The 72,089-nt window shown below is 46.0% G+C and overlaps 1 pseudogene; it reads left to right on the top strand.

Moving 5' to 3' along the window:
• The first annotated feature begins 51,039 nt into the window (after window positions 1-51,039).
• LOC140418110 (large ribosomal subunit protein uL5-like) lies at window positions 51,040-58,419 on the top strand (annotated as a pseudogene).
• Window positions 58,420-72,089: the final 13,670 nt, after the last annotated feature.

Raw genomic sequence — 72,089 nt, 5'->3', positions numbered from 1 at the left:
ATTAGCAATACAAGCCGTTTGATCAGTAGAATAAAAATAAATCAGTACTGTCATCATAATTTTGTCACCTTGAGGTAAAATCTTGTTGTCTCGGCAATAGCTTCAACTGTATAAGATAACGTACAAGTATTGAAAAGTATTCATCATACAGAAACACGCCATTAAATCCATCATGTGCATTCCAGAGATAATTCTACACATGAGTCTCCTCCAACTCGTCTCCATCTAATGTCATCAACATATCCTTCTATTCCGTGCCCCTTCACGTACTTAGCTAAATTCCCATAAAATTAATCTATGCTATTCACCTCAAATGCCTCTAATTGTGATTTTAAGTTGTGCTTTTCACATTATTCTGAGCAGCTGTTTTCTTCTACGGACAAAGGACTCGAGAATCAATTCCATTAGGGATGACAGCTCAAGTCAATCCGTCCTTTTCGTGCTTGTATCCTCTAAATTCTGAATACTCTGGAACTTCTTCAGCAAGTCATCTTTAATAATTCAAAGAGAACATAGAGCAAATTATATGATGGTGAAGTCATGTAACATATTTTGGTTCCTTGGGTAAAAGACCTCTTGACTTCCTCTGAGGATGTTTTAACAAAAGAAAACACTACAGCATCGACTTAATTAGCTTTCTACCTGAAAGAAGTAATATTTAGCCAAATGTATTATCAATATAATTTGACGTAAAAAGAACAAGCTGGCACAAATCAGAGCCAACGAGGGTGAGAAGGTCCATAAATAAAATTCAATGTGCCCACAAGGTCATTAGAGTTCTATCCATTTGTCATCATATTTCTGTATTGTCATACAATCCCAGCTGATGTTAATACTGAACAAGTCACAACTCAGAGTAAAACTTAGCTTGAAAGATCCCCAAACATGTATTTTTAGAAACTGTGGAAAAAAGGTGCAGAATAAATTCACAAGAGTCGGCTGACAAACTTTTGAAACAAAGAATAACATTTTTAGTAAATTAGAAAAGGAATTATATTACACCAGACAAAAAGTGTTGGAAAGAGCTCAATACCAACACAAGAAAATGTTCAAATCATACGATTCCTTTACCCCAGAAATATATTTACAGACACATACAAATTCAGACAGATAAACAATTTACAATAACTATCTCATACTCTAACATTCAGGTTAAGTGTGAGATACACGTGATTTAACAGGTGAACTGTAGTCAGAGACACCATACTCCAAAGTAAATGACAGATGTGACCAAAGCAGATTCCATGGATTTTACAACAACCCACCCAGATGTTTGTCACATTTTAAGCCAACAAGTCTCACAGAAACTTTGTGTGTGATTCTCCAAAGATGAAGGGGGGAGGGGGGCGTTTGTCTCATGGGAGGGAGGAAAAGGTGTAAGGGAAGTGGGAGCAAGGGCTGGAGGAAGGTGGGGAAGGAGAGTTCTGGGAGGGGGGACAACAAAGATAGTCTGAAGGAGGAGGAAGGGCTCAGACAAGTTTGGGTTTGTGGGTAAAGGTTTGAGCTGCCGAACACGAAGCCTCCACCATATAAATCTGGAGGCTACGAGGGTCTCACTGGGCCATTGGCCCTGTCGAGTCCTTGCCGCCATCTGTCCTCTGTCCACCGGGTCCTCCCCAGGCTCTTCCTTGATGCTGTCTTGGTCCTCCTACTCTTCCGACTAAGCCGCATATTCCTCCTCCATCATGTCGTCCTGCTGTTGGGTCAGGTTGTGAAGGGCACAGTATGCTATCACAATGCGGGAGACTCTCAGGGTGCTGTATTGAGGAGCTCCACCAGAGCGATCCAAGCTGTGGAACCGCATCTTGAGTAGCCCAATGCACCGGTCTATGATTGTGCAAAGTGGGCCTCATTGTATCGGGTCTCCGCCTCGGTCTAAGGCTGCCACACAGTCAATGTTGTAGTGTTTTCTTTTGCTAAAACACCCTCAAAGGAAGTCAAGAGGTCTTTTACCCAAGGAACCAAAATATGTTACATGACTTCACCGTCAAATAATTTGCTCTACATTCTCTTGGAATTATTAAAGGTGTCTTGCTGATTATGGAGGCCTCTCTGAGGCTTTCTGATTCCTGGATTCAAAGGTGCAGTTGTGTGGTCGATGGTGCGTGGCATTAGCCCACCCCTCGCCATGCCTGGCCTGCGACACTCAAGTCCTGCCCATGACTATTTCTTCCTTTGATCCTTACTTGGAGAGTGAAGCAGCTGAGAGAGATAAATGATAAATGCTGATGTACTTTGGAAATAGGGTACATAACCAGCAGGAATGTGAGAGGGCACAGGTGCTTTCAGTGGTAAAAAAGGATACACCGTGGGTGCTCAAGCTTGAGCACCACTCCTACCTATCCCTGTCAAGTAGCCACACTCCATACAGCAGGGCAGCCAGTGTAGGACCCTTGACTAAAAGAATGAATGCGAGTGCACAATGCACCCCCCCCCCTCCCCGGCCATTATCTTGACCTGCAGCCAGTCCCTTGGGCTGGAAAGCCTCAAGCGTCACATTTGCTGCCACTCATATCAGGAGCCCAGATACCCAAGGCCAATGGCAGCAGCATCAAGAGGGTCTCAGCATCTCAGCACTGTGAGACTCATGCAAAGATTTCCAGAGACTTTGAGAGAGGGACATAAGAACATAAGACCTAGGAGCAGGAGTAGGCCATCTGGCTCCTCGAGCCTGCTCCACCATTCAATGAGATCATGGCTGATCTTTTGTGGACTCAGCTCCACTTTCCGGCCCGAACACCATAACCCTTAATCCCTTTATTTTTCAAAAAACTATCTATCTTTATCTTAAAAACATTTAATGAAGGAGCCTCTACTGCTTCACTGGGCAAGGAATTCCATAGATTCACAACCCTTTGGGTGAAGAAGTTCCTCCTAAACTCAGTCCTAAATCTACTTCCCCTTATTTTGAGGCTATGCCCCCTAGTTCTGCTTTCACCCGCCAGTGGAAACAACCTGCCCGCATCTATTCTCTCTATTCCCTTCATAATTTTATATGTTTCTATAAGATCCCCCCTCATCCTTCTAAATTCCAACGAGTACAGTCCCAGTCTACTCAACCTCTCCTCGTAATCCAACCCCTTCAGCTCTGGGATTAACCTAGTGAATCTCCTCTGCACACCCTCCAGTGCCAGTACGTCCTTTCTCAAGTAAGGAGACCAAAACTGAACACAATACTCCAGGTGTGGCCTCACTAACACCTTATACAATTGCAGCAGAACCTCCCTAGTCTTAAACTCCATCCCTCTAGCAATGAAGGACAAAATTCCATTTGCCTTCTTAATCACCTGTTGCACCTGAAAACCAACTTTCTGCGACTCATGCACTAGCACACCCAGGTCTCTATGCACAGCAGCATGTTTTAATACTTTATCATTTAAATAATAATCCCTTTTGATGTTATTCCTACCAAAATGGATAACCTCACATTTGTCAACATTGTATTCCATCTGCCAGACCCTAGCCCATTCACTTAGCCTATCCAAATCCCTCTGCAGGCTTCCAGTATCCTCTGCACTTTTTTCTTTACCACTCATCTTAGTGTCATCTGCAAACTTGGACACATTGCCCTTGGTCCCCAACTCCAAATCATCGATGTAAATTGTGAATAATTGTGGGCCCAACATTGATCCCTGAGGGACACCACTAGCTACTGGTTGCCAACCAGAGAAATACACATTAATCTCCACTCTTTGCTTTCTATTCATTAACCAATCCTCTGTCCATGCTACTACTTTCCCCTTAATGCCATGCATCTTTATCTCATGCAGCAACCTTTTGTGTGGCACCTTGTCAAAAGCTTTCTGGAAATCCAGATATGCCACATCCATTGGCTCCACGTTATTTACCGCACTGGTAATGTCCTCAAAAAATTCCACTAAATTAGTTAGACACGACCTGCCCTTTATGAATCCATGCTGTGTCTGCCCAATGGGACAATTTCTATCCAGATGCCTCGCTATTTCTTCCTTGATGATAGATTCCAGCATCTTCCCTACTACCGAAGTTAAGCTCACTGGCCTATAATTACCCACTTTCTGCCTACCTCCTTTTTTAAACAGTGGTTTCCCATTTGCTAATTTCCAAACCGCCGCGACCACGCCAGAGTCTAGTGAATTTTGGCAAATTATCACTAGTGCATTTGCAATTTCCCTAGCCATCTCTTTTAGCACTCTGGGATGAATTCCATCAGGGCCAGGAGACTTGTCGACCTTTAGCCCCATTAGCTTGCCCATCACTACCTCCTTCGTGATAACAATCCTCTCAAGGTCCTCACCTGTCATAGCCTCATTTCCATCAGTCACTGGCATGTTATTTGTGTCTTCCACTGTGAAGACAGACCCAAAAAACCTGTTCAGTTCCTCAGCCATTTCCTCTTGTCCCATTATTAAATCTCCCTTCTCATCCTCTAAAGGACGAATATTTACCTTAGCTACTCTTTTTTGTTTTATATATTTGTAGAAACCTTTACTATCTGTTTTTATATTCTGAGCAAGTTTACTCTCATAATCTATCTTACTCTTCTTTATAGCTCTTTTAGCAACTTTCTGTTGCCCCCTAAAGATTTCCCAGTCCTCTAGTCTCCCACTAATCTTTGCTACTGTGTATGCTTTTTCCTTCAATTTGATACTCCCCTTTATTTCCGTAGATATCCACGGTCGATTTTCCCTCCTTCTACCGCCCTTCCTTTTTGTTGGTATAAACCTTTGCTGAGCACTGTGAAAAATTGCTTGGAAGGTTCTCCACTGTTCCTCAACTGTTTCACCATAAAGTCTTTGCTCCCAGTCTACCTTAACTAGTTCTTCTCTCATCCCATTGGAATCTCCTTTGTTTAAGCACAAAACACTTGTGTTTGATTTCACCTTCTCACCCTCCACCTGAATGCTAAATTCCACCATATTGTGATCGCTCCTTCCGAGAGGATCCCTAACTATGAGATCCTGAATCAATCCTGTCTCATTACACAGGACTTTAGTACAGGGCTAAATCGCTGGCTTTGAAAGCAGACCAAGGCAGGCCAGCAGCACGGTTCAATTCCCGTAACAGCCTCCCCGAACAGGTGCCGGAATGTGGCGACTAGGGCTTTTCACAGTAACTTCATTTGAAGCCTACTTGTGACAATAAGCGATTTACATTACAGATCTAGGACCGCTTGTTCTCTCGTAGGTTCCATTACATACTGTTCTAGGAAACTATCGCGGATACATTCTATAAACTCCTCCTCAAGGCTGCCTTGACCGACCTGGTTAAACCAATCGACATGTAGATTAAAATCCCCCATGATAACTGCAGTACCATTTCTACGTGCATCAGTTATTTCTTTGTTTATTGCCTGCCCCACCATAATGTTACTATTTGGTGGCCTATAGACTACTCCTATCAGTGACTTTTTTGCCTTACTATTCCCGATTTCCACCCAAATGGATTCAACCTTATCCTCCATAGCACTGATGTCATCCCTTACTATTGCCCAGATGTCATCCTTAATTAACAGAGCTACACCACCTCCCTTACCATCCACTCTAACCTCCGAATAGTTTGATACCCTCGGATATTTAACTCCCAGTCGTGACCATCCTTTAACCATGTTTCAGTAATGGCCACTAAATCATAGTCATTCACGATGATTTGCACCATCAACTCATTTACTTTATTCCGACTACTCCGAGCACTCAGGTAAAGTACACTTATGTTTTTTTTTTCCTCTGTTCTGAATCCTAACACCTCGATCAGTAACCTCTCCTAAGTTATATTTCCTCTTAACATTTCTCCTAATTTTGGAGACTTCCGGGTGCGGCTATGTAGAGCTAGGTCGCATATTCGGTAGCTCCTGCTTGGAACGGACTTTTGGGCTCGTTACAGGGCCCCCATGGCATTTGTTTGCCATTTCCCGGTGTGGGAAGAAGGCTGCAACATTCCCCCGACAGTGTCCCCCAGGAAGGGTTTGTCTCTTGGTTGCCAGACACGGCAGAAACAGTAAAAGATTTGGCTGCAACTGCAGGATAAACAGGGCCTCTTCCAGCATGCAGGCGGGGGAAGGGCAAGCTTAAAGCTGCAAGCTGACCTGAGGGCCTGTATCAAAGGTGAATTCTAGCAGCAGAGGGAACAACTGTGAAAAGATCTCATCAAGGCCACTGAAGGGACTTCCGGTTGCGGTGATGCCTAGCTAGCCGCACGTTTCGGCGGCTCCAGCTCCGACGGACCTTCGGGCTCTTTTAAGAGCCCCAACGGGGAATTTTTCGATGACGCAACCCGGTGTGGGGTGTGGGAGAAGGGAGTCCCCCCCAAACGAAGGAGGAAAAAACCGGCGGCGGCGGCTGCAGCGCGAGGAATCGTCGACCAAAGGGTCAGAAAGAGAGAAGTACAAGATGGCGGCGGAGAAAGCGCAGGCGACATGGGGGCCTGAGCAGGATGAAATTGTGAGACGGTGCGTGGAGCTGCTGAAGAGGGAGGTGCTGACCCCGATGCTACAGGCAATTGAGAGGCTCAAGGAGACACTAAAGACCCAGGAGACAGAGCTCCGCGTGGTGGAACAGAAGGTGACAGATATTGAGGACGAGATCCTGGGCCTGGCGGTTAAGACACAGACGCACGAGGCACTTCATAAAAAGTGTACTGAAAGGATCGAGGCCCTAGAAAACGGAGCGCGAAGGAAGAACCTTCAGATACTGGGTCTCCCTGAGGGTGTGGAAGGAGTGGACTGTGGAACATACGCAAGGACGATGCTGAGCTCACTGATGGGTGCTGAGGCCCCTACGGGCCCCTTGGAGGTGGAGTGGGCAAATCGGATTCCGGCGAGAAGACCAAAAGCGGGAGAACCACCCAGGGCGATAATCGTGCGATTTCCCCGCCTTAAGGATAGAGAAGAGGTCCTGAGATGGGCTAAAAAGGTGCGGAGTAGCAGATGGGAGAATGCAGTGGTACGGGTATACCAGGATTGGAGTGCGGAGGTGGCGAGAAGGAGGGCGAGCTTCAACCGAGCCAAAGAGGTGTTGCATAAAAGGAAGGTGAAGTTCGGGATGCTGCAGCCGGCAAGACTATGGGTCACGTATCAGGAGAGACACCATTATTTCGAGACGGCGGAGGAAGCATGGACCTTCATCAAAGAAGAGAAATTGGATCGGAACTGAGGGACTGATGCTGCAGGAAATGTTATTGTTAATGTTATGGTTGATTTTAATTGAGAAGTAAATTGGGAAGGGGGGAGACATTGGGGAAATGTGGGTGCCGGTGAGGGGGGAAAGACGGGACATAGTTGGAGAATGGGGAAGGGGAAGGGGAGGGGAAAGGGAGCTGTGCCATAAGAGGCGGGTCAGGTAAAGGGATGTTCCCGCGCCAGAAATAATAAGGCGGGAAGACAGGCGCAAGGCGGATGGGAGTTCCCCACACGGGGGGGTCGAGGAGTGAGCAGGAGTAGCCGGGGTCAGTTGTAGTCAGCTGACTTACGGAAGTAATATGGGGGGAGCAATCATGCTAGAAAGAGATCTAGCGGTGGGGGGGGGGGGGTACAACTGGGTTGCTGCTGCGGAAATCCAAAAGGAAATGGCTAAAGAGTGGGTGGGCGGGGATGGTGTGCGACGCTGGGGGAGCGAGCGGGAGCGCGGAGGCGGGATATGGGACTGCCCTAGAGAAGGTAATGGCTAGTCGACACAGGAGGGGGGCAGGTAGCCCCCTAGTGAGGCTGATCACGTGGAACGTGAGAGGCCTGAACGGACCGATAAAAAGGGCCCGAGTGCTCGCGCATTTGAAAGGACTAAGGGCAGACGTGGTTATGCTCCAAGAGACGCACCTAAAGGTGGCGGACCAAGTTAGGTTAAGGAAAGGATGGGTGGGACAGGTGTTCCACTCAGGACTGGATACAAAGAATAGAGGGGTGGCCATTTTGGTGGGGAAACGGGTAGCATTTGAAGCAAAGAACATCGTAGCAGATAGCGGAGGTAGATATGTAATGGTGAGTGGCAGGCTGGAGGGAATGGAAGTCGTGTTGGTTAATGTGTATGCCCCAAACTGGGACGATGCGGGATTTATGAGACAGATGCTGGGGCGTATACCGGACCTGGAGGTAGGAAACTTGATTTTAGGAGGGGACTTTAATACGGTGCTGGACCCGGGGCTAGATAGATCCAGCTCAAGGACCGGAAGAAGGCCGGCAGCGGCCAAGGTACTTAAGGGATTTATGGACCAAATGGGGGGAGTGGATCCATGGCGATTTCTTAGACCTAGAGCTAGGGAGTTTTCCTTCTTCTCCCATGTCCATAAAGTGTACTCCTGGATAGATTTTTTTGTTTTGGGAAGGTCGTTGATCTCTAGGGTGGAAGAAGCTGAGTACTCAGCCATAGCGGTTTCGGATCATGCCCCACATTGGGTGGACCTGGAATTAGGAGAGGAAAGGGAGCAGAGAACACTCTGGCGATTAGATGTGGGACTGATGGCGGATGAGGGAGTGTGTGCAAGAGTGCGGGGGTGTATTGAGAGATACCTGGAGGTCAATGACGACGGCGAGGTCCCTGTGGGAGTGGTATGGGAAGCACTAAAAGCGGTGGTCAGAGGAGAGCTGATCTCCATTGGGGACAACAAAAGGAAAACAGAGGCTAAGGAAAGGGAAAGATTACTGGGGGAGATTTTAAGGGTGGATAGGGAATTTGCAGAGACCCCGGAGGAGGAATTGTACAGGGAGAGGAGACGACTCCAGACGGAATTTGACCTTCTGACCACCAGAAAGGCAGAGGTACTGTGGAGGAAGGCACAGGGGAGGAGGTATGAATATGTGGAAAAGGCTAGTCGCCTGTTGGCTCATCAATTGCGAAAGAGGGCAGCAGCGAGGGAGATAGGAGGAATTAGAGACGAAAGGGGAGACACGGTGCGAAGGGCAGGAAAGATAAATGAGGTGTTCAAGACCTTCTATGAGGAACTGTATAGGTCTCAACCCCCAGAGGGAGAGGAGGGGATGCGGACCAATTGAGGTTCCCGAAAGTGGAGGAACGGGGTTGGTAGGCCTGGGGGCACCGATTGGGGTGGACGAGGTTATTAAGGCACTGGGAAGCATGCAAGCAGGGAAGGCCCTGGGACCAGACGGGTTCCCGGTGGAATATTACAGAAAATATGTGGACTTGTTGGCCCCGTTGATGGTGAGGACGTTCAATGAGGCCAGGGAAGGGGGGACTCTACCCCCGACGATGTCGGAGGCGACGATATCGTTAATTTTGAAGAGGGATAAAGATCCGTTACAGTGCGGGTCCTATAGACCCATTTCATTATTGAACGTGGACGCCAAATTGTTGGCAAAGGTACTGGCATTGAGGATAGAGGACTATGTCCCGGGGGTGGTGCACGAAGACCAGACAGGGTTCGTAAAAGGGAGACAACTGAATGTTAACGTGCGACGACTATTAGGGGTGATAATGATGCCCCCAGTGGAGAGGGAGGCAGAGATAGTGGCGGCAATGGACGCAGAGAAGGCATTTGATAGGGTGGAGTGGGAGTATTTATGGGAGGTGTTAAGGAGGTTTGGGTTTGGGAACGGGTTTATTAGCTGGGTTAAACTTCTTTATGGGGCTCCAACGGCAAGCGTAGTTACAGGTCGACATAGATCGGAGTATTTCCGACTATATAGGGGAACAAGACAGGGATACCCGCTGTCTCCATTGTTGTTCGCGTTGGCAATTGAACCTCTGGCCATGGCGTAGAGAGACTCCAGGAAATGGAGAGGGGTGATTAGAGGGGGAGAAGAACACCGAGTCTCGTTATACGCGGATGACCTATTGTTATACGTGTCGGACCCAGCGGGGGGGGATGATAGAGGTTATGCGAATTTTGAGGGGGTTCGGGGATTTCTCGGGGTATAGGCTAAACATGGGGAAGAGTGAATTATTTGTGATACATCCAGGGGACCAGAGTAGAGAGATAGAAGGCTTGCCTCTAAGGAAAGTGGAAAGAAACTTCCGATACCTGGGGATTCAGATCGCTAGGAGCTGGGAAACCTTGCACAGACTTAATCTGACACGGTTGGTAGAACAAATGGAGGAGGACTTCAAGAGGTGGGACATGCAGCCTCTATCGCTGTCGGGCAGGCTGCAAGCAATTAAGCTGATGGTCCTCACGAGGTTCTTATTTGTATTTCAATGTCTCCCTATACTAATCACCAAGACCTTTTTTAATAAAATAGACAGGAGCATCACGAGCTTCGTGTGGGCAGGGAAAGTTCCGAGAGTAAGGAGGGGGTTCCTTCAGCGTAGTAGGGACAGAGGAGGATTGGCACTACCGAACTTGGGCGATTACTATTGGGCCGCCAATGTGGCAATGATACGTAAATGGATGATGGAGGGTGAGGGAGCGGCGTGGAAAAGACTGGAGAGAAAGTCCTGTAAAGGGACGAGTTTAGAGGCGCTGGTGACGGCGCCGCTACCGATCTCACCTAAAAAGTTTACCACGAACCCGGTGGTGGCGGCAACATTGAATATCTGGGGACAGTGGAGGCGACAGAGAGGGGTGCGGGGAGCCCTGGTGGGGTCCCCAATCAGGAACAACCATAGGTTCGCCCCAGGAAGATTGGATGGAGGATTTCAGAGCTGGTACCAGTTGGGAATTAGGAGGGTGGGAGATTTATTTATAGATGGGACTTTTGCGAGCTTGGGAGCATTGGAGGAAAAGTATAAGTTGCCCCGGGGAAATTTCTTGAGATATATGCAGGTGAGGGCGTTTACTAGACAACAGGTGAGGGAATTTCCGTTGCTCCCGACACAGGGGATACAGGACAGGGTGCTTTCAGGGGTGTGGGTCGGAGAGGGCAAGGTGTCAGAGATTTACCGAGAGATGAGGGAAGAGGGGGAGGAGTCGGTGGGCGAACTAAAAGGAAAGTGGGAAGAAGAACTAGGGGAGGAGATAGAGGAGGGTATGTGGGCTGATGCCCTAAGCAGGGTAAATTCCTCTTCCTCATGCGCCAGGCTTAGCCTGATTCAATTTAAGGTGCTACATAGAGCACACATAACGGGAGCAAGATTGAGCAGGTTCTTTGGAGTGGAGGACAAATGTGGGAGGTGTGGCGGGAGCCCGGCAAACCACGCACATATGTTTTGGGCGTGCCCGGCACTGGAAGGGTATTGGAAGGGAGTGACGGGAGTGATTTCGCGGGTGGTGAAGGCACGGGTCAAACCAGGCTGGGGGTTAGCTCTATTTGGAGTTGCGGAAGAGCCGGGAGTGCAGGAGGCGAAAGAGGCCGACGTTGTGGCCTTTGCGTCCCTAGTAGCCCGGCGCAGGATCCTACTCATGTGGAAGGAGGAGAAACCCCCCGGACTGGAGGCCTGGGTAAATGATATGGCGGGGTTCATTAAACTGGAGAAGATACAGTTTGCCCTGAGAGGATCGGCTCAAGGGTTCACCAAGCGGTGGCAGCCATTTCTCGACTACCTAGGGGAACGTTAGAGGGAAGACAGATGACCAGCAGCAGCAACCCAGGGGGAAGGGGGAGGGGGAGGGGGGAGGGGGGGGGGGGGGGGTTAGTTTAGTTTAGGTCAAAGATAATGGGGTTTTGTTACTTGTGTATTGTTAAAAATTTCTGTATTGTTATTGTTGCATTTGCTTTGTAAGAGGGGAAAAATTGTTGTTTGGGAAAAAAATTTCAATAAAACATATTTAAAAAAAAAACTTTTCTCCTAATTTTTCTTGTCGTTGAGCCCATATCTTCATGTAATAACCTGCCGCGTTGCTTACCATTCATGTTTTTACTTCCCGTTTTATTCCTTTTAGTATTCCTGGTCCTATTCACTGAGCTCCCCTCAGTCACTGTACCTTGTACTGTCACCCTTGAGCCTTCTTGCTTGAACTGTGACTGCTGCTTAAGTGGTCAAGATATAACAACCATCCAGACATGTGGCTCTTTCATAAGAGGTTGCAGTGAAGTCACTGCCAAAAGATTGATATCTTATAAAGATATCTGACATATTAGGAAGCTTTGCAGAGTTTTAAAAAAATCAAAGGGAAGAAAACGGTGAAAAAATGTTTATCGTTTTCATAGATTCATAGAATTTAGAGTGCAGAAAGAGGCCATTCGGCCCATCGAGTCTGCACCGGCTCTTGGAAAGAGCACCCTACCCAAGGTCAACACCTCCACCCTATCCCCATAACCCAGTAACCCCACCCAACACTAAGGGCAATTTTGGACACTAAGGGCAATTTTTATCATGGCCAGTCCACCTAACCCGCACATCTTTGGACTGTGGGAGGAAACCGGAGCACCCGGAGGAAACCCACGCACACACGGGGAGAATGTGCAGACTCCGCACAGACAGTGACCCTAGCCAGAATCGAACCTGGGACCCTGGAGCTGTGAAGCAATTGTGCTATCCACAATGCTACCGTGCTGCACGTTTTGTTAGAAGGTTTTCAGGCAAGAAAAGCAAGCCAATGTTAAAAAGAAGCAGCAATAGAAAGCATACTTTTTTTTCGGAAAGTTTAAAGACTTGAAAAAAAGCTGAGTGAAAAAATCGACACTGGACAGAAGACTTGTGGTGAAAAGAGGAAGACCATCAGATTTACGGATGTGAACTGATTGTATTCTATCTGGCGGGAAAGCATTCTATCTGGCTGCATCACAGCCTGGTATGGCAACTGCACCGCCCCAGACCGCAAGAAACTTCAGAGAGGCGTGAACATCGGCCAGTCCATCACACAAACCATCCATTGACTCTAACTACACCTCCCGCTGCCTTGGGAAAGCGGGCAGCAGAATCAAAGACCCCTCCCACCCGGCTTACTCACTCTTCCAACTTTTTCCATCGCACAGGAGGTAGAAAAATCTGTAAGCACGCAAAAACTGATTCAAAAACAGTTTCTTCCACGCTGTTACCAGACTCCTAAAGGACCAGCTTATGGACTGACCTGATTAATACTACACTCCTGTATGCGCCACCCGATGCCGGTGTCTCTGTATTTACATTGTGTATCCTGTGTTGCTCTATTATGTATTTTCTTTTTATTTCATTTTCTTTTCATGTACTAAATGGCCTGTTTGAGCTGTTCGCAGAAAAATACTTTTCACTGTACCTCGGTACACGTGACATTAAACAAATCCAATCCAATCCAATCAACAATCCAGCATTTGACCCCCCCCCAGGAGTTGTCAATCAATGCAGTTCAAATAGGTCTGCATTCACCTGGGGCTTCTGTATCTACCAAATGCCAACTTCTACTTTAAAATGGAGTGCTGCTCTGATTCTGAAGGCTTCAAGATGGCCATCGGCCATGGACTTTAATACGACCAGGCGACTCCAAAGCTATGACAGAAAACAGACAAGGATCTACAATATAAGAGGAAAGGTGCATGAAATTATCATGCTGAGAGAGATTTCCAAGGTTTTCAAGGCTACATGGAGAAGGCAAGCCACGCAATCCCCATCCTGGCAGAGCCCTCCAAGGTCAACCCCCTACTTCCAGCCCAAGCCTCCAAACCTCCAGCTCCATTGAGGGACCCCACTACTCCCTCCTCTGCAGCCTGGCAGAAACAGCATAGTCCTTTGGCTCAATGACAGTGAGTAAAAAGTAGAACTTATCTCCTTGTTCCCTTTTGGAGCACCTGGTTCTTGCTTTTAAGGACCAGTACTGCTTGGTACATGGCAAGGTGACACAAAACTGTCCTGGAATCTTCCATCACCTCTTTGCAACTATCCAAAAACAATACCATGGAAATGAAAGCAGAGTCCAAATTGAATACACTGATTGCCAATAGGGTTTGTATACTGCAAGTAGGTTGTCCCCTTTCAGTAGGTGGTGCAACAGTTAAAAATGATTCGGAACATATCTGGTCATACCGATCAGACTGAAGAAGGGGTTACTCTAACATTTATTCACTGCTGCCAATTATCCTTTCCCTGATGTTTTAGTTTTTGCAACAATCAGCTCAAAAAGCACTCGAACCAATACAGAAAGAAATTGAAAAACATGCTACTCTTCTGGTTAGCATTCAGTTTGAAAGCTTGGTTAGACTGACATTTGAGCAATCAGCTGACTTCAAGATAACAGCCCTTCTCATCCTTACACCTTCATTTTGGCTCTATATTTTCAGAAGTTCATAAAATGGATAAAATCAACTAAATCATCCATCAGAGGCAGTTAGTTTGTTTTTTGTTCATGTTACCTGTGAAGGTGTTTAATCCATCGAGCTACATTTGGGGTGTATTCATTGTAATCATTTATGTAATAATGAAGCAATAATGTATTTTCTTTCTATTGCTTAAATACATTCTCTTCCATGGTGCTGAATAGAATCAGTGATCTACATTTCCCTTCCAGCTGGAACTGTGTGCTATGAAGGGGAAAGAGAAAGCCTCTTCAATTCCTAAGATTTGAAATAAAGAGAGAAAAGGATGTAACAACACAGAATGTCCATTAGGACATGAAAATATAGGTTATTGTTTCAGCTAGAGATATTTGGTCAAAGCTGAAGAGAAAAGAAGCAAAGCAAATCTGTTATATTGTTATAACATTCAAAAAAGTTAGGAACCATATTGTGATGACCACGTATACACGTAGATCTAGAATGCCATTTCACTCCCTGTTGCACTACAGTTAGTATATCAGAGCAACAATCTATCATTCTGCAGCACATTCTGAAGAATAAAGTCAAATAAAGCTCCTTAAAAGGGTAATTATTTTAGACTTCTTGGAAACACAAGCCCCCATAACAAAGTCTTTGCACCAGAATACCCAAAATTCAGAGAAGAGATGGATTGTGCATTGCACTGAGAAAATATGAACATGTGGGCTCACAGCAGGCAACCATTATTGATCAACTTTATTTATACCTCCCAACAGAGAGGACAACGGAACAAAATGTTCAGAACTTGCAGTAAAAGAGACTCCTTTCCCACTTATACATTAAAATGATACATGTACGTAAATTGCTAGAATACAGTATGGCTGAACCAACATCAACAATTGGGTTTCATATTTGTTTCTACTGCTCTCAGAGCCAGGTCTGAGTAGCTGTGGAGCGAGAAACAAAGGGTGCGATCTAACAACCGGGTCGCAGCTGACTCAGGACGCGATACAGCCGGCAAATCCCGCGAGAGGCCGGCTCGCCGCGCCTTGTGAGATCTAATGGGGTCTTGCGAGGTGCTGCAATCGGGATCCCGACACAATGGAAAGGATCTAAATTTGCATATTTAAGTGTGCGGTTAGGCACACTTAAATATGTATCTGCCGGATGTAGCCAGTGCCTGGGATCGAATTCCCTTGCTGAGGAGGCCCCAGCAAGGTGCTGTTTAGCACTGGTCTCCACAAACGGGACCAAACGGAACAACACTTGGGGGGTCTACCAGTCAATTGGAGGCCCCTGGGTGGTTGGTCTCTGGGCAGGGTGGTAGCTGGCATTGCTGATGCCACCTGGGCACTATGGTACTGGCATTGCCAGAGTGCCCAGGTGACACTTCTAGGTTGGCAGTGTCAAGATGGCATTTTGCCTGCACCGAGGATCGAGTCTGAGGGTGCCCTGCCCTTATGAGGTGGAGTGCGGCGGGGGGGGGGCTCAATGACCCCCCCAAAAGATAAGTTGAACTTCTTCAGTGTAGGTAAGTGCAGCCTCGGTGGGGCCTTCCCCACCAAAGCCCCCCAAAAATAACAGAGTCTAGTTTGATAGCGGGATAGTTCCCAACGCTGCTAAACCCGCCCACAACGGGACTTTTCTTTCATTGAATCACCCCCAAAGTTTCATATATGAAGCATTTAGATGAACACTTGAAACAGTATAGCATATATGTCCATGGACCAAGTGATGGAAAATATTATTACAATAGACAGGTGCTTGATGGTCTCTTTCTGTGCTGTTAAGTTCATGACTATAGTTTAGGACTGTAATGTCTATCCAGGAATTCTGTCAGACCTGCTTAATATTTCCTGCACTTGTGTTTTAATTTCTGACTTCATCATTTTGTTTCTGTATGCATTAATACCTCTTCATATGAAATGTATCTATGGTTCAGGGTGACATTGGGATTAGGCACATATAACAGTAATTATCCCTCTCTTGTTTATCTAGTCTTCGGATTGTGGATACATAAGCATTCATGCCAGACAGTGTGGCTTAGATGTGAAACAATAACAATCAGATTTATTTTATTCATTAACCAGATATGGGTGTCGCTGGCTAAGCCAGCATTTACTGCCCATCACTAATCTCCCCAGAGAAGGTGGAGGCGAGCTGGCTCCTTGAGCCACTACGGTCCCTGTGGTATAAGTACACCCACAGTGCTGTTAGGGTGGGATTTCCAGGCGTTTAACTCAGTACAAGTGAAGGAACGGCAATATATTTCCAAGTCAGGATGGTGAGTGACTTGGAGGGTGGTGGTGTTCCCATGTATTTGCTGCCTTTGTCCTTCTGGATGATAGTGGTCATGGGTTTGGAAGATGCTATCTCAGGACCCTTGGTGAGTTACTGCAGTGCATCTTGTAGATGGTACACACTGCTGCTATTGTTCATTGGTGGCGGGGGGAGTGCATGTTTGTGGAAGGGATGCTAACAAAGCGTCTGCTTAGTGTTAAGCTTCTTGAGTGTTGTTGGAGCTGCACTCATCCAGGCAAGTGGGGAGTATTCCATTACACTCCTGATTTGTGCCTTGTTGATGGTGGACAGGAACAAAACAGAAAACACTTGTCAATCTCAGCAGGTCTGACTGCATCCGTAGAGAGAGAAGGGAGCTCATGTTTCGAGCCCAGATGACTCTTTGTCAAAACTCTCCCCACTTCTGACCCTATGATGGAAGGCAGGTTATTAATGAAGCAGCTGAAGGTGGTTAGGCGGCGGACACTACCCTGAGGAACTCCTGCAGTGATATCCTGCAAATGAGATGACTGACCGCCAACAACCACAATCATCTTCCTTTGTGGCCGGAGGTAAGTGTGCAGAGCAAGGTTTGCTAGCACACCCGACTCATTGGATGACTCTCTGAGAGAAGGCGGAACACGTAAGGGTGGGAGGCTTGGGGGATTTGAGGGTCCCGGGGTAGAAGCCATCACTGGTTGTCAGTCTAGTTCTCCAGTTCCTTACAGATCCAAAATGGATGGTGGTGTCGATCTCGCAGAGGATGCCTCACGGTGCTGGTGGCCGCCCAGGGGGCCAGACACTGGAGAAGGCAGCAGCATTGAAGCAGACTGGAGACAGCACCCCATGTGCACCTCATCGGGCCGAGGAGGAAACCAGAAGAGGACACCGGCGATGGCCCAAGGTGCGCACGCATCATTGGCTTTTTGAGGAGATGACGGACAGCATGTGCCGCAGGAGACTCCATCTCAACAAAGAGACAGGGCGGTACTTTTGCCACATCCGCAAGGACTTGATACCCCATGTAGGAGGAGGATATCCATTCCCGATGGCCGTGAAGGTCACCACAGCTCTAAATTTTCTGCCACTGGTTCACTCCAGGGCTTGAGCGGGGACCTGTATGGATATTTCACAAGCTACAGCCCAGGCAGCTAACTATATCAGATTTGAGCTGGACCAAGCCCACCTGCCTGTAGGATTCTCCACCATTGTCGGGATGCCCGATGATGTCCTGACTGATGAAACCAGTGCGGAGGCTGGAGACTGAGGCATGTCGCCTTGTATACACTGGTGCATCAGGGAGTTCCCTTCATTAACTGGAAGAGGTTTCACTCCCTGATTGTTCAACTTGTGTGCGACCACTGCCTCTGGATCATTCACACGTTTGCACACTTCCCAGGGATTAGGCATGACAGCTACATCGTGGGGCGCTGGGAGATCTCCAGCATCTTCGTGGACCACCCCAGGATAATGGGTTGGCTTTTGGGGGATAAGGGGTACCCACTGAGTTCCTGGCTGATGACACCAGCGTGGAAGCTGGAGACCGAGGCAGAGACCCATTGTAAAATGGCCCATATTGCCACCCAGTGCTGCCATTGAGCAGTGCATCGGACTACTCAAAATGTGGTTCCAATGCCTGGACCGCTGTGGTGGTGCACTGTTGTACAAGACCCCAGAGGGTCCCCCTCACTGTGGTGGTGTGCTGTGCCCTTCACAACCTGGCACAGCAGTGGGGTGACATGCTGGAGGAGGAGCAACATTTGGCTTCATCTGAGGAGGAGGGGCCAGACCAGTGGGGGATGGTGGGCAAGCCCGGGGAAGAGAGGTAGGAGGAGCCGGAGGGTAGAGGACAGGTGACTGCAAGGGTCCAGCACACCCAGAGGACCAGGAAGGCGCTCTTCCTCACCCACGTCTCCTAGGATGAGATTTTGTCAGTAACCTCACCCCTTTCCTCCCCTTCCCCTCCTTCCATCCCATTGCCTTCCATCACCCTCATTCCCCTCCTTCCCCACCATTTCCCTTCTTCTCCCGATTCCCCTCCCTCCTACCCATGGGTGGGGGTGCAGGCAGGTCTGCTGTGAAGATTAAGTGAAAGAGTCTTCACATGTAGCAGGTGTATCATATGTTTTAATAATGGACGTTGGACATTTCCATTCTCTCCACCTACAGATTGTGATACCAACACCACCCCACCCCCCCCCCCCCCCCCCCACCCCCATTCAGTAATTCTCAATCTTCTGGATCTTACATTATCTCCTGCTATGTCTAGGTGTGTCCCCAGGATACTCATCAGAGGTGGAGCCAACCTGCCGCTTTCCCCGCCCAGTGGCATTTGATGCCCTTGACGGACATCCTCTGGAGGACCTGGAGCCGGAGGGATCGGCTGACTTGCCGGTGTCACTAGAATTATCATGCCACCGTGTTCTGCCCGCTGCCCTAGATGTGCGCCAATGTCAGGAGGGACGATTCAGAAGAACAGGAGACCGCCATTGTCTCCTCGGTGGCAGATCCTGGGTTGGCCTCCAGTGCTTCGTCATCACTGACGGTGCCGTAGGACCCTGGGGGGACTCCATGGGATGGAGTGCCAGCTGTAATGAATTCCAGAGGCTTTTACGTCATCTGGATCTGCCAGTCCTGGTGCCTTCCTGTTGTCTGCACCATAGTGTCGAGGCCCTCCGCGATGCCCCTCGGTGCCTGGGATATTCTCTGCAGTGCCTATGCAATGTCCACCTACGTATGGGATATGTCTCTCAGTGACTGGGACATGATGTTGAGGCCCTCAGTCATGGTTGTCACAGTCAAAGTCATGTCTTAGACACCACTACTCAAGGTCCTGACCTCGTGCTGCTGGCTTTCCACGGTAGTCGCCAACCTAGCAGTGTTGGCCTCAGTGCCACACATTGTCGGCATCATCTCCTGCGACCGCAGCCTTTGTGACTCCTCGAATTGGCTTTGCGCTCGCTGGAATGTCACTGACATCCCCTCCTCAATCTAATGGCTGTGTTCTACCATCTGCATCAGCTCTTGCCCAGAGGCTCGGCATCTGAGGAGGACTCAGCTGAGTCCTGGGATCTAGCAGACCTCAGACTGCTGCCTCCATTGGATGTTCCTGCCTCCACCTGATGTGCATCAGCAACTGTGTGGTGCTCACCAAGTTGTGCCCCAGAAGCCTGTCCACGAATGTCACCCACCAAGGTAATTGTCCTTGTGCTGGTGTAAGGTGGGGGTGATAGCAATGATGTCTCGATGGTGATCTCCTCAGAGCTCTCCTCTGAAGTGGTCTCTTGGGTGGTGGGGAATGGGACAACTCTGGATGGTCCGGCAACAAAAGATGGTGATCTTGCGAGAGAATTGAAGTGTGGTCAGTGAGAGGGAAGGGTCATTTAGTCTGATATGAACAACTCACTTGAGACAAACCATCTGGGTGAAGAGGCAGTGGATTCTCACCTCTGCGGAACAGGCCAACTTTGCTGTCGGTGACTGCTCCTCGGACAACCCCACGATTTCCAGGTCCCGTTCCTAATAGGTGATGGGGACTTGAATCTCTGGTGCTCTGCTCCCCCATCTTGGCACTTTCCCATTTACGATGGGCTATGTTCTCCTGTGGGGACAAAGACAGGGCATTGTGAGCCACACACCTGATGGGTAAGAGGGAGCCTATGGCAGATGGCATGTGTGGGCACCGCAACTGGACATGAATGGGTTGTGCTGTTGGGTGCCAGGGTGGGCTGAGGAACAAGCACAAAGATCAGATGTGGGGAGGATGCGAGGTGTCAGCCAGTGATTTGTGGGGTGGGGGGGGAGTTGCAGTTGGGAATTTGAGGTGTGGCAGGCAGAAACGATACCAGGAGATAGGTGGTAACTTACCCTTGCAGCTTGGTGGAGGTTGCTGGTCTTCTTCCTACATTGGACTCTGGTCATCCTGGTCATGCTGCTCGCACTGACTGTCGCAGCCCCAGCTTCCTAGGCGGTATTGGTGGCCCTGTTGCTGGTCCTCCGACCCCCGAGGGGGAACTGGATGTCTCGTCTTGCCTCTACAGCCGCCAGAAGGCTGGCCAGGTCAGCATCACCAAAGAAAGGAGCAGGTCTGTGCGCTGCCATGCGTGTGTTGACTGGGAGAGAGTGGTAAGGAGCATTAAAAAGCAGCCTCCCATTGTTAGTGGCGAACCGCTGAGGCGCAGGTCTACCGAATCAGACGGCATAATAGTCAGTAATGGCGAGAAGCTCGTGCAGGCTGTTATGGGCCAGGGTTTAGAGAACCCCAAAATGTATCATGGAGTTCACCTGACCAACAACCTTTAATAGATTGTGGTATGGGGAGCTCACGGCCCACTCTACAGGTATGGTACAGCAGAAATGGAAAAGTATTTTTTAAAGCAAAACAATGTTTATTCTATTAACTCAAGTTAACCTTTTTAAAACATACAGTGAACATCTTAGCAACTATTAATTCAAATACAACCTCCAAAGAATACAACACTAAGTAATCCTTTAAGCTTTCCTTTTAACATCCATAAGACTTAAAACACCTTTTACCAGAAGCACGTCAGGTTAAAGACACTACTGTTATTAGTTTGAAATCACCAGGATCGATTTACAGTCTTTAGATTACAGAAAGAGACTCTAATACACCTTCTGGCTGTGACTGCAGCTATCCAGCTCTGAAAACGAAACTAAAACACACCCTGCAGCAAACAGCCTAAAACAAAAGTAAAAAGCTGACAGACAGCCCAGCTGCACCCACTCTCTAACATCGCTGCAGTAATAAACATCCAATTCTAAAGGTACTCTCACTACGGATACTTATATACACACCCATTTATAAGCACCCATTTCTTAAAGGTACTCTCACATGATACCTCAACCCCAAGAAAAAAAATAAACAATCAACTTCAAGATGGTTTCATCTTTCATCTTTTCACTATCCTTGAAGAAAATGCACACAGTAAATTTCGTTTCAAAAACAACACACGCAAACAGGTATAATAATAGTCCATTTTTTTTTCTTCCTCCAACTGAAATCCTTCTCGATTGATAGTCTCTTTGAACAAGAAGATCTCTGCACTATCCGTCCACTTCTCTACGCTTCGGCATTTCTCATTAAAGTCAGATACTGTTGTTCAATCTGATAACAGAGTCCCTTGCAATTCTCCAACACATGAGAATTGGTTATCACAGATTTCAGGCAGTCAAATGCCTGTTGAAACTCCGCTGTCCATTGAAATTTTTGACGTTTCTTCAGCAAGTCCATCAGTGGAGCAATCACGCTACAAAACCTTTACACAAATGTTCGATCAAATCTACTGATGCCAAGAAATCGCATTATTTCCCTTCATCTTGAGGGTATCGGAAACTCCTCAATAACTGTAGGTTTCACATCCCGTGTGACCATTCGATCCTGTCCAATTGTATGGCCAAGGAAAGTGACTTGGGCTTTTCCAAATTCACTTTTGGCTAGGTTTATCACCAAACCCACCTCTTGAAGTCGATTGAATAACTCCATCAGATGTTTTAAATGTTTTCCATGTCTGGCTGAAAATTACCAGATCATCGATGTATACCATATAATTGGATAATCCTGAAACAACTTTGGAGTTTACCGTTGAAATTTGGCTGGGGCATTTTTCTTGCCAAATGGCATAACTTTGAATTGGTATACACCATCTGAAGTCACAAAAGCTGAAATCTCCTTCTCCCTTTCGGATAAAGGTACCTGCCAGTAACCTTTAAGTAAATCCAGTTTGGAAATAAAAGCTGATTGTCCCACTTTCTCAATGCAATCTTCCAAACGTGGGATAGGATAAGAGTCCGTTCTTGTAACTGCATTAAACTTTCTATAGTTCACACACATAGATCATTATCATAGAATTTACAGAGCAGAAGGAGGCCATTCAGCCCATCGAGTCTGCACCGGCTCTTGGAAAGAACACCCTACCCAAGGTCAACACCGCCACCCTATCCCCATAACCCAGTAACCCCACCCAACACTAAGGGCAATTTTGGACACTAAGGGCAATTTATCATGGCCAATCCACCTAACCCGCACATCTTTGGACTGTGGGAGGAAACCGGAGCACCCGGAGGAAACCCACGCACACACGGGGAGGATGTGCAGACTCCGCACAGACAGTGACCCAAGCCAGAATCGAACCTGGGACCCTGGAGCTGTGAAGCAATTGTGCTATCCACAAGGCTACCGTGCTGCCCCTTTGGTACACCGTTGGGTACCGTCTGGTTTAGGTACCATCACTATGGGTGAGCTCCATTGGCTGCAACCCACTTCAATTATGCCATTTTTAAGCATACTCTCAATCTCTTTGTTAACCTGTGCCAATTTTAAAGGGTTAAGTCGGCATGGATGTTGTTTGATTGGAACAGCATTTCCCACATCTCCTCATGTATAGCCATTTTAGTACTTCCCAATTTATCTCCACAAACTTGCCCACGTGATATCAATAACTCTTTCAAGTCAGTTTTTCTTCCTCTGGAAGTTAACTCAACAATTTATCCCAAGTTTTAAGAACATCCTCGTTTTCCAATTTAATTTGAGGTATGTCAAATTCATCTGGATTTGGTTCGTCACTTTGAGTTAGAATCATTAAAACCTCCTTTTTCTCTCCTTCCCTTTCAAAGTACCTTTTAAGCATATTCACATGACACATTTGGTGAGTTTTCCTTCTATCTGGTGTTTTTACCACATAATTCACCTCACTTAATTTCCTTTCAATCTGATAAGGTCCACAAAATCTTGCTTTTAAAGGTTCACCTACCACTGGTAACAACCCTAAAACTTTATCTCCACTGGCAAAACTACAAACTTTGGATTTCTTGTCCGCTACCCGTTTCATCACATTTTGTGTAACTTTTAAATGTTGTCCAGCCAATTCATCTGCTCGATTAAATCGGTCCCTAAAATTTGACACGTAATCTAATAATGTAATTTCCGATTTCTCACTCACCAATTTTTCCTGAATCAATTTAAGTGGTCCTCTTACCTCATGACCAAAAATTAGTTCAAAAGGACTGAATTTGGTTGACTCATTCGGTGCATCCTTAATTGCAAACAGTACGAATGGAATTCCTTTATCCCAATCCTCTGGATAATCTTGACAATAAGCCCTCAATATTGTTTTTAATGTCTAATGCCACCTTTCTAAGGCTCCCTGCGATTCTGGATGGTCCGCAGTTAATTTAAATTGCTTTATTCCTGAGCTATCCATAATTTCTTTGAATAACATTGTGGTAAAATTCGATCCTTGATCCAATTCTTTTTCTGTGGGTAGTCCATATCGAGTAAAGAATTTAAGTAACTCCTCCACAATCTTTTAAGCTGTAAAATTACGTACTGGAATGGCCTCTGGAAACCTAGTAGACACATCCATTATCGTCAAAAGATATTGATTCCCACTTTTTGTTTTAGGAAGCGGTCCTACGCAATCAATTAGGAACCGTGTAAAAGGTTCCTCAAATGCTGGAATGGGTATTAAGGGCGCTGGTTTTATCACTGCTTGAGGTTTCCCTATCACTTGACATGTGTGACATGATTGACAAAATTTAACTACATCTTTATGTAGTCCAGGCCAATAAAAATGTTTTTGGATTTTAGCTTGAGTTTTCCTTATTTCCAAATGACCTACCGGCAATACGACTTGATGAACTTCTGCCCACTTTTCATCCGCCTGCATATGTAAAGGTCTCCATTTTCTCATCAAGACATCACTTTTAGGGTAATAACACTCTGCTATACACTCAGATTCCTCTTCCGTGTATGCATCTTTCTGATACATCCGTTTTATTTCTACATCTTTTTGTTGTAACTCTGCCAATTTTCCTGAGCTAAAAATATCCGCCTCATCCTCCACCTATTTTTGTTCTTCTTCAAACATCTGATCAAAAATCGTTTCTGACAATTGGACTTCAACTTCACTCTTTGATCAACTGTATTCCTGGACAAGATAGTTTCTCTATTACTCCTACTACCACTTCACCACTCTTCACTGGACTTTCCAACCTTACCTTATATAAATGAACACAACTCTCATCCTGAATTCCACATATTACCACCTTTTCTGGCAACATTCTTCCCAGACTACATAACTCCTCATCTCTTACCATTAAAGATTGACTAGCTCCCGTACCTCTTAAAATTGTGACTTCTTTACCTGCTCCTCCTGATCCACATGAGTAAACTTTACCCACACAAGTAAATTCTATGAAGAGATCTGGCACCTTCTTATCAATCGCCTCTTGATCAGGCTGTACAATCTTCTGCACCTTCTTCACTTCACTTGGGCTTTCCTTTACCACTTTAACAAACCCCACCGTCTTATCCTGTTTTACCACATCAGCCTTCCCAGTGCTTTTCTTCAACGACCAACACCGTGACTTTACATGGCCTCGTTTATTACAGTGAAAACATTTGAAACTTTTCATGTTTCTTCCATCCTCCTGGATTTCTTTCTTAATCTGAGGTACACTCTCCTTATTATCTCCCATCAGATCACCTTTACTTTTACCACTTGAGTATTTCTGATTTCCCCAGTTTCTATTCCCCACAGACTGAAACTGATGTCGGAAACCAAGCTTTGATTTATGAACTAATTCATAATCATCTGCCATTTCTGCTGCTAATCTCACAGTTTTAACGCTCTGTTCTTCCACATGAGTTCTCACTACATCAGGAATTGAATTTTTAAACTCCTCCCAAAGTATAATTTCTTTGAGAAATACCTTTGGTCTATTTTCAAAGCCCTTATCCACCTATCAAAATTACTCTGTTTGATCCTTTCAAACTCCGTGTATGTTTGACCAAATTCTTTCCTTAAATTTCTAAACCTTTGTCTGTAGGTTTCAGGCACTAGTTCATATGCACCTAAGATGGATTTTTTCACCCCCTCATGCGTCCCAGATACCTCCTCCAGTGGTGATGCAAACACTTCACTAGCCCTGCCCATCAGCTTTGTTTGAATCAGTAATACCCACATGTCCTGTGGCCATTTCATTTGTTTAGCCACCTTCTCAAACGAAATGAAAAAGGCTTCCACCTCCTTCTCGTCAAACCTTGGCAATGCTTGGACATATTTAAATAGATTCCTACCAAGCCTTCGACTTAGACGCTCTTTCTCACTATCCTCATCACTATCATCCAACTGTACGTTTCCCTTTACGTCTGCCAATTTTAACTGACTGTCATGTTTCATGGCCATTTTCTGAAGTTCAAACTCTTTTTCTTTATCTTTTTCCCTGAACTGTATCTCCCTTTGTCTTTCTTTTTGTTCTGCAAGGGCTATTCCTTTTTTTCTCCTTTCTTCTCTCTCCTTTTCTTTTTCCTCTCTCTCTCTTTCATATTCAAGCTGCTTTAATTCTTTCTCATGTTCCATTTGTTTAACTTGTAACTGAATTTTTGCCATTTCCAATGAGTCAAACAGTATCTCAGGCAACTTTAACTGCTTAGTCACCACCATAATTACCTTATCTTTTCGCATTTTGTCAGGTAATGTTAACTGCAATGTTTTTGCCAAATCTAACAGTCTGCTTTTAGTCTCTGTCCGTAAGGTACTGCGTCTGACCGTCTCCACCCCCAAAAATTCAGAGCCTCTGAAAGAGCCATTGTCCACAACACACTCCCTTCTTATACTAAAATACCACACCTGAAAAGCAACCACAATCTGCTCACCCCTCACTGTCTTTAAGTTCACAAAGCCAATCCAATAGATAGACTTTTATCCCCCTTGAGCCCCCAATTTGTTATGCGCCAGGGTTTAGAGAACCCCAAAGTCTATCATGGAGTTCACCTGACCCACAACTTTTAATAGATTGTGGTATGGGGAGCACACGACCCACTCTACAGTTGTGGTACAGCAGAAATGGAAAAGTATTTTTTAAAGCAAAACAATGTTTATTCTATGAACTCAAGTTAACCTTTTTAAAACATACAGTGAACATCTTAGCAACGGTTAATTCAATTTCAACCCCCAAACAGTACAACACTAAGTAATCCTTTAAGCTTTCTTTTTAACATCCATAAGACTTAAAACACCTTTTATCAGAAGCACATCAGGTTAAAGTCACGACTGTTATTAGTTTGAAATCACCAGGATCGATTTACAGTCTTTAGATTACAGACACCTAAGACACCTTCTGGCTGTGACTGCAGCTATCCAGCTCTGAAAACGAAACTAAAACACACCCTGCAGCAAACAGCCTAAAACAAAAGTAAAAAGCTGACAGACAGCCCAGCTGCACCCACTCTCTGACATCACTGCAGTAATAAACACCCATTTCTTAAAGGTGCTCTCATTACATATACTTATATACACACCCATTTATAAACGCCCATTTCTTAAAGGTGCTCTCACATGACAAGGTTTATTTCCAGCACTGATTGCCATTAAATATCGGCCGTGATCTCGCCAAGGAACACCCTTCCCCAATCACACCCAAAATGACACTTAGAATTTTTTCCTTTAAATCATGCCCTGTCTGCTTCTATCCATGCTATTATATTATTCCCAACATCATGAGTTCTTAATTATTCAATGACCTTTAATGTGGCACCTTATCAAATGCCTTTTGCAATTACATAATATCTCCTGGTTTCCTTTATCCACCCTGCTTGTTACATCCTCGAAAAAGCCTAATAAATTCATCTCACACAATATTTTGTTTCAGACAGCATGTTGACTTTGCTTGATAGCATTATAATTTGCTAAATGTCCTGCTGCTGCTTCCTGAATAATAGATTCCAGCATGTTCACAATGACTGGCCTAATGTTTCTTTTATTTCTGTCAGCCTCCCTCTTTTCTTTTTAAAAATGTATTCTCGCACAGGATGTGGGCACCCCTGGTTAGGCTGGAGTTTATTGCCCAAACCTAATTGCTCTTGAGGAGGTGGTAGTGAGCCGTCTTTCTTAACAACTGCATTCAAACACTGGTATAGTTCCAAGTTAGGATGCTGTGTGGTTTGGAAGAGGATCTGCAGGTTGTGGTGTTCCCATGCATCTGCTGCTCTTGGTTTTGTGGGTGGTAGAGATCACATGTGTTTAGAAGGTGCTGTTGATGGAGCCTTGGTAAGATGCATCTTATCAATGGTGCATATTGGTGTCACTGTATGTCAATGGTGAAGGGAGTGAATGTTTAACGTGGATGAGTAGGGTACCAATCAAATGGGCATTTTGTGCTGCATGGTGTTCAGCTTGTTGAGTGCTGTTGGAGCTGACTGTTGACTTGTGCCTTGTAGGTAGTGGACAGGCATTTGGGAGACAGAAGAATCACAGAATCATAGAATTTATAATGCAGAAGGAGGCCATTCAGCCCATCGAGTCTGCACTGGCCCTTACAAAGAGCACCCTACTCAAACCCACGTCTCTACCCTCTCCCCGTAACCCAGTAACTCCCACTTAACCTTTTTGGATACTAAGGGCAATTTGGCATGGCCAATCCACCTAACCCGCACATCTGAATTACTCAGTGCAAAATTCCTTACTTCTGACCTTCTCCTGAAGGCACATATTTATGTGGCTGACCTAGTTCAGTTCCTGGTTAGTGGTAACTCTCAGGATGTTGTTAGTGGGGTAGCCTGTGAAGCTGATGCCATTGAGTTTCAAGGGGAGTTGGTCATTGCCTGGTACTTGTTTGGTCTGAATGTTATTTCTTGTATAAGGTTATTATATTTGTGATTTACCAATCTGCTGGTATTCCCCCAAGAAGAGGGACTCCTGTCTGGAAGCTAGAGAGCAGTTCAGACAGAAGTACTGAAAAAAATCACTGCTTTAACACACATCTGGGCAATACACCAGTTTTAAATTCTTACCTCTCTTTTGCCCTGCAATTGTTTTACTGTGGCTAAAATATTGAGGTCTCTTCTAATATGAAAACAGATTGAAAATAATTGTTCAATGCCTGGCCATTTCCTTGTTTCCCATTACTAATTCCCCAAACTCACCTTCTCAGACAACAGCATTTGCTTTAACTACTATCTTCTTCTTTTATGCATTGTACAGGCATTTGAAACCAATTTTTGGTCATCCTTTATTGGAGAAAATTTCCAAATCTCCTATCCTGTCACTAATCTTCACCATTTTGTGCGCATTAATTTGTGTGCCTTGTTTAACCATGAATGGTTTATCCTTCTCTGAGATTTTTCTTACTCAGTGGAATATTTTTCATGAGAAGTATGAACTATCTTCTCAAATATCTTCCACTGCCGATCTACTGCCTTCCCCAGTAATCTATTTTCCCAGTCCACTTCAGCCAACCTTTCTTTGAACCTTTGTTTGTCACCTTTTTAATGTTTAAGATGTTAGTTTATAATTGAGTTTCTCACCCTAAAACTGAATGTGAAATGCCATAATGTTGTGATCACTCTTCCCGAGATTTTCCTTTACAATTAATTAATACTATTTCAATACTCATTACCAGTTCTAAAATAACTTATGCGCTGGTTGGTTCCATAACTTTTGTTCTACTATACTGTCCTAAATACACACTATGACATTGTTTTCAAGGCTACCTTTGCCAATTTGATTTCTCCAATCTATATGAAGATTAAAGTTGCCCACAATTATGACAGCACCTATCTTACAATCCTGAATTGAGTGCTGCATTTTCTACAACGTAACATTGATTACACTTAAAAATGCTTTAGTGACTGTACAGTGCTTTGGGACATCTTTAGGTTTTGCATGATAAATGTAATTTATTCCTTTCTTTGTGGTAATATTTTTGTGTGGATTCACCCAACAGTAATTAAACTAAAATTGGCAAAATTACACTAATATGGATGGAGTTTACTTTTTGGATACAATTGACAATCTGGGAACAAATTATGTGTGAAGGTATTGGCTTTCTAAAGTAATGATATGATTCAAGTTTCTGCCAAAATGTATTTGCATAAACATAAACTAATAATTTTCTGGGAACCAAGGCAAATGGGCAGTGTTTTAGGATAAACTTGTTTGCTTTTTTCTTTACATGAATATGTTACTTGATGTATTTATGAGTGGTAATGAATTTTATGTTTATGGAGGAAAGAAAATGAGGGGAAAAACCATGAAATATGCTCGGAAATATTGGACTTTATAAAGACCTGCGTTTCATATTTTGAAATAGACACAAACCTCGAAGATGGCTCGGAATCTAGTTAGCCATTGACAGGAATGGATGCAGGGTGTTTCTGTAAGAGACAATGGAACCACTCCCTGTGTTTCAAGTCAGTGCACTTCTAAAAAGCATCCAAAAACTGATTGCTGTCTCCGGTAAAGATAAAGGAACATAATTGATATCTCATCTAAAGACCTTGGGTGTAATTGCTTCCCGATATCAAAAAGCAGATTCCAGTTTAAATACACAAAGAAGAGGGTTAAACGCTAGCCAAGAGAGCTGCCCAGGACTAGCTTACCTGCCTGTGTCTGACTTACTGTTCATCTGTAAGTTTGTGCTGTGAGGAAAAGCAACTGGAGCTTTTCCCACACTGTAGGTGAGAGGATACCAGAAGCAGTGCCCCTGGAAAAGGAAATAACCATCTTTTGCAGGATATATCTAAAACTCTCTCTCTCTGACTGTGGAAGGCAATCAGCCAACAAAAAAAGTTTGCAGATGGATAAAAAAGAACCGAAATGGCTCGACCAAACCACAAAACACATGAATCGAAGAATCAACCACTTGCAGCAGAAATCAGTTATGCTGGCATCAATTCAGAAAGGCTGCAATATTTCATCATCGCCTCTTTGCAATACGAGGACTGTGCCATATAACGTTCTTTTTATATTTACATTCTATGAGGCTCAATTCTCATTTCTAATTCACGTGAAAGCACATAAATGTGTTTTGCCATTGCTCCTTAATTTTTCAGTAGCTAATAAACTTACTCTATTTTAACTCAAGAAAGTTCAATTGGCTCCATTTTAAACATAGTTATTCGGTCTGGAAAAGGTGTACTGGGGAATAGGAGCCCTGTTAGATTAAACCTTTGTTGCTACCACCAGAGGGTGGGTTGTAACATATTTGGGGATATTCCTGCCACTGGGCGGTGACAAATCTAAGGGTTTGGCCCATGTCAACAATTTTTGGGGAACCTCATCGAGGGCTGATTATAACACCAGGCACGGCTTACTAGTGCAGCTAGAAATGAGTTTCTCCCAAAAAAAAGAGTTTTTTTAATCAGAGAGTCCAGTCCACATGTCAGTAAATTGATTTTAAATCACTTTTAAGAAGACAATGCAAACCCATATGAATTCCATTGGTATACATTGGTCAGTTTTTGAGTGAATTAAATATTACTTAATATTTGAAATATTTCTAAAACGTGCCTTGTGGTGCCTTCACGAAAATGGATACCTTGCTGATGATTTCAATCTGGGGGTGCCACCAGTTTTGTGGGCAAGTTTGCTTCCAGTGTGATCCCTTTTCAATGAATGTTAATGTTCATGGAAAATTAGTCAACCTAAATGGCACTTAAAATTTTGTTGTCTGTTTATACTGATTTTTCTGATTTCAGGCATATTGCCACAAACTATACACCATGGGATGGACCCTCTATTGCAGGCAAAATTGTTAAAATCATAATACAGATTGACATTTCTTAAAGAAAGAAAATGCATTGTTACAATGCATTTCATTTCAGCAATGGAAGATTATTGACTCCCCATCACATTTTGGAAGGTTCTCTTCTAAGTTTTCTTTTGTTGGAAATTGGAAACTGCAGCTCATCTCCTCATGTCATGATGGGTGTACATAAAAATGTGAAGATGAATGTATTAATATTAAATGGCTTTTACATTGCTGTGACATGGTATTCTGCATGTACCTTCAAACACTAAGAAGAGCACTCCACTATCTGCCTTCTCAATCTAGTTTGTCGAAATTACTGCTGAATTTGCTGCTTGTGTCGTTGGACAGCTTCTCAAGCCTTTCATTCCCACACAGATTGCAGAGATGCTGATAATGGAACATCAATTTTCTGAATAATAGCATCCAAATTATTTTAACAATAACGATACAGACACGATTATTTTCCTCTGCAATTACGAACAATGTTGGGAAAAAAAATTCAATCACTCAGACGACTCCGAGCAGGTTTAAATTAGATTATTCTTGTCAGAGGTTCAATCCATGAAATTCATTTCAGAATGATTTCAGCTCCATCAGTCTCTCAGAGGACTTAAGCTACTTCTTACTATATTTTTTCCCTTTGGCCCCATCCACTGCCTAAGTCGCTGGCTATTGCTAATTTTAGAGGTTGAAAGTTTCCACTCGGTCATCCAAATGGCCATCCTTTATACTCTTTTAGGTTGAAACATACAAACTAAATTGAACAAACTAAGGGGCAAATAAAAAAAGCAACCCCTCAAAGGGACACTTCATCAAACAAAAAACAAATCGCAAAGGAAACTTAAAGCATTAAACTAAAATGTGATTAACGTGTTTAACAAAACACCTCGGGACCTGTGGTGCCTACTGGGCATGGAATGCTTCAATGGTGCCAGCAGACACTGCGTGTTCCCTTTCCAGGTACACCTGTACATGAATATAACTATGGTAGAGGGGCAGATTGTCCAGTTCATCAACTCAAGATGCCCCAAAGGACATAGATACATAGAGCACACAGTGCAGAAGGAGGCCATTCGGCTCATTGAGTCTGCACCGACCCACTTAAGCTCTCACTTCCAGCCTATCCCCAGAATCCAATAACCCCATCTGACCTTATTTTTTAGACACTAAGGGTAATTTAGCATGGCCAATCCATCTAACCTGCACATCTTGGGAGGAAACCGGAGCACCGGAAACCCACGCAGACACAGGGAGAACGTGCAGACTCTGCACAGACAGTGACGCAGAGGGGAATTGAACCTGGGACCCTGGCGCTGTGAAGCCACAGTGCCAACCATGCTGCCCATGCTGCGACGTTTCAACAAATGAATTATCTTGTATTTTTTGAAATGTATAGTCACTTTCGCAGCAGCTAATTTGCATAATGCAAGGTACCAAATCAGCTGGATGATATTAACTAGGGGCGGGATTCTCCGACCCCAGCCGGGCTGGAGAATCACTGGGGGGGCGGCGTGAAACCCGCCCCTGCCGGCTGCTGAATTCTCCGGCGCCGGGGTTTTGGTGGGGGCAAGAATCGCTTCCCGCTGGTCGGCGGCCGCTGGCAGCTCCCCCCCCCCCCACCCCCCCGGTGATTCTCCAGCCCACGATGGGCCGAGCGGCCGCCTGTTTTAGGCCGGTCCCGCCGGCGTAAATTAGATCTGGCACTTACCGGCGGGATCTGCTCGGCATCAGCCTCCGGGGTCCTCGGGGGGGGCGCAAGGGCATCTGGCACCGGGGGGGTGTTCCCATGGTTGCCTGGCCCGCGATTGGGGCCCGCCGATGCGCGGGCGGGCCTGTGCCATGGGGACACTCTTTCCCTCTGCACCGGCTGCTGTGGACCTCCGCCATGGCCGGTGCGGAGACAAACCCCCCTGCGCATGCGCTGGGATGACGCCAGCACACGCTGGTGCTCCCGCGCATGTGCCAACTCGCGCCGGCTGGCAGAGACCCTTCGGCACCGGTTGGCGCAGTGCCAAGCCCCTTCCACGCCAATCCCGCCGGCACCGGCCTTGCCCCTGAAGGTGCGGAGGATTCCGCACCTTCCGGGCGGCCAGACGCTGGAGTGGTTCATGCCACTCCTCGGCGCCGGGACCGCCCGTCCCGCCGGGTAGGGGAGAATCCCGCCCCAGATCAATTAGTGATGCTGGTTTAGTGATAAGGATTGGTCAGGTTAGCAGGCAGAACACCCTGTACAAAAGCAAAATATTGCAGAATACAGAGAACTTCCTGCTCTTCTTTGAAATAGTTCTGAAACAGAAGGGACTTCGCTCTAACAATACATCACTCCAGATTTTCCATCCAACAGGAGGTTCTTCCAGTCCTGACTCCAGTTTGAATCCAGCATTGAGCAGAGTCAAGAAGCTGAACGGTTGTGTATAACTACAGCAAAGGCATGCCCCCTTTTTTGTCATGTTTGAAGACATTAAGGTCTGTTTTCAGTTCATTGGCTTGCAGAGCTTATAAATGTCTCTGTCAGCCAGAACACTGGACAGGAGCCAGGGATTCAATAATTTGAGTCGGAAGTAGGAGTGTAGAAGGAGGGATGTGTCCTGCCTGGAGTAGGGTATGAACATTGGTCATAGGTGGATGAACATTGTTGGAATTGGGTGAGCAGTGTCCGGAGGGGGGGGTGGAAATTTTCGGGATGTGGTGGCTGAATGTTGTCAGGCAAGGCATCTGAGCATTGTTACGAGGGGTGTTAATATTGTTGCACATGATTGAACATTGTCTGAAGTTGGGGGGGTGAACACTGTCGGAGGTGGGAGGTGAAAACTGTCGGGAGTGGGGGGGGGGCTGAATATTGTCAGGAGTGGGGGAGTGCTGAATATTGTCGGGAGTAGGGTGATCATTGTTTGGGGAGAGGGGCCTGGGTTTGAACATAGTTAGCTTGGGTGCTGAGCTGTATCAGGAGTGCCTGTATGTTAGAGTAGAGGTGGGGCATTGACAGCATATCGGGCGCCATCTAACCAAATAGCAACAGATTCCCATGTCGAGAGAGCATTTAGTCAAGTGTTTCCTAGCACTCATAGCGCTGAGAAACACCACGCTATCTAACGGGACTTTTGTGCAATCCACGGCCTCAGCAGGGAACGTCGAGGCCGCACTAGTTCCGTTTCCTGAACTGAGGAGCTCTACTCGCCGGAAGAGATCGGGATGCCATTTTTAAATGTTAAAATGGCGGCCTGATCTCTTGCACCCCCCCCCCCGACACCCTGAAATGCCAACTTACCTATAAGGGGATCCTTGGGTACCCCCCCATGCCACACATGGGCAGGGCAACCAGCGCAGGAGAAATGCCAGCCTGGCACATTGACACCGCCAGCCTGGCACCCTGGCAGTGCCCAACCGTGGGCACCTTGAAAGTGCCAGGGTGCCACCCTTCCCAGAGAGCAACCACCTGGGGGCCTCAGGTCCCCATCCCCTCCCTCCACAAGTCAGTTGCGTCTGGTCACCATTTGTGGAGACCAGCACTGAATGGCGCTCGTCTGAGGTGAAGAGGTTAGATCCCAGAGCCTCTTTAGGTTAGGCAAGCTGCATATTAGAGAGAGACTAGCTGTTTTACTCTTATATAGAGATTTTCCAAATACTGATCCTGCCCACAATTGGTGGGATCCATATTGCGACATCTTGCGAGTTCCCGTTAGACCCCCCGCGCCCCTCCAAGAACTCTGCAGGCCGCCTGCAGAGCCAGGTCCCGCCGGTACGGACCTGGTTTGATTTACGCCGGTGGCACAGGCCAAAAACGGGCGGCCGCTCGGCCCATCTAGGGCCAGAGAATCGCCGGGAGGGCCGCTGCTAGCGGCCGCTGACCGACGAGGCGCGATTCCCGCCAAAACCCCGGTGGGGGGGTGGGGGGGGGGTGGGGTCGGAGAAATCTGCCCCTGCTTCATGGACACTGAAATAAAGTCATATACTCAAATGTAATCTATTGACTATGAATACATTCAGAAGCTAATGCTGTTCCTCGTGGATGATTCATGTGTGACACGTTCAATGTTATACTTTTTGTGAATAACAATATTAAATAAAACCATGGTAAGTGAGTGCCCAGAGATTACACAGAACTAAAATAAATTGGAAGAAAAACGACATAGCAAAGGAATAAACTTAAAATTGAATTCTTCATTTTCTATTTTGCTAAAGCGATTTATTAGATTTCAAACATAATAGAAAAGTGATTAAATAAAGTAACATGAAATATATAGCAATAAAGTAAAATCATTGCAAACGCTGCTCTACAATATCTAACATGCAAGGCATGGTTCAGTATGAAACTGCCTTCAACTAACCAGGATTGGCGTTGTGATGGCTTCACCTAGACTCGCCTTTCCTGACATAGGTGATGAGATACCCACAGTGGGGGAATGAAATCTGCTGTTTATCATTAAAAGTGTACATCCTCAGTACTTGGCAATTCATTGAGGATCTGTAAAAAAAAAATCCTCAGTATGGCTAGTCATTGACATAACAGGAGGAATTCATGAATGTGTCGAGCGCTGGTTTCAACACGTTGCGCATCGAACGGCATCCATGCCCTTCATTCCGCTATGGCACAGTGTTTTTGTTTTCAAACATTAGGGTAGAGTTGAGCCTCACTGGTAACAGGTGGTAGAATCCAAATCCAGGCAGGTGATCTCACGTGTTAAAGTTGTCATGCGTACTATTTCCATGAAAATGAGATCCTGCTACAGGCATGCACAAACATCATCGCATGGTGTTATTTTGCATTTGCAGTACCGTTCTTGTCTAAAACATCCCAAATTCGTTCACAGGAGCATAATCAGAGAAAAACTGACACCAAGCCGAAGAAGGTGACATTAGCACAGACAACCAGCTGCTTGGCTGAAGAGACAAGTGTGGGTAGAGAGACAGAGAGGTTTAAAGAGTGAATGCCAAAATTTAGGGCCTAAATGGCTGAAGACACGATCATCAATAGTGGATGCAGAAAGTGGGGAATACATAGGAAGCCTGAATTGGAGGAACAGAATTATCATGGAGAGCAGGACTGAAGAAGTTACAAAGACAGGAGTCACATGCTGATACACATGACATGAGGTGAGGATGTGCTCACATCTTGTGTTTTACTTGCATTAGATAAATGCATCAGCTATCCGAAGATCTGTGCTGCTTGAGTAGGCCGGTTGAAGGAAAATTACACAGTTTGAGGTGGTGCTGAACGGTTAATTTTCTTGCACTTCCTTCTCGTCATTGTTTTATTTTTGCTTATTTGTTTTATTCCCTAATCTTTTCTGCATTATTTTTGGTGCTGTTATCAGTGAAATTGTATTTCATTTGGGAATTTCTTTTAGAATTTTTGATGACATGCGATCGAGATGAAGTTGAGTTCAGGAGGGAACAACAATTCTAAAAGCAACAACAGCTGAGGCACTTTGTCCACACTTGGTATTACGTCTGTTTTCATAAGCCTCTCCACAAACAGCTGGCCAGATTTACAACCCTTGCTGCACAAGATACACTGCCATAAATCTGCATTATCTGCTTGAGAATGACCCGCAGACAACATTGGAATAGCGACAGCTCTCTTTTTAGAATTGAGGATTACCACAGCAGAAAGTAGTTATGCTGCCTCATACTTCCAAATCACCACAGGAAAAATGTACCAAATAATCCTTGTGTGTAACTTTCACAATCCTGTACTCTGACCACCCTCTTAGTGAAACAATATTGAAAGAATCATTGCAGGACGATTTGGATCTGAAACATCATTCCACTCCCTCCCCCCCACCTTCCCACTCCTTGATTTCTATTTGTATCTCGAACCGTCTTTGTGATATATTCCTGTATGCTTTTGTTTTCATTCATTTATTTTTCAGTCCGTTTTTTAGGTTCTGTTGGCTTTTCATAAGCATGGTTCTACCTTGCATGTTTAGTATATGCTGGGAAAGGAGTCCCCCTTGCCTTCCATCACAATTTTGTTGCAAATCCTCACTCCTATTCTGCCTTGATTCATTTGCTCCTTCATAATTTTCGCTGGCCCTTTTGAAATTATATTCTGACTAATAGCAAACCTCAATATTTGCAGCTGATTTCAGATTTGATTGTTCTGTGTTTGCTTTTTTCCTCCCTCTAAAAGTGCCACAATTTCCATTCCGTTGCAAAACCTGGGTCAGTTATCAGTAAGCTAAGACATTCACTGCCCTTTGTGGTTTCACTGACTGGATAATGGAAGAGTCTGACATTAAGGTTACCAACTAAGACATTGGGAATTCTAAATTTGGGTTTGGTTGACTGATACCTCTATTAACATAACCTTCCTATTTTCACGTACTCTTCGGTTGGGATTTTCTGGCCCTTCCCATTGGTGGGATCTTCCAGTTCTGCGGAAGGCGACCCCAATGTGGTGGGCTCTCCGGCAGTGCAGCCGGTGAGAATCACAACTGGCCATTGGCTTTGGCGGGGCTGGAAGATCACTCTGGCAGACAATGATAAGCCGCCTCTGCCGCCTGAAGACCTGCTGCGTGGAAGGGGCAGGAGGGAGGGTGTGGGGAGCCCAAAATACGGGCCTTCAGCTTTTCACATCTGTCTTCTTTTTTCCCCCAATCTGACATTGTGGCACATGCTGCTAGTTTTAGTTTTGTCACTTCACATTAATGATCTATAATCAAAGTAGGGGAATCACGGTGGCGCAGTGGTTAGCACTGCTGTCTCACGACGTCGAGGTCCCAGGTTCGATCCCGGCCCTGGATCACGATCTGTGTGGAGTTTGCACATTCTCCCCGTGTTTGCGTGGGTTTCGCCCCCACAACCCAAAAGTGTGGAGGGTGTCATAATATACACCAGTATATCATGGTGCTGACACACACACACACACTGATGGACATGCAGTGGGACCAATCAGCATACACAACACCGCAGCCAATCACCAGTGAGAGCACACGTATTATAAAAACAGGGGACAGGAGAGTTCCCGCTCATTCTAGTAGCAGCCAGCTCGGAGCACAGAGCTCACAGCCTGCAACACAGACATTCACCATGTGCTGAGTGCATCACCTGGTTAGGACTAGGCAAGGGTCAACAGTTAAAGCTGGTATTGCATTTACCCACAGTTCAAGTATGTTAATATAGTTAACCTTATAATAAAATAGAGTTGCACCACTTTCAGTGTTGGTGACCTGTTTGTGATCCAGAACACCCAACACATCATGGTACAAGGAGTGGTTACATACTAGCACTTCTGAGACCCACCTGTAACTAATCAGCATTCCGGCATCCTGAAGTATGGAGAACATCAACCCGCTGCCGCCGCTCCGCATCGCCGGCAATCTCGGGGTCAATTGGAAGATTTTTAAACAGCGCTTCCAGCTCTTCCTCGAAGCCACAGATAGGGAGAACGCCTCGGACACCAGGAAGATTGCTCTGCTCCTCTCCACGGCCGGGCAACACGCCATCCACATCTTCAACTCCCTCACATTCGCAGACGACGAGGATAAGACAAAGTACAAGACGGTTCTCCTCAAATTCAATACCCACTTCAGCATAGAGGTCAATGAAAGCTTCGAAAGATACCTGTTCCAGCAGCGCTTGCAGGGAAAGGACGAGCCTTTCCAATCCTTTTTAACACACCTCCGCATCCTTGTGCAGTTCTGCGGCTACAGGCCCACCTCTGACTCCATGATACGCGACCAGATCGTATTTGATGTTCTGTCGGACCCCCTGCATCAGCAGCTCCTCAAAATTAAGCAACTCACCCAAGCGACTGACATCGAGACCTGTGTCCTGCATGAAAATGCCACCAGCCGGTACTCCCACAAACAATTGAACACCTCCAAGGCTGCAGCCTGGATGAGGGCAGCCATTTTGCGTGCTTTTCACGGCCTCCCGCGCTTGTACACGGCAAACCAGGGGATGGTGACGCGGAGGAACGTGATGCACAGGCGTGCACCACGCAGGGCCACACCGCGCATGCGCGGTGGCACAACGAGCGTACTGATGTCACGACGTGCGGCAACTGTGGCTCCGCCCATTTAAAGCGGCAATGTCCTGCAAAATCGCGACAATGCCTACGATGTGGCAGACGTGGCCACTATGCTGCCTGCTGTCGAGCAGCTCAGCCTGCCAATTCGCATCGCTTCAGCCAGCCTCGCAGGAACGTTCGGGCAATTCAACCCACGTTCACCGAGTCCGATTCTGACGTCCCGCAGATCAGTGACACCGAGGACCCGAGGGAGCCTTTTCGAGTCACTGTTATAACAAAGAACAGGCTGTCCCCGAACCAAAACCACCAGCCGCTGTCGGTGCACAGCATTGATCTAGACGACGAGTGGTTTGCCACCCTGACGGTCAACCAGAATTCGTCGCCCACCTCAGAGACTTGACTTATGGGTTTTACGATGTTGGACTCTTTGATCTGTTCTGTTATCCTGTTTCATCGTTCCAGTAGTTTGTATATAATGTTCATTTTGTTGTTGGCGTGACACCCTATTTCTCTGCACCAGGCACCTTCCCGTGTAAATAGATTAGCCTCATGTACATAGTCATGTAATTAACACGCACACACATAGTCAGGTACATTCACTACATAATATTTATTGTCACGCAGGCACATGTTCTTTATATAAAAGGGGGGATGTCATAATATACACCAGTATATTATGGTGCAGACACACACACACACATACTGATGGACATGCAGTGGGACCAATCAGCATACACAACGCCGCAGCCAATCACCAGTGAGAGCACAAGCACTATAAAGACAGGGGACAGGAGAGTTCCCGCTCATTCTGGTAGCAGCCAGCTCGGAGCACAGAGCTCATAGCCTGCAACACAGACATTCACCATGTGCTGAGTGCATCACCTGGTTAGGACTAGGCAAGGGTCAACAGTTAAAGCTGGTATTGCATTTACCCACAGTTCAAGTATGTTAATATAGTTAACCTTATAATAAAATAGAGTTGCACCACTTCCAGTGTTGGTGACCTTTTTGTGATCCAGAACACCCAACACATCAGAGGGTAGGTGGAATGGCCATGTTAGATTGCCGTTAAATTGGAAAAAACTAATTGGGTACTCTAAATTTATTTTTCAAAGTAGTCAAATGGATAGCTTTACACCTCTCACAATATTAGCCTTTTTTAACCTCCGAGGTATTCTTAATGTATTCAGCTATATAGTGCTCAGTTCCTGCCTGCTCTATTTTTTGAGAACATTCTACACCCATGGCATTCATCAGCATTCTCTGTTTCTCTTGTCTCTGGTAAAGGTGGAGTCCAACTGACATAATTGACTCTGATTCAGGCGCTTGTTCATTCTTAGAGCCAAGTCAATCCTCCAGAATCAGGGAAAGACAAATTAACCAAGGGAAATCTGCATCTTTTTTGAAGTTGATTCAAAGAAGGCTGGACTTCGAATAAATGATCCCAACACGGATTTTTTCTGTGACTAAGGTTTCAGGGAATGACACCAAATGATAATTTTGTATTCAAATAAATAAAACACGTAGCATTCCTTCTGTGTTCTTCACTGTTCTAAAGATTTACTTTCCTTTCTAAGAAATTAATATGTGGTTTCTATTACTTTTGTTGGTCCAACTGTTCCTTGCTGACTGATTTGGGGTTTCCATTGTCACTCTGCTGGGAGGAAACCAGTGGAGAGCTGATTTTGTTTTCCTCCTCGAACTTTTGGCTGCTTAAAATAACACAGCCCTGCATATATACTTACATAGAAGATTTACTGCACAGAATAGTACTGTTTGACAATTAACAAGGTTTCCTTAAGGGACTGGTGCAAGGCATGGTTTACATTAAATTTAATTGAATCATCAATAATCTGACTTCAGGTAAACCAGCCTGTTTTATGTTCAAAACAAAATGAAAGAGTGCTTATGCATAAAAATAACAAGAACATTAAATATGGCTGAAGCAAGGAAATGGTATTCTTATCCCTGGAGAAAATAGACACTTGAAGAAATACAGAGATAGAACTGTGTGAGAGGGCGAAGAAATAAGATATATGTTATGGCTGTAAATCTTCAAATTTACTGTGCCCAGGTGAGAACTCTGCATGTCAAGTGAGCATGCCAGGAATTTGGGCATGTACTCAATTTGTGCCCTTCACAATTTTTCTTCTATTTGGATCAAAATGTATCTGTTTTTATTGAAAATATGTGTGAATGAGTCATTGTAAGATAAAGAATTGTGGTAAAGTTCTCAAAAAAGCAAACTGCGTACTGGGTTACATCTGACAGCTCAAGTCTAAACGAGTTATGCTGACATTGTTTCATCATTCGTCCTTGCTTCTTTCCCACTCTATCAATGTAATTCTCCAAAGAGCTACTTTCTATCTGAATCAGCACTGTGGAACTTGTATTTACATAATGTCAGTATTGTTCTGGCATGCAAACCTGTGCATGCCAGCTGTAACCTAGCAAGGCCGATTATGGAGTGGTGCCTGGCTACTGGCTGATCCACTACAAACATCAAATAAATGCATCAGAAGATTTTTCACAGAGCAATGACCGGGATAATTCCACACATCAGGAAGTATGTTTTCGAAAAAGGGTCAGGTTATTCAACTTATTTTCTGGAGAGGAACTACGGAAGAAAAGATGTGGCACAGATCTTGAAAAGAATGAAAAGGCACAGATTAGGGGACAGAAAGCAAGCTAATTAACTTGAACCAGGAGCAGCAGACACAAGGACAAAATCACAAGCCCTGAGCAAATTGAGAGATTAACTAAAGTATTCATCCCTACAGCACAGTGGACATACAGAACAAAATCTGAGAAAAAGCCCTTGACACCTGAAGGTATTAATAGCACTGCGAAGGGAGCTACGTCTTTTGTCTTATTTTATCTGAATTAATAGGTAAAGCTGTTTTTCCAAAAAGTGGTTTGGGCTTTATCTTATGAATTCTAATGTTCTGTGCCCACATCGGAATTACACATCATCCAACTCTCAGCAGGAGAATCTGCTGCGTTCTAATTGGAACTGTTACTTTCATGTTACTTGGGTGACAGAAAATCTAATTTTGCTTTTTCAGTTGTTGAAAGCCATAATTCACCATGATTACGCTTATTTTCTGGTTCCGAACATTGGCTCTGAAATTGCACCAGCGTTATGCTGGTCGTCCCACTCAACTACAACAGCTGAAAAGCCATCAATGAAGAATTGAGTCTTCACCAAATCTCTTGGATTTTCCACAGTGATATGCAAGAGGCAGAGCTGCTGTTCAGCCTTCACGGGGCACAGGGGAGCAGGGCCTCATCCCGAGATCAAGAGTTCCCATTGCTGTTCCACAAACAAATTTGTGTCAAACGAGTGGTGATACACGAGTGTACCATATATCCCTCGAGCAGCTACATGGACCTCCAAGTAATCTGAGAATGTTTCTTTTTAATATGTATTCACATTGACCCTTACTGAAAGGGGGCTATTTGGTTGTAAACCTAATTGTAGCAGTTGGCACAGCTCTACAGAGGGAGCTTGCTCAGTTACTACAGACTGGCGGAGTGTTGAATCTGGAAGTGCAGAAAATTGCTGGCACAATGACAAATTCATTGATGCCGGTGTACCTTATCAGATCTTCATTTTTCTCTCATGAATTCTCTGTAATAAGTGCAGTAATGGAAGTTGATAAAAGCATTAAGTGCACCTGCAAGAGCTCCATTCTCAGACATGGCGATGATCTTGCATAAATTTGACACCTACTTTAAAAAGAATAGCATAATTGGACAGAGGCATTTGGGAAACCTAGGAAAATCAAAATTTCCCTCATTAGCATGGATTCTCAATATCTAGTAAAGCTATCACCCGTTTTGCGCATGATGAAAAATACTGACAGGAAATTGAGTAAAGGGCACAATATTTTGTGCGGTGCATTTTATGAGCAGGGACATTGCAAGTTTAATACTGCTTGTTAATCAGTTCTCTGGCCTGTCCAATTAGTACTTCTGGAACCAGTTCCATTGGCTATAAAACAATTATGTTATTATTCCTTTGAAAGTGTTATTGTGCATTAGTCAAAGGTATAATTTCAAAATCCTGACACTGTATTGAATTTATATTATTCTGGAACAACAATTACCTCAAGGTAACCCAAACCTCACATGTATTTTGAAGCTCACGGTCCAGTGAAATGAATTGTCAACTCACCTCCAGAATCTGCTGCTGTCAAAAGAATTACCAAGAATAAGAAACCGACAACTTGAGTGAAAGAACTATTATGATCTTTGTTCAGCCATTCTATCTAGCAGGTTTCAAACAAGCTCAAACTTTAATTTATGTGCAAGAGTACAAATGCTGTTTTTTCAATAGTAAACACAACTAGTGCTGGTAGTGCTTTATGGCCTTGTATGTCATTTGAATTTATATTTTATGATGGAAAGCTTTGTTGACAATAGTACAGAAGGGTTTGCGTTGTGCTTTAGAATAAGTTTGACAATCACTTTGCAGTCTACTGCACATAACAGTTTCACACCTATTATTATAACATCAATAATTTCCACCTGTTGAAGCGTGCATGGTGATCACCTTTGCCACACAGAATGACTTTCTCACAGTAAATATCCACTTAATGAACGTAAAATTATTAGCATAATTACAAAGTAAAATCAAGGCCAAATCTCAGATCCCACAAAGAATAAACATGCACTCATGATGCAAAAGCACCTCAGTACCGGAAACATGGGACACACTGGGAATTTTCTCAGAAGCCCTCGCACACAGCCATTATAACTTTGTTGAGGGTTGGTGAAAAACCCACTTTCCAGTCTATCTAAGGATCAGTTTGCTCTTTCTCTAAAGCCGGGATTTTCTGACTCCATCGTGGCAGGACCCAATGCTTTAGATTTGGTGGCACAGTCGAAAGCCCATTGTCTTTCGTTTTGGCAGCACCCAAATGATCCCAGGTAGTGGGTGGGACCAGAAAGTTCCACCCTAAGTTGACAAGATGATAAGAGGAGGAACATAGCCTATAAGTGATTTTACACGTGGAAGTATTAAATGAATACTTTGCCTCCATCTTTCCCATGCTTGACAGATGAGGAAACTCTGTCACGCGAAGGGTTCCAAATTGATAAGAAGGAAGTGTCAAATAGACTGATGGAACTTAAAGTTGCCAAGGCACCAGAGCTGGATGAGATGCATCCAAGGATGTTGAAGGAAGGCAGTGAGAATGCAAATTGCAGGGGTGCTGGCCATCTTCTTGAGATTCAGGAGAGGTGCCAGAGGATTGGAGAGTTGCAAATGTTATGCCTTTGCTCAAAAAAGATCGTCAGCATAACCCCAGCAATAACAGACCAGTCAGTTTAACATCAGTGGTGGGCAAGCTTCCAGGAATAATATTTTGGGATAGAATTAGTAGTCACATGGAAACATATAGGTTGATTTGGAAGAGCTAGCATGGATTTCTAAAGGGGACATAGTGGGCGGGTTCTCTGTTGGCTTACGTCAAAATTGCGAAATGCAATTGGGCGGAGAATAGGTTCCAATGTTAAAATCACAGCAGGTGCCAATTTGATGCTAAATCACAATTCTCCATCACATCAACAGCAGCAGCAATACGGTCCAGAACGCACGTACAGTAAACACCATTTGCTTGTTATTTGCAGGCCTGGAATCCTCCTGGGCCTCCGCGATGCTCCATCTCCGATGAGCCGAGTTCCCGACGGCGGGGTTCACTGGTGCTTTTAAAAATCGTGAAACCGGCATCGTGGCTGCTGAGGTGGAGAGAGGGGATAGGAAAGTGTCCAACATGGCTAGTATGCTGACAGTTGTGCTGCTGGCCAGGGTGGCTTCTGCCAGGGCTGGGGCTAGTGGTGGGTGGTGGCCAGGACGTGGGGTCGAGGTAGACAGGGACAGAATACCATTGCTGCAGCGGGCAAGGCAACCACGTAACGGCAAACGGGCTAACAGCCCACTGTGAACTTAGGGCCACGGGTCATATAGGTGTGTACCCTCTAGCCCAAAGCTGACCCAACAGCTGTGTGGGCACGCTCCTTCACAACTAGTGCCATCTTCTTCGCTGGGCTGATTATGTGGGAATTGCAATGTGTATATGAGGCTGCAGCTTGTCGCCCTCCGAGTGTCAGTCACGGACCCGCCGATTCCCTCACCGTTTTTCATTGGAATCGTTCATGTTCCACGTGGCCCTAGTGCCTCCCCTCCACAGTTGCTGAATCGATCCAGGTTCGGCGCCAGTTTTGCTGTCATGAAAGTCCAACTTAGAGTTGGATTCTCCGATTGCTGACGCCAAAATTGCATTCACCGATTGGCTGGAGAATCCGCTTTTATGCCGAAGTTGGGCAGTGCGGTTTTTCAGATGCTCCGCCCCTCAAATCCGATGTAATCGCTGAGTTCGCTGCACACCTGAGGCCCTCCCCAATGCTCCGCCCCCGATGAGCCGACTTCCTGACAGCGTTGGTCACGTGTCCTCTCAGTTTTCGATAACCTCATTCTCCGTCCGTATCTGCAGGCAAAGCCGGGGGCTTTACGTAGCTTGGCTGCTAGCCCCCCACCGGGCAGAGAACTGGTGCGGAGGCGGCCCCAAAATTTTGGTCATAAAACGAGACACTTTCTCTGGACATAGCGGCAAAATCATAGAATCCAGCCCATGGTCTCAGAAACGTAGAATCCTGCCCATTGTTTTTCTGACTTGCTGGGGCTTTTTGAGCTTGTAACAGAAAGGGTCGATGAGGGTGATATTGTTGATGTGGTGTACACGGACTTTCAGAAGGCATTCAATAAGTGTCACAAAACAGACTTGAGAGAAAGGTTATAGCTCATGGAATAAATGGACAGCAGAAAGACGGATACAAAATTGGCTGAATAATAGGAGACAAAGAGTAACGGTCAATGGATTTTTCAGGCTGTGGGAAAATTTGTAGTGGAGCTTGCCTGGGGTCGACATTGGTTCTCTTGCTTTTTCTGACATATATTAATGACCTCGATATTGGTGTGCAAAGGAGTGGGCAGAGGAGTGACAGATAAAGTTCAGTACTAAGAAGTGTGAGTTGATGCATTTTGGTAAGAAGAAAATGGGGAGGCAATACAAAATAAGGAGAAAAATTCTTAAGGCCATGCGGGATCAGAGGGAACTGGGCGTATATGTTCATAGATCATTTAAGGTGGCAAGACAGGTGGAGAGAGCAGTTTTTAAAAAAAAATTGAAGTACCCCATTCTTTTTTTATAATTCAGGGGCAATTTAGCGTGGTCAATCTGCCTACCCTGCACATCTTTGGGTTGTGTGGGTGAGACCCACGCAGTCACGAGGAGAATGTGCAAACTCCACACGGACAGTGACCCGGGGCCAGAGAACCTGGTACGGTCCACATTCACATCTGCCTGTGCAACCAGAGCATCTTTCTTGCTACTGGTCAAGTCCAAAAAATTAGCTGTTTCTGTATTTTCTGCAATTAGAACTGTTTCTGGAGCCTTTGCTGGATTGAGGAGTTTTGGCTGATCATTGGTGCTTGCGCTCGAACGCTGTATAGGACGCCCATCAGCTGGTGGTGCATCTAATATCGGCATACATTTGGACGCGTTCAAAGTTGCAGGCAAGTGTGCAACTTCAGGAATGATCTGTAAACCCTTGCATTCCGGTATCTTAGTTAGATCATTGGCCTCTACATCAGACATTACTTCTTCACTTTGTGGTTCAGCCTCAATTAGTGGCTCATCCTCATCTGATATAACGATACATGCTTTGTCTTTTGTTGGAGAACTGCACGAAGATGTATCCATCTGTTCTTCCTGCCAGTTATTTGATGTACTGGCCTCAACTACTTGAGAATCCACGCAGAAACCATTCCATGTGCACCGGATAATTCATCGTTCTTCCCTGGAGCCACTTTCTCAAAAATAGGGATTATTTCTTCAGTTTCCAGTTGGCTGTTCGCAATTGATGTGTTCTCACTGAAAATCGTATCACGGACATACAGAACTTCGCAATCTTTCTTCTCCACCAAGTGAACAGGGGTTGGTCGCTCCAGCATCCAACGGCGGTAACATTGCCAGGAAAAGTGGTTTGCTCTGCCACATCGGAACAGATCAGTCCAAAAGCTGGACACCTTCGTGGCAAATGTTGAGTGCCACATCGCTGGCATATCATGGAGGATTGGGTCGGCAGCTGAAAATGGCAGCCTGTAATGGGACCATGTTTATTATTCAGCTGCGTCACCACACTAATGGCATCTGCTGCCTCTTCTGCCTTCGCACCAAAACTACGGAGATAATAATCTTTATTGTCACAAGTAGGCTTACATTAACACTGCAATGAATGTCCTGTGAAAAGCCCCTAGTCGCCACATTCCGGCGCCTGTTCGGGTACACAGAGGGAGAATTCAGAATGTCCAATTCACTGAACAACATGTCTTTCGGGACTTGTGGGAGGAAACTGGATCACCCAAAGTAAACCCATGCAGACACAGGGAGAACATGCAGACTCCTCACAGACAGTGACCCAAGCCGGGAATCAAACTTGGGACCCTGGCGCTGTGAAGCAACAGTGCTACCTACTGTGCTACCGTGCTACCGATTCAACGTGTCGAGTTGCTTTGCAGCCAGCTCACTAGTGTGACATATCTGAATGGCACTTTCAAGTTTCAGGTATGTTTCCCATAGTAGCCACTGGCGTACTTTATTATTAGAGACTCCAAAAACTATCTGGTCTCAGTAACATTGATGACTGGAGTGTGCCGAAGTTACATGACTGTGCCTTCAATCGCAAGGCTGTGAGGAAGCTATTGAATGCCTCTTACATGTTCTGGGTGAGCATACGGAATTTATAGCGTTCGAAGTGTCATTTGTTTTCCAGCGGAGAATTGCAGATCAAATCTTTTAAGCACTTCTTCGAAGCTATTGCCATCAGCCTCATCTTCAAATGCAAACCTATTGAAGATTTCAATTGCTTGACCTGCTACAGTGAGTAGCAATGCAATAAACCTCTCACTGGGCTGAGCCTGCAGACCAAGGGCTGCAACATACAATTTAAACTACTGCTTGAACACCCTCCAATTTTTGTCTAAATTCCCAGTAAACCAAAGCTACTGAGGTGCCTTAATCTCTTCCATTCCAGGCTTTGAGGTTTTACCGTCCGTTGAGCACAAAGATGCCAGTAGCTTGCAAGGTTAGTCACAAAGATTTGTTTCCGTTCTTATCCTGCAGAGTTATCTTCAGTGGTTTGAATTTTCTTGCCCAGAATCTTCACTTAAATCATCACTTCTGGTACCATGTCATGTTCTGTAGACTGGCCAAAGTGAACGATGAACTACAGAACATGTAGTTCAAAATAATTTATTATGGAACAAACTTTGTGCTAAAATAACTAGGATAAATTAACTAACAAACAACTAACACTAAACAACTCTCATGGAACTACTGCAAATCCGTCTATCTGCCAGCATGATCAACTCCCAGATCACATTGTGATGTGATATGTTTACAATGCCACCTTGTGGTCGGACGTCATGCATAACATTGTGTACAAACTTACATCATGCATATCATCACATTCTGCAGCCAGTCCTTCAGCAAATATATATTAAACTTAAAAGAAATAACATTCAAAATATCAAAAGGCATCCATTTGTATTAGCTAATTTACAGACATTGGTCAAACTTTGCCTCCCAACATTCCAAAGAACCTTGAAAGCCTGACATAGGCATAATGAGTGGCATTTTCCATATACTAATAAAGACACAGCTAATGAGGCCATCAAATCATAAAATTGGTATGCATCTATCTAGTTAAATGATTTGTCTTGACAATTGAGTGCCTGTGGCCAAACTATAGAGATGTTAATAGTACCTATAGATTTGGAATCAATGTGTTTTAATGTGCCCCCATATTCCATGAAAATGCTAATCCCGGAGGTTTTTGGGTTGGACTGAAACCTAACTGATATGGACCTTTCCCATCAAACACCTTCATATGTTAAATGGACTATTCATGAGCCAGGATATGAGATTTTACAACATGCAAGAAGGCACAGATTCAGGAAGCAGTTTGCGGTCGGGCAATCCATTGTTACATTTTTACAAATGTGATTTTCTGACTGTTTTAAGAAAGTGGTTACAGACAGCACTTAAAGGGAGTAGCAGACAGTAGTGGCAGCACTGCACAGTATGATGCTTCTCAGAACATAAGTTTACTCAAGCAAGTGGATGCACTAAAATAGGACAGCTAAGCTAAAAGAATAGCAGTAACAGAAGCAGCAGCTTTTCAGAAGCAAGAACTTTTTCAAAGGTTAACAGTGTGAGTGCAGCTCAGAAGTTATGGGAACAGCGCCTGTGAGTATTTTACTGATAGAACTTAAAAGTGAACAGGATTTTAACATTTTCTAAGCTATGATGGTAAACATTCACTCCTTCCATCATCGACGAACAGTGGCAGCTGTGTGTACAGATGCACTGCAGGAACTCACCAAGGCTCCTTAGGCAGCACCTCCCAAACCCACGACTATGACCATCTGGAAGGACAAGAGCAGCAGGTACCACCTGGAGTTCCCCTTCAAGTCATTCACCATCCTGGCTTGGAGATATATCAACCGTTCCTTCACTATTGCTGGGTCAAAATCCTGGACTTCCCTCCCTAAAAGCTTTGTGGGTGTACCTACACCTCAGGGACTGCAGTGGTTCAAGAAGTCAATTCACCATCACCTTCTGAGGCCAACTAGGAATGGGCAATGAACACTGGCCTTGCCAGCAACGCCCACATCCCGGAAATAAAATAAAAAGATAACACTTGTAAGTACTGATCTAACCAAACGGGAGTAGGGTACTGATGTTTTTAAAAGGTACAGTAAACTAATATCAAGAAGAGTTGTGACTTGACTATTTTTTCCACCCTGATGAGGTCACAGCAAACCTGAGAGTTAGTTAGGAATACATGAAAAAAACTGCAAGTTTCCCGACCTATAGATTTAATTTATGCACGCTAATTTTCTTTTACTGGCTGAGCAAACAAAATAATTTTGCTGCCCAAGTTATTCAGCAGGAAGAATGTTAATTTACCCAATGGCTGAATGAGTGCGTTTTTTATCATTTCTAATGTGTGGAAAGCCATTGACCAGGTGCTCATTTACGTGCAGCTCTTTGCCAGCATTGTCCATATGTCCAGTGTCCTTCTGTTCTCAAATACAAGATATAATTTTTGTGCAAGGATACAAATATATTTTTTACATTACTTCTTTTCATCTGGTCACTCGGAGGAAAACAAAAGGGGTGAGATTCCCGTTTGTGCCAAAATTGGGGTGGCGCTGCTTTTGCGATGCTCTGCCCCCTCCAAAATTGCATACTCGCAGAGTACTCCACATGCTGGACGTCATCTGAGGTCCTCTCTGATGCTCCGCCCGATAGGCCGAGTTCTCGACAGCGTGGGTCATTCACGCTATTTATTTTCGTCAACCCGGCGTGGTGGCTGCGGACTGAGTCCAACGCCGCCACAGTCTGGTGGAAGCCATTCCACGGGCAGGGGGTTTTTGGTGGGGGCTGGTGGGTGGTCCGGGGGTGGCGAGTCTGACCAAAGGGGGGCTCTATTTGGCAGGCCGGGTCCGCGTGTGGCCGGTGCCATGTTGCGCATGCGCGGCCATGGACCTGGCAATTCTCAGGCCATATTCGCAGCTAAAGCCGGGGGCTTTATGCTGCGTGCCTGCTAGCCCCCCACCAGACAGAGGATCGGTGCAACTTTTGCACCTTTTTTTCGGGTGCAAAACGCACTGTCTTCAAATCGGAGAATCTAGCCCAAGATCTTTGAAATTTGAATCTTGCAAAGTTACCAAGGATACCGACTTCTGTGATAACCTAACTTATGCAGTAAATAAACTGAACAGTTTCCAATCATTCAAAGAAGACCATTATCATTCACGGGTAAAGCCAATAGGTTAATGCTTTTGCAGTCGACATTACTCTGACCTGAATCAACTTCACGTACAGAGAATACTTACAGGAATCATTCAGCTTTGGAGAGCCAGCAGCTTATGACTCACTGGAGATATTCAAAACATGAGTTTCTGCCAATACTAATTAAAACATTATTAACAAAATATCTCAATAAATCTTAGTACAAATTGGACTATATTGTTGGGAATACAGTGCAGAGATTAATTTTAAATGATAATGAATTGCAGCCTATAGGGAACTGAGGAGCAGGAATGTTAAAATTGGAACAGCTTGCTTTTCGCTGTTGCGCTGCTGTGGGAATGGCGGGTGAAAAGAAGGAAAATCCTATGCGTGAGCTCCGCATTAGGAAGCTATGTCTGAATATCTGTGCGGGTGAAAGTAGTGACTGACTCGCCAGAGCTGCTAAAGTACTGGAGCAACTCACTGGCCAGACCCCAGTGTTTTCTAAAGCTCGCCACACTGTGCGGTCATTTGGGATTCGAAGAAATGAGAAGATTGCTGTTCATTGCACAATCCGTGGAGCCAAAGCTGAGGAAATTTTAGAGAAGGGTCTAAAGGTTCGGGAATATGAACTGAGGAAGAGCAACTTCGGGAACAGTGGGAACTTTGGCTTTGGAATCCAGGAACACATTGATCTGGGCATCAAGTATGATCCTAGTATTGGAATTTATGGTCTGGATTGCTATGTGGTCATGGGGCAGCCTGGTTTCAGCATTTCTGATAAAATGTTGAAAAGGGGACGCATTGGGTCAAAACACAAAATTTCCAAGGAAGAATCAATGAGGTGGTTTCGGCAGAAATATGATGGTATCCTCCTGCCTGGAAAATTATTTGAAGAGCACATGAAACATGCAATAAAAGTCATTTATAACTACAAAAAAAAGTTTTTTTTAAATAAAAAAATAAATAAATTTGGAACAGCTTTTGTCCTCTAACCCTAGTCCATAAAAGTGGGGGCATGATTTCAAGTTGGGTTATAGTATGCGAGTGAAATGAAACCCAGCTATCAAAATTAATTTTCCAACAGAAAACTGCCTTTAAATTTAACACAGTTAACATTTGTTTGTTGGAAAGAAGAAACAAGGAAAATACTAAAGCGAGGGAAACAGAAGGCATTTTCCCGCTGATCTTCAAACTAATTATAGGCACAATATTACTGAAGATCAACGACCTGTCCTTGAGGGTCTGCTGCAGGTAAGCTGATGCCTTAATCTGATGAGTAAACTACCATAAATATAAAATAAACTCATCTATTTAGGTAAACGATTGCCTTCTTACTTGATCAAACTTAGGAAGGCACTGAATTTCAGATTTGAAAAGCACATGTTTAGAAAGATCATTTAGAGCAAAGGCCTTAGAGTAGGTTGTTTCACTGCTACCTTATCATCGCATATAATAAATATTTCTGGTGCGTAATGCAAATTACAAATTCTGATGGGCAATTTATGGTAGAGCGGCTCCAGTTGTGATTGCTGGGATCAACTATCTGGAGCACAGTGTAGTACAGCACATGAAACTGAAGTGCTACAGTTGCACAGAGCTGTTAATTGTTGTCTTTCATACATAATGGGAAATGGTGACGTGCACTCATTTGATATCATTAGTGCGATGCTCAGATTAATTTAACTATGAGGCTGCAATAAATGAGGCATTGTTGACATGCAAGCCCACCTCCTTGGGACAAACTGGCTCCCAATGGTTATTTGAAGTCTGGATGTGCCTGTCATCAAACAATGCATTTGTACTTTGTATTGGTAAACCTGTCAAGGAATTGGCATACCTTGCCTGAAAATCTGGAGACGTCCCATTCCACTTTGTGGTGCCCTGTTGCAGTCTATCATGGAGAATACTGGCAGTTCTACACTGCAGGAAGGAATTTGCATCAGTTGTCCGTGCTACCATCTTTTGTGAGTTTTATTGGAGGTGTTGTCATTCAGACTGTGGGCTTCAAAATTTGCTCTTTCCTGGATAGGATGGTGGACACTATGGAATTGGCCTTTGCAAATATCACTAATCTTCTGCCCTCCTGGAAATCACTGGGAGTGATAATTGGCTGGCAAGTTGCCATTCATGATGGTAGCACATCTGCTCCCTGGCCCTTCCCTCCCATCAGTCGTTTCACACCCTGAGACCAGAAAAGCACCAGGGCTAGATGACTTAGCAGTAGCCGAGCTAGCTGCTCTTATCTGTGACTGAACCCTGCAAAGCTCTGCATTCAAAAAGATCATTGATCGTGAATATCTCAAAGGTTCTCACTTGCCCAACAACAAACAGTGTTATCATCAGCAACTCAGGGACTACGTCACAGGAACAGCAAAATTAGTTAAAAAAATAAATTGACAAAAGGCACATGTGCTGAGACATGATGTTAATGCTTTTATCATTCAAGCCATTATGGAACACTTGAAGGAAATGGGCAGGGCAACCAAAATGCTGCACAATTAATTTATCCGGCATCTCCCGCTGCAAGTTGGTCCTCCCTCCACTGCACCATCTTCACTTTCCATCATCAGCAGGGGGAAGCCGTATTTCACTTCCTCTTTCACATGGAATTGTTACAATCCTAGTCGATGTTGCAACTGGGTGGGAAGATTCCAGAATGGAACCCAGGCTCAAAACACTGTTGGCTGGATTCTCCATTGGGGGGGATCCTCCGTTTTGCCGTCAGCGCACTCACGCCCGAGGATTTCTGAACGGTGTGGGTGTGCCCACAATGGGAAACTCCATTGGCGGCTGCTGGGACGGAGGTTCGCACTGTCAGCGGGGGTGCGCTACACCCGAAAATGGGTGAGAACCCCGCCCTGTAACTTTTACTTTTTTTATTAAAGGAGGAACAGTGAGTCACAGGATTTCTGACTAGCTTTAATAACAAGAAAAAATAACATTGACAAAAGGTACATGCGTGAGACATGATGTTAATGCTTTTATTATTCTAGTTATTATGGAACATTTGAAGGAAAGTTGGGTTTTGATACAATACGCCTTTAGCTTAACAAATACACACAGATTTTAAGAATAACACGGATTATAAAATATGTCTTAAGCTTCAATGGTTTCAGTAACACAACGTCTCTTTAAACACACAAGATGGCTGTGGACAAATACACTCTCCACTCTAAACCTCAAGTGAATATCGAATGATTTCTCCTCAGAATCCTCTCAGATGATTGTCACGTGACAGTTTCCAAACTCCACTCCCAAAAACATGCTTTCAAATCTTTGTTCACGATAATGCTTTCCATTAACGGTTTGCATTCCAAAATCCAGACCAGGTTTCACAGATGAATCTTTTAAACAAAGCTTCCTCTCCAATGAATCTGATCAAGGATTTACACCAACCCCTTTAGGATTTCTTTGCCTTGTCTGCTGTACAAAGCAGTTTCTTTAACTCTCAATTCCCAGACTGTTTTAAAATGGCATCAGATGTTTGATTTACCTTTGGAGTCTGCTGTCCTACTTTAAATCTGGTTACTACAATTGTCTCTAATTCAGAACCCTTTGTTTAACTGTCCTTGATTACTTCTGTTCTCTGTTCTCTTAACTCCACTCATCTTAGACATTCTTTCTGTCCCAATTCCCTGGTTACCTGGCCTGTATCTTGTTCCTTAGGAAGCTTGCATCTTTGCAACTTCCTTGTCCTGTCCAGCTTCTCCTGGAAGACTGAGAGAGGTTCACCTCCAACTACAATATATCCAGCTAAAACTGAAGCTTAAAAAGCTTTTCTTGCTTGAAAGTGCCTCCAGTTGCTAAGCAATGCCCCTATATCTCGGCTGGCCTATTTGCTCATCACGCCCCAGCCTGCTCTAAGAACAATAGAAACATAGAACATAGTTGGAACTTAACCAACCCCCACTCATGCAAGCACCTTTATCCAGCATGAATCAAACTATAGGTTTTACCTTTTCAGGCACAGAAACATTAAATTAAACACACTTCAAACTGTACCTTATTTTTAATGTTTACCAATACAAATATAATTCTCTAAAAACTCTGTGTTTGTGCCTCCAGCATGCGGCACACTACCACAAAGTAAGTGTGGACTGTATTAAAGTGAACCCCCAGATCTTCAAGCATGGAATGTGTATCATAGATTATCATAGAATCTACAGTGCAGAAGGAGGCCATTCGGCCCATCAAGTCTGCATCGGCCCTTGGAAAGAGCACCCTATCCAAGCTCACACCTCCACCCTATCCCCGTAACCCCATCCAAGGGTATTATATTTACAGCACAGACATATATATTTCAGCTCAGCAGGTCAATGCTTGTGTCTATTCTCTGGATAAACAACCTCCCACCTTATTTATCTCACCCTATCAACAAATCATCTATTCCTTTATCCCTCATATAATTGTCTAATTTCCCCTTATGTGCATCTATTCTTTTTGCCTTAGTTACTTATTATGTCAGTAGGCTTTGCATTCTCATTTCGACAGGCATGAAAACTATTGCTTTCGAAGCCCAATTATGTGTTTGGTGACCATCCAGGTTGTCCCATGCCTCTGATTACCTCACCACTGCGGGTGGGCAGGGAAATGTCATAAGGCATATGTGGAGTGGTTGGCTCTTGATCCCTTTCAGTCATCCTCTGATATTCTGTGATGGGTGATTAGTAAGTGAATGGCTGACTGTTGTGGAATAAAAGGAATTGTGACAGCTGTTTGGAAACCTAGCACAGACCTGCACGATTCTGTGGCAGTCATCACCGAACAGCTGTACAATCTTTTCATGCTGGTGTCCTAATAGCTCTATTCCAATAGTCTATGATCTCCTGTAAATGAGGGAAGCCAGGAACTATAGGAAAACCCATAGATGTGTGATTCAAATTGCATTCATTGGGAAAATAATGCAGTCATTATCTCTGGCACAGAGACCATTGGTGACTTGGTTGATGCAGTTATGAAATGCAGCCCGAGGGATCCGAAGAATGTGCTCTGTTGCACACCACCAAAAAACGTGCTGCAAGGAATTGAAAGGCTGTGGTAACTTTTACATCGAGACAAAGTAAGACTTGACCCAGCAGAGAGTGGGTCTATTTGTAATAGGTTGCAGAGACTGCGACAAACTGTCCAGAGATGCACAGCCTCCCACAGACAAATTCAGGAAACTTATTCTAAGCCTGTACAATCTGTTCACTGGGTACAACTGGCTTTGAAAATCCCAACTGAGATATTACTCGCGGTTGGGATACTCCTCTCCCAGTCATATCAGGCGGGCATGGTGACAGGAGTGAGAAATCTCACAAGTACTCCCAAATTGAGTTTCGCACTGATGTAAAAGCGTGACATGATTGTCCCCTCCCCTTGTCAGTGTCGGGGTGCCTGTCCCACCAATCAACATCGGGGACATCGTTTGAATTCATTTCCATTTTGCATCTATGCCTGAATCACTGCCACTAGCCAGCCAACCATCAGAAAAACCATCCACATCGAAGTGAAGGCAGAATGGCATAAACCCGACTGGTCTCCTAAGGTGTGCCCATGGCAATGCCCAGGTAGTGCCAGGGAAGTGACAGGAAGCAATGGCGGGGGCAGTGCCAGGGGAAAGTGTCAAGGGTGTTTCCTGGTGAACTCCTTTGTGCTGTGGTGGCGTTTAAAAATGGTGCGATCTTTGAGAGACTATGTTGCTGGTGAACGGAATATCTTTAACTGGCATGGTGACTGATCGTATTACAGAGTGGGACCTGCCCCTTTAAGATTTTTACTCTAAGTCTTTTACGTCATTGCTGTCGGCAGATTCAATGCCTCTTTTCCTGCCCATTATTGGCCTTTGCTGATTTCTGGGGAGATTCCACCTGTTGTCTTCTAAGAAGGAATCTTTACCCTGGCAGCTTCTGGTAAAGGTCTACATGCTGGGATATTGATTAAACTCAAGGTAAGGGTGTTTTTTAACGAATTTAACAAATTGTGAATTAGCTGGAATGGGGCAAGAAGATTTACGGGCAGCGAAGTGATGCTTGGCTGGCAACTATTACTCAGCGGATTGCTGAACAGAATAATGCTCTGTCCTCACTATTGCTCAACTACATGAACGACATAGATTTAGAAATCCTGTTAAAAATTGGCCAAAATTGCAGATGATATACTAAACAACAGGGATATACTGAACTACAGGCACTGTCGGGATTCCATGATATGACATGATTTTATGATGCAGTGAGAAGGAACAGCTGAGAATACTGAGCCAGGCAGGAATCTACAGAAGGGCCAGAATAAAACTTGCTGCTGGGAAGGATGCAACAGCATGAACCTTTATAGAGGCAGGCTTTGCAGTCCACATATCTGGTTTGGGACCAATCGTGTGGGAGCGTGCAAACCCCTACAAATAGAGGGAAAGCGAAGGACCCTGGGTGCAGGGACCCATACCGTGTGGACCCCGGAGCTGGAGAATTAAGACCTAACCAGCATTGCACTGTGCCTGTATATCTTGCCTTTGCCTATTGGGAATAAAACCCCTTTATTTTTACTGGAATTCTCCGGTATATTGCCTTGAGCCACAACATTGGTGACAACATAAACGGTTTGATTGTTATTCTTCAGCAGTTCAGGATTTGAAGGCGGAAGGGAGAAACCGCCAAAGACAAACGAGAAGGGGAAACCATGACAGTAGCACCCGAAAAGTGAGTAAGATGCCAATGATCGGAAAGTTAGAACCATTCGACTAGGGAGCCGAAGACTGGAGTCAGTACATCGAACGGCTGTTATTTCTTCACAGCGAATGAGATAACAAGGGAAGACACGCAGAAGATGATACTTCTGATGGTTTGTGGGCCCCAAAACTACAACCTGATAAGAAATCTTAGTCCCCGGCGGCTCCCGACTCAAAAAAACCTTGGACCAGTTGGTCACATTGGTCAAGGAACATTTTAGCTCCAGGCCCTCTGTCACCCTGCAGTGGTACAAATTCAACTCTGCTGTTTGGGAACCAGAAGCATCCATCTCCACCTTCGTAGCTAAGCTCCGCCAAATGACCAAGCACTGCGTGTTCGGTGCAGCGTCAGTGATATGCTCCGTGCTTGTCAAGTTTGCGGGATCAACAACCTCAGAACCCGAACCTCCTGGATGAAACTAAAATCACATTAGACAAAGCGATCAAGATAGCTCCGGTGACAGAGTGCGTTTCGGAGCTACGAAGTGTGCCAGAAGGGGAAGTGAATTAGCCGTGGGGCAGTATAGCTGTGAGGCACATGGCAAGATCAGCAGGCACAGTAGAGAACCAGGCCTGGTCCTCGTGACCAGATCAAAGTCAGAGAAAAGAGTAGGATATCATCCCAAGATAGAGGTGGATTGCTTTTGGTGTGGGGAGCATTAGCCCCCAGGAAGCTTGCCATTGTTATGTGTTTGTGTTTTCTGTTGTAACCGAAGAAACCATATCAAGGCTTTTTGCCGTACGATGCAAAGCACACCAATGCAATAAAAAACAGCAGAAGCTGCAAGCCATGAGACCACTGAACCAAGTGGGGAAGAGCTCTGTGGAGGAGCATGAAATGTATTGTCTGAATGTCGTTAAGGTAAATAAGATAGCCTCAATCGAAGTGATTCTGCAAGTGACTGGAAGACCCTTGAAAATGGAAGTTGATACCGGGGCATCGCTTACTTTTGATTATATTCGAGAAGGAGCTCAGATCCTGAACTTGGGCAGCATGGCAGCCAAGCTGTGAATTTATTGGGGGGAAACCGAAAAAATTTTTGGGACCACCGTATGCCAGTTGCTTACAAAGAACAAGAAGCCCAGCTGCCTTTAATTGTCACAGAGGGACACAGGCCAAGCTAATGGGAAAGGACTGGTTGCAAATTAAATTAAATTGGCATGAAATCTTTAAAGTCATAAAAATCGCTTTTCAAGCCGTCCTTTGAAGATACAAGGTTGTGTTCCGCAATAAGTTAGGTTTGATAAAGGGTGCGAACACCAAAATGTTTTTAGGGACAACATCAAAAGGTCAGAGCCTTGCATCAAAAGGTCGGAGCTGAGCTAAAGTTATTAGAGGAACTGGGAATCTTTAAACCAGTTCTGAAGCCAGACCAATCAATAAGAATATGTGGGGACTATGAACTCACAATCAATCAGGCCGCCCAGGTGCATAAGTACCCAATCCCCCAAATCGAGGACGTCTATGCCAAGCTGGTGGGAGGTTTCACCTACTCCAAGTTGGACCTCAGCCACGCATACCTGCAGTTGGAATTAGATGAGGAATCCCAAAGGTTTGCCACAATCAAAACGCATAAAGCATGAGGCTACCTTTTGACATTTCCTCAGCCTGCGAGTCGACTCCCCTTGCCGAAGCAGGTGACACCACCATGAGCACCTCAAGAAATCACCTTGGTGTGAACTTCTTGGACACATTGCCGGTGTCATCCGGACATATACGGAATTGGACTCAATGAGATCTGGTATTATCCAAGGTGAAACAGATGATACAGAGAGGTTGGCACCTGAGCAGTCTGAACATTTGAGAACCTACCTAACCCACAGGGATGAATTATACTGTGGAGTAGTGCTTTGGGGCTCTCGAGTCGTTGTTCCATCCCCAGCGAGGGAACCCCTTTTACAAGACTAACACAGTGCCCATCTGGGCCAGACAAAGATTAAGATGCTGGCTCACAATTATTACCGGTGGCTGGGAATTGACAAAGCTGTTGAGGAAGTTGTGCAGCATTCCCTGAGACTCACCAGTCGTTACCTCCTTCAGCTAATCTTCACCCCCGGGAATGGGCGGTATGCCAATGGCCCAAGTACACGTTGACTATTCAGGCCCTTTCTTTGGCAGGATGGTTGCTGTCTTGGTCGACGCTTATTCCAAACAAGAGATGGGAGCCACAACCTCGGCGGCTACTATGGATACCTTATGCTGGGTATTTGCCACACATGGCCTATCAGAAGCCATTGTATCCGACAATGTTACCCGTTTTACTGGGGACAATTGCCAATGCTTTTTTCAGACAAGTGGAATCTGGCATACCTGGATGGCCCCATACCATCCTACATCCAATGGGTTGGTGGAAAGGGCCGTACAAACTTCACAAAATGCTTTGAAGAGGTAATCAGGCCAGCTATTGTGCCACCGGCTGGCCAACATCTTTATTGTCCAATAAGACTAGGGGGCACGGTGGCACAACGGTTATCCTGCTGCCTCACAGCACCAGGGACCCGGGTTCAATTCTGGCCTTACTCCTGGAGTAAACATGGGTAGATTGCTCATTCAAAAGTTTGGTGCAGACTTGCTAGGACAAATGGCCTCCTTGTGCACTGCAGGGATTCTATTCCTAAACCAGCCTCAGAGGCTGGTTTATCACAGTGGGCTAAACAGCTGGCTTGTAATGCAGAACAAGGCCAGCAGCATGGGTTCAATTCCTGTACCTGCCTCCCCGAACAGGAGCTGGAACGTGGTGACTCGGGGCTTTTCACAGAAACTTAATTGAAGCCTACTTGTGACAATAAGCGATTATTATTCTTATTATTCTGTTCCATGAAAACAACCACCCATGCTACCACAGGGGTCACACCTGCTGAATTGCTTATGGGGCGTCTGGACTTGATATTTCCTCAATTGGCAGGGTGGAAGCATGTCAAGACTCCCAGAAAAATTGACAGACTTCACAAAGGGGTGTCAGATCATTCTAAATGAGTGACCTAGTTCTAGTTTGGATTTTCGCCTCAGATCCACTCATGGTCGAATTGTGTCCAGACCGGGACCTGTATCATATTTAGTTAATGTCAATGGCAGGACTGCGTGGAAGCATGTTGACCATGTGAGAAGCCAAGGGACGATAGCCCCCATACCAGAACAGATGGGTCCAACTCGTGCTACCTGCACTCCTGTAGTGTTGAAGAGCAGAGGGAGCGAGGAATTTCAGACTCAGCTCCGCCAACAGTCCAGGCGGAAGCTGGCCAGGCAAGCAGCCCCACAGAAGAGGTGGAGTCCCCTGAACCGTCGTCTTCTGCAGACTACAAGGCCACCTTGGATTTGTTGCAGCCAGTTGGGGACGAAGGAGATCCACTAGGACTCAAAGGTCCCTGGACAGACTGACACTGATTAACTTTTTTTCCTCATCTCTCCTAACCTTGGTTATAGCACTTGTATATAACTTGCTTTGTAAGATGTAATAAGGGACTGAAGGGGTGTGGGGTGCGGTCGCAAGGCCCTTTTAAAGGGGACAGGCTTTATTGTCTATGTGATTAGCTTGGGAACGATCATATGGGAGCACGCAATCCTCGACTAATAGAGAGAAATCACAGGGCCTTAGGAGCATGGGTCTGGATAGCGTTGACTCGGGAGCTGGAGTGTCAAGACTGATCCAGCATTGCCCTGTGCTCGTATAGAGCTGTTTTTGTCTACTGTTAATAAATCCCTTTTCATTGTTACTGGATGGCTCCAGTGTATTGTCTTGAGCCACAATGAAGGACTAAACAACACTCACTCCAACCAAAAGCAAAGCATTAAGTGGGAAAAGTAAGAAAGGGAGACACACTCATTCCACGAATGAGCAAAATCAGCAGGGTAGCAATCTGAAATTATTATGTTCAAAATATTGTTGCATTAGGGAAGGCTTTTTCCGGGTTACTATTTCAGTTCTGGCCACAAGACAAGCATCCAAGCTATTGAGAAATAAAGAGAAATACCACAAAGCTAGTGACAGACGAATGAGTTGTAAGAATAGTGCTTTCCTAACTCAGGAACCTGAGAATCTGAGTGGGTTTGGTTGAATAGGATAAAATGCATGCAACTCAATAGTGAGGACCGAGGCCCTCGGATCTTGGACTTCGGGCTCCATTTCTACGAAGTGGATGAGCTATGGAAAGTGAGAGACAGTTCTGGTGGTGATGTGTGGTTGGAGATTGTGCAGCTGCAATGTTTTTAGCAACCACCAAGTAAGTGAGGAAAGTGGGGAGGGGGTAGTAATCAGTGGCGAGAGGGGTAAATAATATCGGTTGGGGGGGGATTCCAATATTGGGGAATGGGATACCTGTAATGGTGGCTGATGGCATTTATTTTTAAGAAGCTCTGAAATCAGGTAAGAAAATTGTCAAAACTTACAATGTTGGTTTTCCCAAGTGTAGCCTGGCCGTCTCAGGCAAGCCAATTTCATTACGGGGTCTTCTAATAGACATGGAGCCTCTTACATGCAAATGCAAAGCAGTTAACACCTATTTCAGCTGTGGACACTGTATCTTAATCTTTCAGCCTTTTCCAATATGTTTTCCAATAGTAGACTTCTGGCTTTTAAGGATCGTATGCTTCCTGCCTGCCATATTGGATGCTTAAGAGCCCCTTGAACAACGGACATAATGGGCGAAATTCTCTGGAAACGGCACGATGTCCGCCGACTGGCGCCCAAAACGGCGCAAATCAGATGGGCATCGCGCCGCCCCAAAGGTGCGGAATGCTCCGCATCTTTGGGGGCCGAGCCCCAACATTGAGGGGCTAGGTTGGCGCCGGACGAATTTCCGCCTCGCCAGCTGGCGGAAAAGGCCTTTGGTGCCCCGCCAGCTGGCGCGGAAATGACATCTCCGGGCGGCGCATGCGCGGGGGCGACAGCGGCTGCTGACAGCATTCCTGCGCGTGCGCAGTGGAGGGAGTCTCTTCTGCCTCCGCCATGGTGGAGACTGTGGCGGAGGCGGAAGGGAAAGAGTGCCCCCACGGCACAGGCCCGCCCGCGGATCGGTGGGCCCCGATCGCGGGCCAGGCCACCGTGGGGGCACTCCCGGGGCCAGATCGCCCCGCGCCCCCCCCCCCCCCCCCCCCAGGACCCCGCGCCGCCTTGTCCCACCGGTAAGGTAGGTGGTTCAATTTACGCCGGCGGGACAGGCATTTTAGCAGCGGGACTTCGGCCCATCCGGGCCGGAGAATCGAGCGGGGGGGGCCCGCCAACCGGCGCGGCGCGATTCCCGCCCCCGCCGAATCTCTGGTGCCGGAGACTTCGGCAACCGGCGGAGGCGGGATTCACGCCAGCCCCCGGCGATTCTCCGACCCGTCCAAGGTGACCAACATGTTTCTAGGAAGAAATGAAAAGATAAATTCACAGGACTATTTAAGTTAAACCTTGACTGCAGGACGAGAGATGAAAGGTATAATAACCTTTCTACCCCTTCAGGCAGAATGTGGTCAGGCAAGGTGGGAGGGGCAAAAGAAAGTTTCAAGCTTTAATGAGGTGCTGTGTGGGAGTGTGGTAAAATGTGTTAGATTGGGCTAACTTATGTCATCTTTGTGATCCGTGATCTTTCAGGATCACCCAGGAGAATGGGTTTCTCCAGATTCCCATTTGTAAGTACAACTAGAGGCAGTGAATGGAAACTGAAAAGCAGAACTAACCATGTGAACTGACGATTGGAAATTTTATGGCAAAAAATGGTTACATCCTTTTTAATGCACGGACAAGGAAACAAGGCATCTTGTTATCAGACAATTTATGCTGTGTCCTGGGTTTAATTTTCTTTGGTATGTAATAACATAACAATACAAATTAAGTAATGCCAGTAGGTCGCTCAGTTCCAAATGTTAATTAATTGCATGCAGAATAATCAATCTTGATTTGTCACCTAATCAATTGTGACAAGTGGTTTGTGTAATACCTTATGAGTAGACAGTTATAAGTAGGTGAGATTACATAATTAACACATTTATGGCATTAATGGAGTCCTGTACACTGTCTGGACATATGTTCCATTCCATAGAGGCTGTTACCTTAGTTTAGAAGTTCAATTCTTGATTTGAAGCCAACAGGCATAAGGACTAGAAAGCAGAGCAGCAAAGATGCTAATACAGATGTTCAAGATTATTAGTAGTTCATTTCAACAAAAAAAAAACATGCATTAATAATCACACTTTCAGTCTGCAAAGATTAGAAAATATTTATGTTTGTGTAATATCTTCAGGAGTCCCAGGAAGGTTAAACACCACACATTTATTTAGGGAAACAAAAGTAAGTGCTTCAACGTGCATACAGCACATACGTTCCAGCTGGGACTACCGATCTTGCCGGTCCAAACCGGGCCGACTTTTAAGAACCTGGTTCAAGAGCCCCAGCAGTTGAGCGTCGACACTCAGCAAGGGAGCTTTAATTCCATGAGCATCATGGAGAAATCAATTGGGTCATCCCCGTGGGTCTCGTGAGGGTTATTACCTGGAATGAAGTCGTATGAGGAATGGTTGAGGACTCTGGGTCTGTACTCGTTGGAGTTTAGAAGGATGAGGGGGGATCTTATTGCAATTTACAGGATACTGCGAGGCCTGGAAAGAGTGGATGTGGAGAGGATGTTTCCACTTGTAGGAAAAACTAGAACCAGAGGACACCATCTCAGACTAAAGGGACGATCCTTCAAAATAGAGATGAGGAGGAATTTCTTCAGCCAGAGGGCGGTGAATCTGTGGAACTTTTTGCCGCAGAAGTCTGTAGAGGCCAAATCACTTTGTGTCTTTAAGACAGAGATTGGTAGATTTTTGATTAATCAGGGGATCAGGGGTAATGGGGAGAAGGCAGGAGAATGGGGATGAGAAAATATCAGCCATGATTGAATGGCGGAGCAGACTCGATGGGCCGAGTGGCCTAATTCTGCTCCTATGTCTTATGATCTTATCGTCTTATTACAGTTTATTTTTTCCATGCTGCCTGGATCAAAAGAGAAACCTGTTTGAACTGCCTACATCCGCATCATTTTAATGTCTAGTGCAGCTGTGAAAAAACCCCCAGAACACTTACACATACCGACATTAGTTATCAGCTAAGTTGTTCCTAGTACAATGGATACCTGGTCAGCCCTCAACTATTGCTAAGATACTGACCTAGGCGTGTAATGTTTTTTATGTTTTAAGACTGCAAAAAGATCGAACCAAAAGAAAATATAACAATATTTAAACTTTTGCTTCCCAGTTCTGACACTAACAGATTACATGCAGTTTATTTAACACTAGTTCCCAATCAAACAATACCTTGCATGCAAATACAGCTCTTGTTCCACTTACACAAACTTGCAAAGGACACTCTTGGATTTAGGAAGCAATCTTTCTTCTGTTAGGGCATGTCTTTCAGATCTTTTTTCTCTGTGGCAGTTTTCATGACTTGTTCCATAGCTGTTCACATCCTTTTCTCTGGATCAGATTTCAGATCCTTCTCCCTCTGCTATAAATCGATTCCCTCTCAGCTACGTCCAGCCCTTCAAACAAAAGGCCTCTACTGGGATGTCCAGACTGGAACTCAACTGTAATGTGGTCTCCATTGCCCACTCCTGTTTACACAAAAGACCACCAGTTGGATTTTCCAATGGCGAGATCCTCCATTTCACCGGCAGTGCACTCAAGCCCACAGATTTCCCGATGATGTAGGGTGCCCACAATGGAAAACCCCATTGGCTGCCTGCTAGGACAGAGGATCCCGCCCCACAGCTGATAATAACTATAATAACCTTTATTGTCACAAATAAACTTACATTAACACTGCAATGAAGTTACCATGAAAAGCCCTCAGTTGCCACATTCCGGTGCCTGTTTGGGTACACTGAGGGAGAATTCAGAATGGCCAAATTACCAAACTCTACTTGTGGGAGGGAACCGGAGCACCCGGAGGAAACCCACGCAGACACAGGGGGAACGTGCAGACTCCACACAAACAGTGACCCAAGCTGGGAATCGAACCTGGGTCCCTGGCGCTGTGAGGCAACAGTGCTAACCACTGTGCTACTATGCCACCCTTCATAGCTGTGCAATTCATATGTACCTAGCCTTCCATTGACGGATAAATTGGTCGTCAGACTCTATAATAGGATTCAGGCTTGTCAAACAAGGTTGTCCCAAATGACAATTGATCTCAAGTGTCATTTATGTATTTCCTAACCAGTTTAATTCTGAATGGGACCATGTAACTCAGCCAGGTGTGGGCGTCTCCCTTTGATTTAGCTGCTGCCGGCAGTCTTTTTTCCTTTTCAGTCTGTTTTAACTTGGACCTCATTTCTGGACCCAATTTCCTAATACCTCCCATTTCTTGGACCCCATTTCTGGACCCAAGTTCCTGATATTCCCCCTATCATGACACTAGCTATTTAGAGATATTTACAGATAGTGCAAAAACATATAATACCTAGGATGGAATTGTCCCATCCTGCTCATGGTGGATTTGGTGGCAGATGGAAGCAGAGAATCCAACAGGAGACAAAATGTCAGAAACCGCCGATGTAAAATCGCATTCTAATTGTATCATTGGCTGGTTACTGGCAGGTCAGTCTTCCTGCTGGCTGGTGGTGTGAACTCCATTTCCATTCATTTGAATCTCATGAATGTTCGTTAAAACAGCTGGCATTCCATCGGGCCTTTCAATGTCGAACACACATTGGTCTAAAACCCGACTGCTGATGAGTGGATGCGCAAGACAGTCCTCAGTTCGCAAGGGACTTTGAGGTGAGTGCAAAACTGTAATTGCGCTGCGCTGCTCCTGATGCACTGTTCACCAATCTCTCAGGGAAGACCAGTTTCTGCCTTCCATCTGCATACCAAGCTGGTCTTCATGACAGCACCTGCTGCTGGGCCCATGAACCCTCCTGTATCACCATCTAAGATCAGTTCCGTTCATGAGGTTAGGGAGTACGGGGGCCTCCTTGTCCCACACAGCAGTGTCTATCTGGGAAGCACTGTGTTGCGGGACTCATGCAGGCACCACTACAAAGTCCAAATTTTGACCAAGGGTGGACTCCTAGGTGACATCAGGGCGAAAGGTCGGGAGGGGGGTGGGGGCTGTTGTGGGTGAGGTGGCCTAATGAAGACCAGGGGAGCAATGTGGAGGGAATGCTGCAAAAAGATGGTGGGGGCGGTGGCTAGGGCAAGGGCTAATGCTGACCGGCAGAGTGGCAAGGATGTGGATGAGGATGCCAAACAATGGAAAGCAGAGGGAAGGCGGATGGGAGGGAAGCTAGACATTAGGGAGTCAAAGGAATACCACATTGTTGGTTGGAAAGGGATAACTGAAGACTTCAGATATGGTGGGCAGAGGTCCAAGTGGGGCTTTGGTGCCTTACAGATCATGGGCTCAGCAGGAGGCTGACTAAATTGAGGAACAGAATTCTTCTTGAGGCTGCCAGCCTTTTCTCTCTGGGTTGCTGACATCCTGCATGGTCTGGTGAAGATAGCTGGGCTGGAGAGAGTGAGAGGAGCTTACTGGACTTGTGTTTAAATATGGCGCCAGGATCTTCAAACCAACCAGCTGATGGTGGACGGAGAAACCGCTGATGTCCGTACCCCCTATGAGGAACGGGCCTTGGGGGTTGTGGGGGTGGCCGAGGACAGATCTGTCACCAGTGTAGATGCCAGTGTATGGCGCAGCGGTGAGGGTCCATTGGGCCCGCCCAGATGAACTGTCACACGTTGAGTTGTTAATACCATACAGAATGACCCATCCCTCCCACTGAGCATGTATCCATTCTCTTGCAGCATCCTCACTCAATTGTGCCGGCCCCCCTCCTGCCTCCTATGAGAACACCTCGGAGAAGAGCCCTGAGGATGCCACCATAGATCCGTCACAATTGTCATCCTCATCATCCACCAGTGCAGAGACCCATACATCGGTGGTCAACGGTAGTGGACAGGCTTCTGAGGCACAGTCTGGTGAGCACCACACATTTGCTGATGCACATCAGGTGGAGGCAGGAATGCCCAGGTTAGACAGCAGTCAGAGGTCTGGTGTCCTCGGCCTCCGTACTGGCATCCCAGGACCCAGTTGGGTCTGCTGGATCCCAGGACCCAGTTGGTCCCTATCAGATGCTGAGCCTCTGGACCAGATTTACCCAGAGCTAATGCAGGTGCTAGCGTGCGGCCATGAGACTCAGAGGGGGGATGTTAGCGACCCTCCAGCAAGTCCATTACCGATTGGAGGAGTCACAGAGGCTACGGGTGCAGGAGACAGTGCTGGCAATGCGTGACCCCGAAGCCAAAACTGCTAGGGTGGTGACCGCAGTGGAGAGCCTGGTGCACGACAGCCTCAGTGGAGGTGTCAAAGGTATGGCTCAGTCCGTGACGGCCATAGCTGAATGCCTCGACAGCGTGTCCCAGTCTCTCAGGGATGTGACCCAGTACTAGGCCTTGATGAAGCACTACAGGGCATGTCCCAGTCTCAGGTGCACATTGCAGAAGCTCTCCAGAAGACTCCTGGTCGCTCGGGGAGGTCTCCCAGTCCCATGTGGACATAGCCGAGGCGTTGCGGTGCATGCCCCAGTCTCAGGTGGGCACAGCTGAAGCACTGCAGAGCATGTCCTGGTCACTGGGGGATGTGTCTCAGTCATGGGTCGGCATTGCCGAGGGCATCGACATTGTGCTGCAGACATTGGGGAGCCGCCAGGGTTGGCAGAGCCAGGGCTGACACAGAGGCAGCTGGGGCTCGATCCTACTGCCCCAATGTCTCGAGGTGAACCAAAGGTCTTATGGGCCACTGGGAGGAGAGGGCACTGAGTGCCAACCTGCAACCACCCTACGGAGTGATGACAGCAGCTACCTGCTCTCCAAGACCTCCCCACTGACAACGGCGCATCTCAGAGTCAACACCCAGAACAGGGTGGTACGGCGGGGCATGTGCCACCGGCAAGTGCGCTGGGGCCCTCTGGCCCCAGAGCCAGGGGCACGAAGCAGGCCGCCTCCACCTCCCACCCCGTCACACCAAGTGCAGATGATGGGTGTGAGCGAGCAGTCAGCAGACAGCCAGGGGTCAGACTATCGCGTTGAATGAGGAGCACCGGCACTCAGCTCTCAGCGGGTTATCATCACTTCCCTGCCCTATCATCACGTCCCTGCCCTCGACAGTGACACGTTGACAGTGTCAACACAGTCCCATCACCATGGAGTGATGTTACATAGTACACAGACTCTGGGAAGGTGGGATTTGACAGGGCGATGGGAGGGGTGGGGTGGGGGTTTATGGCGTAGGTGGGGTGGGGAATTGGAGGAAGCGGGAAGGCTGAGCTATGAGGGGAGGGCGGCGGGAAGTGGGTGTTGGGAGAGTGGAAAAGACAGACGCGGTCACGTTCTATGTGAAGCGGGCAAGGATGCGAACCACCCTGGCCCTCCGGATTTGCCGGATGGAGGACAGGCAGCTGCTGCTGCCTGTCCTCCATCCTCCAGTGGTCCTGCGTGTCCTCCCCTGGCTCATCCTCCAACCCCTCCTGGGTCGGTGGCTCCTCACCCTCGGCCTCCTCCTCCTTGGTGGCCACATGTTCCTCTCCCTTCAACTCCAGCACGCCACCTCGCTGCTATGCCAGGTTGTGGAGGATACAGCAGACCATCACAAAGTGGCAGACTTTCTGGGGCTGTACCACCAGAGCGGATCAAGGCATCAGAACTGCATCTTGAGGAGTCCGAAGTGACGCTCAATGGCAGCCCGGGTGGCCGCATGGGCCTCATTGTATCGGAAATCTACTTCAGTCACCGGCCTCCGTAATGGCATCATTAGCCGGGTCCTCAGCGAGTACCCCATATCTCCCAAGAGCCATCCTGGGGTGGTTCTCGAAGTGGCCAGGGATGTCCAAATGTCTCAGGATGTAGCTGTCGTGCACACTCCCTGGGAAGCGTGCATCGACATGCATGACCTTCATGTGGTTGTCATATACAAGCTGGGTGTTCAGGGAGTGAAACCCCTTTCTGTTGATGTAGGGCACTCCCAGACAACCTGATGAGCGCAAGGCGAGATGCGTGCCATTTATTAGCCCCTGGACCTGGGGTATCCCATTGATGGGGGAGAATCATGCTGCCCGGCACCTTGTTGGGCTTGGTCTATGCCAGTGTTTATGTAGTCGGCAGCCCTGGCAAACAGAGCACTTCTGGGCTGCCACACAACTCCCTGCCCCAGTCCTGGAATGATCCTGAGGCATAGAATTTCAGGGCTGTGGTGACCTTGACGGCCACTGGGAGTGGTATCCTCCTCCTCCACGTGGTGCGAAGTCCGCAAGAACATGGCACAGGTGCCGTGCCATCCCTTGTTGAGGCTAAGTCCCTTGTAACACTCGCTGTCCATCATTTGCTCAAAAGACCAGTCATGCTTGTACACCTTGGGCCGTCGCTGGCGGCCCCCTCTGGCTCCTTCTCTGACCTGTTGGGCGGTCGGTCCACAGGGTGTGGCCGGGGCCCTGCACATTGGCCGCCACCTCGAGCCTCAGTCAAGGCTGCTGCCGCCTCCTTCGCCATAGTCTGGCTGCCTAGCATGCCAGCAGCACCACTAGGACAGCTTCCGTGGGGTCCAATATATCGTCCATACCGTTTAATGTCTGTAAAGAATTGTTGGAGGGGGTGAGACTGACAATCACAGTGTCTTCCAAGCCAGAACTCTCCAGTCCCCCCACTGCTCCCCGCCCCGCACCCGGTAGACCCTGACTACGCATCCCCTGCTCACCGGACCCCAGACCCTGTGCCCCAGACACCTGCATGTAACGTTACCTGGACCGGGCTATGGGCTATGGGTGGTCGATGGGACAGAAAGGCTGGGTCTGGGGTTGCCCCTGGAATGGGGTCACGAGGTTCAGGGAATGGCATGGTACACCCGCAGGTGCTGAGACACCCACCCTCCCTCCAGCCTAGCCCAGATCAAGGGCGGCCACCCCTGCCCTGCAACCCCCCCCCCCCCACCCCCCGCACCCGACTGATGGTGGCCCACCCTACTCAAGGCTGGCCCTCCAGCGGATCCCCAACCCCCCTCTGAGCACCGGGGCAGCAACCCCAGCGCCCTGGCTTCTTTGCTTGTGAGAGAAGATGGCTAATCACCTCGTCGGGTCTACGCTGCAGCAGCCCTTCTGCCAGCTTCACGTTTTTAAAAAGGAGTACTAATCGGTGCCTACATGACCACTTGCTGGGGAGGCCATTAGATCATGGGAGGCCGTTGGATAGGGGGTCGTTCCCGTTAATTGTATGGTGATTGGGCTGACGGGGTGATTATTGATTTCTCGCCACATTACAGTGGAATCCAGATTTCACCAAAGCAAGGGCGCCGGTTAGATTGCAAACAGATTGGCACCCGCCGCGGTTCTCGATTTTGGCCTCTCCCATGATTCAATGCCCTGTGACGCTCAAGCGCAACACGGCCATTAAATCGCCCAACATTTTGCTATCCCAGTTGCATTTATAACACATTAAAAGCGAATGTTTTAAATAACATATTTTAAATTCTGAATATTTGTTGGTCAATATATCACGTAGAATTTAATTTAAATTCATTCCAAGTTTTCAACAAAAATGCACCCCAAGGACACATTTGACTCAAAGAGTGACATAAAATGGCCATTGCATTGAAGCAAATATTCCTGTATTCCTGGTTACTGATATTCACTGTAAAGTTAAAGATTCTGTTGCAAGAAATATTGAACAGAATAATTTAGCAGATTGCATTGGTAATTTTTTAAGGCCGACAAATGAAGCCACAGCACATGTACTACACACTTGACATGATCATCTGAAATTGATTCAAAGAAATGAGCAAAAGTCTCTGATAAGTAGGCAGACTGAGGAAATTAAGAACAAATCCATTGCCCGTAATTTACTGGCTCCCCAGTGTTGGATTTTGGGGTTACCCCAAAGATGTGCTGGGGATTCCCTTACAGAAGTTCCCAGGTAAGGGTTTACGTGGCAATTGTCCAGAAGCTCTAACTTCCCCCGTGAAGTGTTGGGTCCTCTGAGACACAGACGAACCAACACGGTTGCGATTGGTAGAACGCAGTTTTATTTCTTTTAACTATTTATATAACAAACTCTGGTACTCAGCACATGGAGACTGTCTGAGTGTCTGGCTTGGAGGTCCTTGCCCTGAGCCGTCTCCTGCTGGACTGCCCAGGAAGTGTCGTGTTCCTTGTTTTGTACTGTGTATGCTCTTGTCTGTGATTGTCTGTCGTGTTGTGTGTGCTAATTGGTCCGTTGATCTGTCCATCAATATGTATGTGTGTATGAGCTGTGATGTTCACTTGAATATCATGACATCCTCCTTTTTTACAAGATTATGTGCCTACGTGGTTATAAATAGAGATGTGTACTGAGTGCAGCTAAATGTGTGTGTGCAATATTTATAGCAAGTACATGAGGCTTAACTATATACAAGGGGCGATGTCGGGTGTGACATAATAATGAGGTTGTACCATAACAAAGAACGTGGAAATGTGGAACGATGAAACAAATTCCTGTAACGGTAAGAACATAAACATGTTAAAACAGTGGTTGCATGAGTTCAACGTGTAAACAGTCTCCTCAGTCCAGTCTAGTAGGTGGGTGATGAATTCGGGTTGACCGCCTCAAGGGTGGGTCTGGAACCACCGGCTGAGGTGTGGGCCTGGCCATGGGCGGCGATGGAAGGGGCATGGTAGAAGGCAGCTCCACAAAGT

This window comes from Scyliorhinus torazame, chromosome 5, assembly GCF_047496885.1.
Source record: "Scyliorhinus torazame isolate Kashiwa2021f chromosome 5, sScyTor2.1, whole genome shotgun sequence".
NCBI lineage: Eukaryota > Metazoa > Chordata > Chondrichthyes > Carcharhiniformes > Scyliorhinidae > Scyliorhinus > Scyliorhinus torazame.
The sequence above is the reverse complement of the archived record's forward strand: the minus strand, read 5'-3'. Positions and strand labels throughout refer to the sequence as shown.